This window comes from Trichomycterus rosablanca, chromosome 4 (genome assembly GCF_030014385.1).
Source record: "Trichomycterus rosablanca isolate fTriRos1 chromosome 4, fTriRos1.hap1, whole genome shotgun sequence".
Lineage (NCBI taxonomy): Eukaryota > Metazoa > Chordata > Actinopteri > Siluriformes > Trichomycteridae > Trichomycterus > Trichomycterus rosablanca.
Window position 1 is genome coordinate 9,760,856 of NC_085991.1, and position 72,089 is coordinate 9,832,944.

Below are 72,089 nucleotides of genomic sequence, written 5' to 3' on the forward strand. Positions count from 1 at the left end.
TTCTGTTTTTAGTCCCCCCAGACATTTCATTTTACAGATGGAGAGGGTGATGTTTTATTTCCTCTGGGGGTCCAAGTGGGAGAGATTAAGAAGAGAAGTAGTGAAGAAACGACCTGAGAATGGAGGGAAGGGGCTCCCAGACCCCCACCTGTTTTTAACTAGCAAATTCACCGCCCTGCACATGACGTACGCAACAACCCCATCCAGAGAGAACAAGACGGCAACCATGGTGAAATTCTGGATGGGGTCGTACCTGAGGACTTATTTTAACTCCTGATTTAAGAACCCCAGTTGCTTTTAACCTGTCTAAAGAATATGGTTTTATCAGAAAGTTTTTAAAGAAATATGTTTTAGAAAATGTAGATGTGACCATTTTAACTAATGCGCAGTCTATCGTCTCCTTTGTGCAGGACCGGGAAGAAGTGAGTCCCGTCCCAGGCCTTACTTTAAGTGAGGCCAAATGAGTGTGGAGGAACACGGCCCACCCCGCCCTCCCGAACAAGCACAAAGATCTGTTGTGGATGGCGGCTCATGAGATCCTCCCGGCCAGGGCCGTGATGCACTCCCGGGGAATGGCATCAAACCCCACGTGTCCACGGTTTGGGTGTGGCGAGCCAGAAACCATGTGGCATGTGCTCTGGGAGTGCAGCGTGGCGAGGGACCTGTGGACCAGAACCGGCCCACTACAATGCCCGAGCCTACCAGCAGGGGAGGTCCACCCACGAGTTTACCGGCTAGCGGTGAACGGGGTGGGTCAGAGCTTAGAAAAATTGCCAGCCGCGGAGTTCACCACGCTCTGGCTCACCCTTACCAGCGTGACAGCCGCCTTGTGGACCTCTCACGACCTGCTGGTGGGGAAGCGAGTGACGGTGCCCCTGCACGCGTTGGAGCGGCTGGCAACATCGCCGCGGCAAGAGGCGCTGCACGTCGCCAATCGGAGGAGGGGGCTGGGGCCACACGCAGGGGGGTCCAGACCACCACGGGCGATGGCTCCCGTCAATGCACCACCAACTGACCACGAGAAGGGCGGAGCATCGGGCACAGGGTGAGGATCTTTGCTGAGCTGCAGAACGTGACACCGGACTCGACGAAGGAGCGGGGTGGTGCAAGGAGGACGAGAACTCACCCCGGTCCTGCACAGAGGAGTGTGTTTTACCTGCGTTGTTTTTACCTGCGTTGTTTTACCTGGACTTTTATTGGACTTTTATCGGATCTTTTACTCTTTACTTTTAAAAACAAGATGAACTTTTAACATACTGAAAGAAGCTTTTAAATGTTCTTTTACCATGTGGACATTTTATATGAACAAAAGCTTTAAAGAAATTGAATAAAGTATGTTTAATTGTTTTTATGTGAAGATGTGTTTTAAATGTTGAATGAAAAATGTTTGAAATGTTAAAATGGTGACAATAAAAACTTTTTCAAAAAAAAAAAAAAAAAAAAAACTGTTCTTATCACTTTAATATCTGATACGTCCTCTACCCGAGGACCATATATTAAATGGATTTTTAGGCCCGGGAGTCGGAAGAGGGGCTTGCTCCGTCCACTCCACGCATCGACCAGGTATTGCATTGCCTCCTGGCACGGTGCACCCTCATAAACGGTCAAACGAATGTGAAATTGACGAATGCTGGTGACTGGCCCCTGCTGGGCACTGTTGGCATTAGGGGTACGGCGCCTTAGACCTTTGCTTAGCCTAGGCCCAGGGTTTCCTCTGCCCTTTCGCGCTAGGGAGTCCCTTTTTTTCCCGCTTTTTCATTTTCCCTCCGTTTTACTTAAAAAAAAAAAAATCGAAAAAGACTTAATTTTTCCCCACCCCCACAGCTGGCCCGGGTGGTGCGGCTTAGACACACAGTCAGGGTGGAGCTGAAACAGGATGCTGACGAGGACGTGAAGGAACGCTTCGGATGGGACTGGGTGACTCTAAGGATTCTTCGAGACCTGTGTGGAATTACTCCTTCAAAGATCTTCTGCCTGCAGGATTTTAAAACTTTCCTGGATGTGACTCTGGCAGCCTATTCGGACTGTACATCATTTTTTGACCAGTGCAGCAGACGGATGGAGGAATAAACGCTTCGGGGTCTTAGCCTGGTGCCTCTTTTCGCTATGGATGAAGTACCAGTGACTGTGCATCTTTACAACCCAATTGTTGGGGAGGACGTCATCCGGGCTTTTTTTGGACGATACTGCTCTTCCATTTCAGAAGGAGAAAAGCTGCGAGGACGCTTTGGGATATGGAACGGAAAGAGACGGTTTCTGGTACGCCTACGGGTTAACCCTACACAACCTGGAGGTCTGGTGCACCCTCCTGGCAGCTTTGCAATAGGTCCTCACCGTGGATTTCTACATTACCCAGGTCAGCCTATCTACTGCCGGAGGTGTGGAGCAGTGGGACATACAAAGGAGGCATGCAATGGACAACACTGCAGGTTCTGTGGATCAAAAGAACACAGTGCGGCAAACTGCGGAGCACCCAAGGAATGCAGCCTGTGTGGAAGTCAGGAACACCTTTTTAGAGCCTGCCCTTCCCGACAAATGACATTTGCCAGCCTGTTCCAGGAAGAGTTCGAGCATGTAGATGGAGAGGCCCAAGTATCAACAGTGTGGGCAACTACAGCTGGGACGACAGGCCCTGGGCCTGGGCGGAGTGCTCCTGGGGAGAACACTGCTGAGGCCAGGGTGGAGGCCCAGGGGCAGGGCACTGCTTCCCTCGGACTGGTGACTACCGCTGGAACTGAGGCTCCACCCAGGCTGGCTGCTGTTCCAGGTCCTGCTGCTCTACCTGGCCAAACAGATAGAGAAAAAACAGAGGCTCTACCTAAGCATGTGGCATTGACTACGCCTACGCTGCGGGAAAAATAGGCTTCTAAGGTAAACAAATCAGTTGGACTGGAGAGGCTGGAGGCTACACCGTCAACAGCTCGGGAAAAGCCCCCTGCCAGGATTATTTCAGTAGAAAGTGAGGCAGCATCGGCGATGCAGATGGTCGCCTCTCCTCAAGGGCCAGATGCCTTGACCCCGACATCCACTTGGGCGTCGATGGACTGGGCGGAGGTGTTGGAGGAACTGGACCCTGACCCGGTGGGTGAAAATTCTAATTGGCCCAACGTAGGTATCCCTGACAGCATAGAAATCATGGACAACCTGCCCAGTCAGGCGGGGGAACACACAAAGAACCGGCTAACCAGACCAGCAGAGGAAGCAGAGAAGGAGCAGGGAACCAAACGCACACGGGTCGGTGAAGTAAATGAATTCGACTTCATGACACCGGAAGAGGCGCAGGTTTTTGCGAGTCAAAAGGAGGGACAAAAACAACTGAAGAAGGAAGCGTCCCAACGCCCGAATGTGGATAGGACTCCTTTCTTGGGTGAAGAGAAGCAGGAGAGAATTGTAGAGGACAGTGGACAGGAGGGATGGTCTACGGTGGTTGGCAGGATAGCAAAAGTGGGGGTGGGAAGGAGAAAACAAAATGAAAATGAAGGGATTTGAGAGGCGAGAAGGCGGGAGGCAGCAAAGCAGAGGGGGCAGGAATTTTTGTTAATAAGATAAAATGGGGCAATTTACAGTGGCTTCACTAAATGTAAGAGGAATTAGGCAGAAAGCAAAAAGGATGGCAGTGTTTATGAATTTGCAGCAGGTCAATTTTGATGTTCTGATAGTACAGGAATGCAACATAGCGTCACAGCAAGAAACAGTTGGGTACACTAAAGAGTGGAGGCAGGGACCATCCGCTTGGGGGGTGGGAGACGGAAGGGGGGATGGAATAGGTATTTTGTTTGGAGATTTTGAGTTTGAAATTACGTCTGTTCAGTCTCTGGTGCCAGGCAGGATACTTTGTGTTGACGGGGAGTGGAGGGGGGTAGAGTTTAGAATCATTGGGGTATACGCCCCGGCAGTGGTAAGAGAGAGAAAAGGCTTTTTCCAGGTGTTGGAACCATGGATAAATACAAATAAAGAAATAATAGTAGGGGGAGATTTTAATGTAGACCTGGATAGTGGAAGAGGGGGAGAGTTGGCGAGGGTGATGGAGGCAGGGGGTCTGGTAGATGCCTTTAGAATAGTAGAATCGGAAGCTGAAGGATATACATGGAGGAATTCAAGAGGGCACACTTTTATTTATTTATTTGTTTTATTTAACCTTTAATTTAACCAGGCGAGTCATTAAGAACACATTCTTATTTACAATAACAGCCTGGCAAGTAGAAGAGTCTACTTGAGGAAAAGGGAGTACATCATCATCAACAGGGGAAAGAGAAGGAAAAAACGAGACAAAAATTATAATCATCATAGTAAAATCACATCACGACTAGACCTTATCTTTGTGGCCGAGGGGACACAGATTGAACGTTTTACTCAAAGACCTTTCTGGGCATCAGATCACTGTATGATTAGCTGTGACCTGATAGTGGAGAATGTGCAGAGGGGAAGGGGTTACAGTGCTTGTAACTTCCATTGTGTTCATTTGTATTCCTGGGTAAGGTAGGCTACTGGTTGAAGTATATTCTTTGCTGTAACTTGTTTTAGAATAACTTGTTTTAGAATCTATCTTTGCAACTTTGATTATTAACTTGCTTAACTGTGCTAGAATTTAACTATTTGTAAAAAACTAAGCTAGTCTGTGGCTGCATTAATCTGTGTTTTGCTGATTGGTTAAAGTGGTTTCAGGTGTCTTATGGTTAGAGGCCTAGGTGTGAATTGAGGGGCAGGGCTAAGCTTAGTATAAAATTAAATCTCCGCTATCACTAGGTTTTAATGTCTGTCTGGAGTGTTTAATCTATCTAACTTGTTTCTACTAAACTAAACTAACTTTGGGTAAGTACTATCAGTCTCTGACATTGTTTAATCTATCAAACTTTTCTTAGCATGTGCTACTCAATCATTCCTGTGCTTATATCTCACAGACCCCGCAGACATCAGAAGTCACATTACAGGAGCAGCAACGCCAGCAACATCATCTACCCCCAACTGTTGCAACAATCTCAAACAGTGGTGGTAGGTGGGGTCTGGAACTGTCAATCAGCCGTCCAAAAAGCTGACTTCATCTCAGCTTTTGCACTTTCTCACAGCCTTGACTTCCTGGCACTGACTGAGACATGGATCACCACCGAGAACTCAGCAACACCAGCAGCCTTATCCTCTGCCTACACCTTCTCTCATACACCGAGAGGATCTGGTAGGGGTGGTGGTACAGGTTTGCTCTTGACCAGGAAATGGCAATTCACTACTGTGAATGTTTCTCACCTTAACATTTCATCTTTTGAATTTCATGCTATTACTGTTACTTTTCCAATTACTCTTCATATCATTGTCATTTACAGACCACCTGGCTCATTGGGAGACTTCATAGAAGAGCTGGATGTTCTTCTGAGTTTCTTCCCTTCAGATGGAACTCCACTGACTCTTCTTGGTGACTTTAATCTCCCTACAGACAAACTTCAGTCCTCCTGCCTTCTTCCTCTTCTTTCATCTTTCGACTTCCTCTTTAACCACAGCCCTCCGACACACAAAGGAGGCAATCTTCTGGACCTGGTCTTCAGCCGTCCAGCTTCTGTTCTGGACCTCACTGTCACCCCACTTCACCTCTCTGACCATCACTTTGTGTCCTTCTCTCTCTGTCTCCCAACTCTTCCTACCTCCAACCACACTTTCACCCTTACAACACGCCCCAATCTTGACTCTTTATCTTCCTCCCTGCTGATCTCCACCATCCTAACTTCACTACCTAACCCTGACATGCTTGCTACCCTTCCACTCAACTCGGCAACTAATACTCTACTCTCTTCTCTTTCAACATCCCTTGATCAGCTCTGTCCTCTTACCCTCAAACGAGGAAAACCTTCTCACCCTGCTCCTTGGCTTTCAGATGCATTGCGCAGCAACAGAAGAGAATTAAGGGCAGCTGAGAGAAAGTGGAGGAAATCTAAGCTCAGTGTGGATCTCCACTCCTACCACGATCTGCTGTCCAGGTTCTCATCCGACGTGACTGCTGCAAAAACATCTTTTTACAAAGCCAAGCTTAAACAATCTGCTGCTGACCCACGTATGCTTTATGCCATCTTTTCCTCTCTTCTGAACCCTCCTCCTCCTCCCCCATCTGCCTCTCTCACTGCTACTGACTTTGCAACATTCTTTCTGGACAAGATTGACAAAATCAATCAATCCTTCTCTCAGACTGACCCACTTTCAGCTGACCCTCAACCCACCAACACACTCACCAGATTCACCCCACTCACCATGGACGAAGTTACACAGCTCCTCTCATCCAGCAATCCCACTACATGCACACTCGACCCTATACCATCCACCATCCTTAAAGACATCTCACAGGACCTAATCCCCTTCATCACACCCATCATCAACAACTCCCTGACATCAGGTGTTGTCCCTACTGCTTTTAAGAAGGTTCAGGTCATTCCCATTCTTAAGAAACCTACACTAGACACTACTGACATTAACAACTACAGACCTGTCTCACTCCTCTCTTTTCTATCCAAAATTCTTGAACGTGCTGTCTATAACCAACTATCTGCCTTTCTCACTCAGAATGACCTCCACGATCCGTACCAGTCTGGCTTCAAGGCAGCGCATTCTACGGAAACAGCACTTGTAGCTGTTACTGAGAAGCTTCATGCAGCCAAAGCAGCCAAACTGTCATCTGTCCTTATTCTTCTTGACCTCTCTGCAGCCTTCGACACTGTGAATCACAGCATTCTCTTGTCCACACTCTCAAACCTTGGTGTAACAGGTTCAGCATGGCAATGGATGGCCTCCTACCTCGAAGGGCGCTCCTACCAAGTGTCATGGAGGGGATCCATATCTCCCCCATGCACTCTCTCAACCGGTGTTCCTCAGGGCTCTGTACTTGGCCCACTTCTTTTCTCTATCTACACCCGCTCTCTGGGTAAGTTCATAGCATCCCATGGCTTGTCCTACCACTCCTATGCAGATGACACTGAGCTCGTTCTGTCATTTCCTCCTTCAGACACACAAGTCTCAGCTCGCATCTCAGCATGTCTGCGAGATATCTCACAATGGATGTCGGCTCATCATCTAAAACTTAATCCCAGCAAGACAGAGATGTTGCTTATTCCTGGAGATCAGTCTCCAACCCAGGACCTAGTCATTTCTCTGGGTGACTCCAAGATCAGGCCATCTGATAAGGTAAGAAGTCTTGGTGCTGTCCTGGATAACCAGCTGACCTTCTCTCCTTATATAGCCAACATGACAAGATCGCGCCGGTTCCTCCTGTACAACATCAGGAAGATTCGGCCATTTCTCTCCAGGGAAGCTACCCAGATTCTGGTGCAATCACTTGTAACCAGCCCCAAGCTACCTTCGTGGTCTAATCAAACCCCGCTCTGTACCACGCAACCTCCGAGCCACCAGTCTCGCTCGACTTGAGCCTCCATCCAGGACTAAAGGAAGACAAGCTTTAAGGCTCTTCTCTGTTCTAGCGCCCAAGTGGTGGAATGAACTTCCTCTGTCTGTCTGAACATCTGAGTCTCTTGCTGTCTTTAAAAAACGATTAAAAACCCACCTTTTTACTAAGCACTTAAGCTGAATTGTACTTATTTACTAACATCTTGTTCCATCCTTTCCCATTTCCAAAAAAAAAAAAAAAAAAAAAAAAAAAAGAACAATTAAAAACACTTTGGTTCTAACAGGTTTTAGCAGATTTGTGTTCTTCGACTGTTGTTTACCTAAACTTGAGAAATGAAATGTTCACTTTGGAAGCACTTCTGTAAGTCGCTCTGGATAAGAGGGTCTGCTAAATGCTGAAAATAAAAATGAAATGAAGGGGTTCCTGGAGGCTAAATAGAGCTTGCGTCCAAGACAGTTCATACCGTGAGGTGTTTAGCCTAATGTTCGCCAGCTGGAGAAAGTTAAAAACACTGTACACCACCCAGGCAGGGTGGTGGGAAGATCTCAAGGTGAGGGTTGCCACCTTAAGCCACTGGTGGGGACAGGAGCAGGTGAAAAAGCAGAAAGACGAGGTCAGGTGGTTGACACAGGGTCTATATGTGGCCTGGCGCCAGCGTGACCAGGAGCAAATAGAAATAACCAGTGAGGCCTTGAGGAGGCACTGTGAAGCAAAAGCTCGTAGTTTCTGTATACAGGAACATAAACAGAGGCTCCAACTGGATGAGCGTCCCACGCGCTTCTTTTACAGAAGCATAAAGCAAAGGCAAAAGAGAGACCACATTAGGGGCCTAAAACGTGGACAGCAAGTTGGACGCAGCTGCCCTTTACTATAGAGAACTTTTCCAGGCAGGGGTACCTTTGGGACAGGAAGCTTTTGACTTCCAAGAGGGAGTGGGAGGACTGTTGGAGGAGAGTGAGAAGGTAGTGTTGGAGAGCGACATAACCCTGGCAGAAGTGGAGAGTGCAATGCTGTCAGTCAAGCGTGGTGTAGCCCCCGGAGGAGATGGCCTCCCAGTAGAGTTTTATGGAGCTTTCTGGCCTCTGTTAGGCCCTGAACTCTTAGAAGTATACCTGGAGGCCAGAGAGATAGGGTTTCTACCACCATCCGCAAGGATGCCATAGCCTGGACGGAACAGCGGCGGGTACCCCTGGCAGTGCTGAGCCTAGATCAAGAGAAAGCTTTCGATCGGGTTAACCAGGCTTTTCTGTTTGCAGTGTTGAGGAGAATGGGACTGGGCCCAGCCTTCTTAGCCTCAGTGAAATTAATGTATACAGGGGCAGTGAGTAGAGTAAAGATCAACGGGTACCTGTCAACCCCGGTCGGCAAGGGTGTCCCCTGTCTCCCCTCCTATATGTGATGTATCTGGAACCACTGTTGGAACAACTGAGAAGGGAGTCGGCATTTAGAGGGATGCACATCCCAGGAGGAGGGGGGGTGAGTGCCAAAGTGGCAGCATACGCAGATGATGCGACTCTATTTCTCGGCACTGAGGAGGACTTTCGAGCAGCGGGGCGAGTACTAGAGACCTTTTCAGAGATCACAGGAGCACGAATAAACAGAGCCAAGTCAGCTGTACTCTATATAGGGGCATGGGCAGGAAGGACGGAAGTCCCAGGGGGGTTTGCATTCTGCCAAGAAGGTCTTAAGATCCTAGGAGTCAAGTTTTGGAGGGAAGGAAGCGCCCAGAGAAACTGGGAAGCAACGTTGGCAAAACTGCAAGCCAAGGCTGCCCTCTGGAGCGCCAGGGACCTCTCACTGTCAGGACGGGTACTTGCGGCAAATACAGAGCTGATGGCGAGCCTGAATCATCTAGCCTATGTATATCCAGTCCCGTTCGTCACAGGGAGACGGCTGGAACGCACTATTTTTAATTTTGTGTGGGGCGGAAGAAGAGAGAAGGTCTCCCATGCAAGAATGTACCTACGGAAGGAGGATGGAGGTAGAGGGGTTCATTGTGTACCACTTAAAACTATGGCCCTCTTTGTCACCTTTTTGGCAAAACAGGTGCAGGGAGATGCTAAGCACACCGCCAGCCTGTTTGCAAGGTTCTGGTTTGCATTCCCAATTAGAAAGACCATCCCATGGAAGGGTACGGCACCGTTGTCTACTGACCGGCCATGGCACTATACCAAGGCAGTTGAGTTTGTTAGAGACCACGCTTGGAGTCTGGAAGAGGGAAGAATCCTAGAACAGCGAAAGCTTTATAGATGTTGGGTTGAGGTACAAACAGCAGAGATGCAGTACAGCCACCCCCGAATCCGCAACATAAACTGGACAAGGCTCCAACCAAAGTGGTTGGACGGAGCCAGCAAGGACCTCCATTGGCTAGCCGCATTAGACCGTTTACCAGTGCGGGAGCGCCTTTATAGGCACGGGGAGTCACGCACCTCTTTATGCCCATTAAACTGTGGGGAAGAAGAAACTGTATATCACGCCCTATGGTCTTGTACCATTGCGGTCGCACTTTGGAGACTGGTGGAAGAGTGGTGGCGATACACAGCAGGTGGAATAGTACCAAGTGCAGACCTGATCTTGTATGGCATGGGACTACAGAACATGCCTCAAGAAAGAGCCAGAACAATATGGACGGTTGTGTCGATAGTAAAATGTGTCCTGTGGGGCACAAGATGTGAGTGCCTGAGAACCCAAAACCTAAGAGTGGACGTGCAGCGCTTATTCCGGATGTGTAAGGGTAGAGTGAAAAATATGACAAAGGAAGGGAGGGAGGGAGGAGAAGGTATTATACGGGTGGGAGTAGGAGGAATGGGGGAAGGGGCAGGATTTTCAGGAATGACTGGAGTAGAGAGACCTTGGTGGCCAAATAGTTAAATAAGAGAAAGGAGAAAGAACCCGATTATTAGGATGTATATTTTTTTTCTGTTATTGCATTTCGAAGGACAGGATATAATTATGAGTAATGTTTTGTTTGAAAAAGATGGCTAAGTGTTTATATATGTAAGGAATATGTATATGTATATGTGGATGTAAATGCAATGTAAATAAAGCAATGGCTATGAAAAAGAAAAAAAATCTGTTTTTATCAGTTTAATATCTGATACGTCCTCTACCCGAGGACCATATATTAAATGTATTTTTAGGCCCGGGAGTCGGAAGAGGGGCTTGCTCCGTCCACTCCACGCATCGACCAGGTATTGCATTGCCTCCTGGCACGGTGCACCCTCATAAACGGTCAAACGAAAGAGAAATTGACGAATGCTGGTGACTGGCCCCTGCTGGGCACTGTTGGCATTAGGGGTATGGTGCCTTAGACCTTTGCTTAGCCTAGGCCCGGGGTTCCCTCGGCCCTTTTGCGCTAGGGAGTCCCCTTTTTGCCGCTTTTTCATTTCCCCTCCGTTTTACTTAAAAAAAATAAAAAAATAGAAAAAGACTTAATTTTTCCCCACCCTGTGTTTCTCCAGGCAAAGGCTGTGCTGCCTCGTCACTCACCCGACGACCCAAGGGCTTTCCTGCTGCAGGTTTTCGTCGCTCTACCTGGAGCCCTCTTCCTTGAGCGGCCGGTGGCCTACGGAGGCCCGGGCGACCGGTGAGCAGGGCTGGAGTTTCTCTTTATTCACGTACAAATCTTTCGCCTTTTACTAAAGATTTCCGTGGAGAGGAACGTTGACGAGTTCAACTTATTTTTTGATCGCTTCTCTGCCTTTTGGCTAAGATCAAGTGGGCGGGACAGCGATCGACTCCTGAGAGTTGCACGACTTTTACCATCGTGGTACTAGTCTCAAGCACTTCAGGAGAATATTGCACTGTTCTACTGTTGGGGAAGAGTCTTGTGTGGTAGGCTTCATTTCCTGCTTTTACGGGACTCCAGTGTTTTTCTCATTTAGGTGTTGCATTCCATCCAGCCCTACAAAGGGAAAAACAACCAAACAGGTAAGTGCAATTTTTTTTTTTTTTCTTTTAGAATTTTAGTGTTGATTTTATAATTTATTGTTTTAGTTTTTTAGTTGCTTGGTAGGCTGTTGGTGCCTCCAAGCATGTCGGCTCCTCGTGCCGGCATGCGGAGGCACCACAGCGTGCGTTTTCTTTTCAAATGGGTAGATGGCAAGCTCTTGAGCATGTCCAGATTGGACTTCTCAAGGAAGCTAATCCAACAAACCCTAAAATTTAAACCGGAAGAATTAAACTGTCTGCTGACTCTGCTTGGGAACAAGGGATTCGATGTTAGCTTCCGCTCTGCTTCCTTGCTAAGAGATTTCTGGCTGAGATTTGAGAATGAAAAAGACCAGTTCTCCATGTTCAGTGTCGAGAAACTCTCTGATAATTCACACAAAGTTGTGTTTGTCAGGATGTTTAACGAGACAGTGACTGGAGAAGACATTAGTACATGGCTGGGTAGATTTTGCACGGTGAAAAGCCCACCGGTCAAGGTGGTTGATGAGGATGGCATTTGGAACTGCTCGTCGAGAGTTCCCATTAAACAATGGGAAGACCCGAGCAGTTACCTAGGCCTCCGGCAACTGCCATCAATGATTGTGTTGGGAGAAAACCGAGGCTAAATTTTTTATCAAGGTATGCCCAAGCTTTGCCGCAAATGCGGCAAGTTTGGACACCTTGCAGAAGCGTGTCAGGAAATCGTGTGTGGGAAGTGTAGAGAGATTGGGCACACTTATGAAGAGTGTCCCAATGGCAGGAGGTGTAATCTTTGTGGAGACTGTGACCATCTTTACAGAGATTGCCCTAAATCGTTTGCCAACAAGCTAAAAGACCCTGAAGACAAAGGGGAGGAGGCGGGCCAGGAGGTTTTGGCGGGAAATTTAAATCCTCAGCCAGGCTCAGGAGTGGGCCACGTTTTGGAGGGCAGAGCTAATATTCAAGCAGAGTTGGAGCAGGTATCAGAGGACTCTCCTTCTGAGCAACAGAGAGAGGAAGATGATGAGGAAAATGTTGAAGAAGAGGAAGACTCAACCCCTTCCTCTATGGAGACGGTGCCGGAGGTGAATGTGATTGCTAGTGGAGTGGGGGAGCTGACTCTCTCGCTCCCTAGTGCTCAGGTGCCGAAAAGACCTGCGGGATCTCCTCTGCCGGACCTGGCGGAGAAGAAACAGCGGGCCACAGAGCGGTCAGGTAGCTCCTCGTCGGAGGACCTTAACCGGCTGTGGTCCACTGGATCCCCTAATGAGGTATCCTTTCTGCGCCTCCAGCTGAAATCATCCACGCCGAAAAGCATGCTAGAGCAGTGCTCAGCATGCCGGGATGCGCAGGACACCTGCGACCCCTCACACTTCAAATTAATGAAGATCAAGGAGGAGCAGGTGTCACAAGAAATAGGGTGATTTTAACCGGCTTTTAACCGTACATCTGTGGTTTTAATGTCCTGTCTCTTACAATCTCCACCATCAATGTGAGAAGCGTGAGAGCAGCTTTGAGAGCACAGAGTGTTCTGTCCCTTTTAAATGACTTAAAGTCAGATGTGTTTTTACTGCAAGAGTGTGCTTTGCCGTTCTTGAAATCATACAGAGATTGGGAGCAGCGTTGGGCTGCGGGTCCCTCTCTCTGGAGTGGCTCGCACTACAGCCGGGCCGATGGTGTTGCCATTTTAATAAAAAATCCTCAGATCTTGGTGAAGGGCACACAGCAAAATCCAGAGTGTTAAAATATTGGTGTTGGAGTTAAATCACTAGTGTTGGTGTTGTTTTAACTCTGTACAAGCACATTGTCCGTCGTTAGTTTGATTCAGAGTTGGTGAAAGATTCAGGTGTAATGACTAATTAGCTATCTACAGTGTAGAATGGAGCCACGCCCCCCAAGCCTAATTTTTCGTTTTCTTTAAACTCTACCGGCGCCATTTTCTTCAAGGTTGTGAGGAGGAAAAGTTACTATCTACAGCCAAGGTAAGAGAAATATAAACACAGTTTTTGTAGTATATATAGTTAGTGTTTCAGAGAGGGAATATTCTGCAGTATTTGAGGTGGAAAGGTGCAATAGTTACGCTTTTTTGTTACGTGTGTGAATAGTTAATGCGTGCCACCTCAAAACTAACTTTCCCGCCTGTTGTGTGATTAGGACGTGTTTAAAATTTCAGCTGGAACCACACACTCGAGCTAAAATACATTTTACAAAGCTATACAAGTGTTTTGTAAACTATTTTGACTCCTAAACTAAAGAAACATTTTTATTTAACATCCACTCCACCTAAATTGTAGTTTTGCTTTTGGTTAAATCTCAAATGCCACCCTGTTCCCTTCGTAGTGTACTATGTTGTGTAGATCTTGTACTGAGGGTTTCTGACCAAATACTTAACTGTACGTATTTTATGTGAAGTATTTTATAATCGTGTTGAAGTACAGAACTACCGGTTTTACATTAAGTCACTGTTTTGTTGTGAAAGAAATCTTTTCATAAGTGTAGTGCCCTATGTAGTGCCCTATGTGGACGATCCAACCCATCCATCACATGGACTTTTTACTCTGCTCCCGTCTGGGAGACGATACCGCAGCATCCGGACTAACACAACCAGACTGTGTAACAGTTTTATCCCTCAAGCAATCAGACTTCTAAACTCAGGACTGTAACAATTTCCTCCGGAAATTTTCTGCTGCCACACACTGATCTGTATTGACTGTTACTTATATTTTTGACTATGTTACTTGCATTTTTGACTGTTACTTGCATTTTTGCACACCTCCTGGAAATGCACAATAATTTCTGCACCTTACTTGTATTTTGCACCATATTTACTTTTTAGGCACCTTATCTGCATTGCCAATTTTACGCTGCTAATGTACAACATGTCACTACCTCATGAACCATTGTACCATCTATTCACCATCATGTACTAACACTTGTCTTTAGTCCTGTCTTCTAATTACTTGTTTAGATTAGGGATAATTAGGAATATCTTTTGTAGTTATTTATTATAGGATTTTTTTTATTATTGTTGTATTTGCACTGTTTTGTCTTGCACTTTTTGTACCGTGTTACACCGTGATCCTAGAGGAACGCTGTTTCGTTTCAATATGTACTTGTATGTAGCTGAAATGACAAAACCTCTCTGACTCTGACTCTGACTATGTATGGAAGAGGGATCCATTTGAGATTGAGCCATTCTGGTGCCAAATGGAGCTACTGCATTTTGTGTCGTTCGCATTAATTATTTAATTACAATTGTGTAGTCCACAGACAAACTATTTTATTAATAACTATGTAGTCTGTGTGTACTTGAACTATTTTGTGGTCATTTTATACAATACATTCCATATAAATAGGAGCCTTATTCTACTACCCTGGCTATAACGGAGAGTTGAACCGCGCTGTACAGACACTACGCAAAGAGCTTGACCTCTGGCAGGTTAGGTAGGTTTATATTATGTACTTGTTTGCGTGTGGATGGGTAACACATTTTTTTTGTAAACGCAGACATCAGTGTATGTTAATTTGGTCATGCCTGTTGCCATTTTCATGGATTGAGCATGCATGTTTGTAATACGGCTTACACCTTGGTTGTTGTTTTTTTTTTATTTGGGGTTTAGAGTCGATAAAATGTTTGAAATTTTTCTCCCCATCGATCTTTTGTACAGCACTTCTTTAGACTCCTATTATTAAAATACTTCAGTGACTGTTATGATTTGATGATTATTTAAAAGAAAGAAAGAAGATGTCTACGATTACTCAGAGTTCATTAAAGAAAGTCAGTGAGAAGACAGCGTTTTCTAGTTAATAATACCCATATTTTCCTATTTACATAGTTTTAATTTAGTTTTTTAATACAAGTCTAAATTTGTACATTTATAACTTTTACTTTTGTATTTAGCAGTTTTAACCAAGTTCAGGCTACCAGAGAAAACCCATGTGGATTTGAAGGACTCTTCTGGTGTTGATGTTGATTCAGACATCTTTGATGAGCTTTTGAACTCATCTCAAGTGTCTTTTGTGGTCTCCACTGAAGAGAGCTCTGGTAAAAACTGGAAGAAACACTTCACTGCAAAGTCACTACATTAGCTTAAATAAAACATTGGGGCGAGTGTTTTAAATAGTATAAATACATGGTGGATCAAGTATCAGTATAGTTTAGTATGTACTGAGACCTGTCACACAATTACTATACTGATGAACATCCTGTAGACTGGGATTGTTGCCACTGCTGGTAGGCCCGTATTACTACGCTTTGATACACCTGGAAATTCAGCTGCTTCCTTCACACTATGGTCTTTGGCACAGCCAAATACAATCACTCCTTTTTTATCAATCATTAACATCAGCTCTGCAACACATTTTCAACACATTGAACGAGACTTTCACTGCACTGTACCACCTTTTCTCAACCTCTGAATCCATTCGCATCTGAATGTGCAAAGATCTCACTTAAAATTAATTTTAAATTAAAAAATTTATGAAAAATGAATGTTTTATTCCTGGAAGCTTTCCTCTATTTATTTCAATAGTTTTGTGCAACTCTTCAGATGAGAGAGAATCCTCTTCTGAAACCTCGTTCTGCTCTGAGGACTCAGCTTCATCAAGCTCAACTGTAATTCTGGAATCTACGAAGGCACGGCGAAGGCAGCTGATTGATGGACCAGTTGACCCCAATACAGCAAGAGATGTGAGTTTGAAGTTTACCATATTGTGGTATTCAGTAGGGGTGGGTTTAATTTTTTTTAAAATCAATTTTCATATATCCAAAATTGATTCATGTAAACATGAAATCAATCTTAGATTAGAAGGGCTGGGCCAAGTTTTGGAGGATTTGGCTATTTGTTGGGTAGGTATTCAGTTCTTATTTTTGGATTCAGATTTTTGTTTATCTGTGGTAAATGTCCACTTTCAGTAAAGGCAACAGCAGAATAGACTTTTTTCAGTTTGCTCCCTGCAACCTACAGTCTTAAAACTGTGGCTTTAACATCCAGATAGCGTTATCTCCTTAAATAGTGCATCACCCAGACTATAGCTAAACATATGTGCATCCTTTTAGACCAAACGTCAGTATGCAAAAAAAAAAAAAGACTTTTTTTAAATGGATACGTGCATCAAAAGTATACAAAATGGCAAACTTTCAAAAGTGCTGTAAATTGTAGTGGGTTTTGCAAAAAATATTCCTATTTATCTGTGGCTGTTTTTTTGTGGGGACATGTCCTTTGTGAACAATGTGAATGACAGTTTAAAAGCATATGTATCTGTTGGTGTTTCAGATGGTCAAAGTAGCACTTCACTCAAAGCCAGGTGGTGACCAGATATTCCAGGAGTACCACACAACGAGTGGCCTTTCTGATGGCACTAGAAGAAAGATGGTAAACACACTTGTAGCAGATATGGTGGAAGGCCATGGGTGAGCAAACAGCAAATAATACATTTTAACTGCATTATTTTATATTTGTCAACATTTTATAGCGGCCACTTTTCTTAATATTACTTGTCTGGTTTTAATGAAGGAGGATCCCACCTGTGAATGTCCGCATTGCATATGCCCTTGGAATAGTAACACTTTTCCCTCACTTGAAGGATTCAGATTCAGTAAATGGTTACGTAAGTATTAGTGAACAAATACACATGTGTAGCTAGTACTCGTGTTTTAATTCTTTCCAGCTTAAAAAAAAGAACCTTTGCTTGACAGGAGCACTACTATGATCCTCGAAGTGGGTCAGGGTACCTGGCCTGGAGATTAAAAACAGTTCAGCGCAACTCAGCAAGTGAGGTGAAGAGCGGAAGTACATCCAATTACAATGGTGGCCCAAAGACCCATCGTGAGATACCTGTTTGTGGAGAGCAGTTATCTGGTGATGAATGCAAAGAGGCAATGTCCCTGATGAACCACTCAGCTGACAAAACGCTGGTTAAGGGCAAAATGAAAGCAACATTTAAGCACAGGCAGAAACTTATTCATGATCCAGAGAAGTCTTCTGTCATCCTAGACCTCTTCCCTCGATTTCTTGATACGACGGGCTTGGTAAGATTTTGTAAATTTTTAAATTCCATCACATTAAAGTCATAGACATAATAATGGTCTTAAAACCATGTTGATTTCAGGTTGACCAGGATTTCACGCTGCTGTTTGGAGAGGAAGTATCAGGCAGATTCCTTGCTAAGTGGCCAACAATATTCAAGCCTAAGATAATTGCAGACTGCAAAACCCTACCCTCTAATTCACATATGGATTATCTTCTTGCATTAGCACTCCAAGAATCTGATTATGGTAATATTATCATTCATAAGTTTTGTAATTGTGTGTAAATGTGTGCTGAAATGAAATTGTTTGCTGTTATTTTTAACGTACTAGGATGGAACAGTGACCTGACATCTATTCTGTTGCTTCTTCATCTCTTACCTCCAACATCAAAGGGCAAAAAAGTAGGAAAGATCAGTGCATCTGAAGCTGAGGACCGCCTGGTGAAGTTCATGAGAGTAAGTTTTTTGATATTGTTTGCATTTGTGTTGCCCAGAATATTGAAAGCTTCTTTTCAATACTACAAGGTTATCAGCAATTCAGTTAATGTTTCTTTTGACAATTCTTTGAATGAGGCCATGTTTAGGAATGTATTAATACTTAAAGAAGTGTGTAGAGAGACTGCATTTGAAAATTTAATGTTAACAATTCTTTTGTGTTCAATAAAAGTAGGGCCCCCAAGTCACTCCGTAGGCTAAGACCCTGATCATATGATTTAGATGACAAAGCAGCATGACTTGAACTGCTGAGCCCTAAACAGCCAGAGCCTGAGACAAGCACAATAGGCGAGTAGTTGTCGCTCTCTCCACACATCACAACTAGTGTGTTGCTTGTTAGCACAGGAGTCTGTTAGCTGATGTATCAGAGCTGAGCATGTGCTCGTCTTCATCATTCTAGTGTCGAGAGGATGTGTGGGGGAGTCCCTAATGAGTGGATTGTGTAATTGGCATGACTAAATTGGAGGGAAAATTGGGAATAAAGTCTCGTTTTTCTGTCTGTCTTTAATTTTCTTTTAGGTAGGAATGAGCATGGTGACATTTCTTGAGAAAAGTGGATCAGCACAGCCCTATCTTCTTTGTGTTGGGGGAAAAGAAGAACAGCGTCCACAACTACTACATCATCCTTGACCAGAAAGCAATTCCTTGTGAGGCCAAGACAGCTGTTGCAGCCTTTGACGAACTCTTCAAGGCACACTTTGTGTTTGCTGTGTCCTATGATGAAGCCTTGTACAACTTCTTCACATTCATCCAAACCACAGTGTATGCCGTTGATGTGGGTAAGGCTAAGGAGAGTCCAAGGGTCAAAGAAATTAGTGAGGCTTCTTCGCCGTGACCTTTGAAAGCATTTTGTGTGCTGAACAATGTGGACCTGTTCTGTCTGCAGAGTACATCACAAAAACTGTTCATTGTTACTTCGCCATTTGAAGTTTGAGCATGGTTTGTATCCTGGACGTTCATTACGTTTAAAATGTGGAGAGCCTGGGTGCTCATCTGTTTTTTGAGCTTGTTTCTGATACAGTTGACCATTTAGAGGTTCATGATACAGATGGCAATGTTGTAGCTTGTGGTTCACAGTCAGTAAATGTGGTGCATCCTGTCACAATCCAGCCCGCTGTTGAAAAGAAGCACTTGTTGGATATGTGCAGCTCGGTTGTTGCTCAGGTGCAAGCATCTGGGGTTCCAGAAAGCACTGTACAATGTTTGGTTGGTTCAATGGATGAGCTTGTAAATGACATCCATGCACAGGCAAAGGAAGCTGTGATGAAATGTCTTTCTGTTGATTTACCTACACAAGCCCTGGATAAAGTTGAGGATTGTTTTGATCAGCTTGAAAAATCCATTTTCATTCATGAACACAGAAACTAAGAGATGGAGGTACTTTGAGCGAAAGTGGAATATAGTGGAATCTGTAGAGCATATTCTTGGTGTACGTTTTGATATACGTGAAGACAAGACAACAGGTTCTTACAGCCAAGTTCCAGTCAATGATACATTCACATACGTACCCATATTAGGAACTCTTAAGTCAATGTTTGGTAATAAGGAGCTGTGCAAAAGTTTTCAGCAAGTAAAATGTCAAGAAGAGGGTATCTATAAAGACATCAATGATGGGTCATACTTTAAAAAACATTGTTTATTTTCACAGCAAGAACATGCTCTTCAGATCCAGCTTTATTACGATGACTTTGAAACGGCTAATCCATTAGGCTCAAAGAAGGGAATACACAAACTTGGTTGCATTTATTTCATTTTAAGAAATTTGCCACCCAAGCTCAATTCTGTGCTGATGAATATTCATCTTGTTACCCTCTTTCACTCAGAAGACTTGAAGAAATATGGCTTTGATCCAATTCTAAAGCCACTTGTTGATGATTTGAGAATTTTGGAGACTGAAGGAGTCCTGGTGCCGTTTTCAACTGCACCATTGAAAGGTTCTGTTATTCAGGTTACTGGTGATAATTTGGCATTACATGGCATATTTGGTTTTGTAGAGTCTTTCAGTGCAGCTTATTCCTGCCGGTTTTGTTTAACTGATAAGACAGAATTGCAGTCAGTCTTCAGCGAAGACCATACGGGTTTGGTTTTTCGTACAAAAGAACTTTATTCAGAACATTGTAATACCCTTCTACAAAATCCATCTGTAGCATCAACATTTGGTGTCAAAAGGACATGTTTGCTCAATTCATTGCAGTTTTTTCATGTGTCTGATAATTACGCTGTAGATATAATGTATGATTTACTAGAAGGAGTTGCACAGTATGAGTTGAAGCGTCTATTTCAGTACTTGGTAAATAATTTCATAACTCTGAACAATTTATCTGAAAGGATTCAGAGTTTCAATTATGGATACTTGGAGAGAAAAAATAGACCAAGCGTGTTGAAAATGGATGATGGTCGCAAATATCTTGGACTCCATGCTATTCAAACATGGTGCCTTTTGCGTAACACTCCCTTAATATTTGGAGATTTAATTAACAGAAATGATTGCTATTGGAACTTGCTTCTCTATTTGATTCAGATTGTAAATATTGTATTTTCACCAATCATAACCAGTGGTATGACGTGTTACTTAAAGCATTTAATTTATATCTGACCATCATAAATTGTTTAAGTCTTTGTATCCAGAACAAAACCTTATTCCAAAGCATCATTTAATGATTCACTATCCAAGATGTATTAGGAGAATTGGACCACTCATACAAATGTGGTGCATGAGATTTGAAGGGAAGCACAACTTTTTTTAAAAATCTGTTAAGAACTTCAAAAACATCACAAAATCACTTGCTAAGAAACATCAGTCAGCTGGCTTTTCACTGGGAAAATTTTGGTTTTAAAAGATTTCAGTTCGGTCCAATTAAGTGTATTGTTTGACTATTTACAGGGTAGCAAAATTTTAAGTGATGTATTAAATGTGTCTAGTTACGTCTCCACTACTTGCTGGGTGAAAAATTATGGAACAGAGTATCAGATTGGAATGTTTGTTTGCAGTGATGTCAAAAATGAAATGCCTGTTTTTAATAGGATTGTCAATATAATTGTGAAAAATGAGCAAGCTTTCATTCTATCAACAAATGTCACTACAGTGTGTTTTGATGACCACATGAATGCCTTCTGTATTGCAGAGACAACAGATATATTTACAGTGATTTGTATTGATGATTTGAAGTACTACAGACCTTATGATGGCCAATTTTCTTACAACATGGATGACCGTATGTATATTGTACCTTACTGCAGCTTTGTCATGTGAGTTCAGCACAACAGTGCAGTTCATAAGTGATTTGTTATTGTGATGTACTAAGTGTTAACATTTTAATTAAAATGTTGTAAATGTACTTAGTTTTTGAGTTTGTTTTTTGTGTAAAATCCAGAAATTGATAAAATACTAGAATGAAATAATAGTTTAAATTCTACTCGTGTAGTTTTTTTCTGTTTACTCTTGAAAGTGTTGAAATTGGAGTTAAAATTTTACTCCAGGGGAGTTATTTTTGCATTTACTCTCAAATGTGTTAAAATAGTAGAGTTAAAATTTTACACTAGCAGAGCTATTTTTTAACACCAACACCAGTGTAGAGTAAATTCAACTACAGACAGAGTAGAGTAGTGTTGATTTTTGACTATATAAAGAGTTAAATTTACTCAGATTTAGTGTTAAAATGGTAACACTAGTGTAAATGTTATTTTAACACTGGTGAGTGTGGACACATATACACACTTTTCCCGTGTTAAATTTAACACTGTCAGTGTTAATTTAACACTTGCGATTTTGCTGTGCAGCACAGTGGTGAGAGACGGACGCTTTTAGCAAATCTGACGTTTTTAGGAAGGGATTTTAACATTCTTAATGTGTATGGTTTTAATGATAAAAATGACAGGCATGATCTTTTAGGGGACCTGCAGCCCCACATGCTGGGGAGGGATCCTTTAGTGGTGGGAGGGGATTTTAATTGTGTGTTAACTAAGAAAGATAGAAGGAGAGTAGGGGAAGATTTTAAACTAGACAAGACATCGGTTTTATTGCAGGCTTTAGTTAGAGATTTTAACTTAGTGTTTTAAGAAAGTGCATCCAAGGGAGGAGGGCTTCACCTGGTTCAGTGGTGATGGCACCAGAGCCTCCCGAATCGACTGTTTTTACAAGAGACTGCCCGCCAACTGATGCTACATTAACCCCCCTTTTCTTCTCAGATCACGTTATGCTTTCCTGCACTCTTTCTTTCCCAACCCAGGTGACCGTAGGGGGAGGGCTGTGGAAGCTGAACTGCTCCCTGTTGCAGGATGAGGAGGTAGTCAGGTGCTACAGGGAGCAGTACAGCTCCTGGCAGACCCTCCAAGACTTCTATGACTCGCGAGCACAGTGGTGGGAGATGGTGAAAGACAGGACAAAGACGTTTTTTAAAAAGGTAGGGAAAACCAAAAAAGATAAAGAAAAAAGGTGCATGATGGGGCTGCAGAAAAGACTACAGAGGTATTTTAATCTTTTAAATAAAGGTTTTGATTTTAGCGAAGAAATTAAGGAAGTAAAAAGGGAAATGTCTGTTTTAACTGAAATCAAGAGTAAAGGAACTATCTTAAGAAGTGAAGAAAGAGAAATAGAAGAAGGAGAGAGATGTACATGTTACTTTTTGAAGAAAATAGTATCAAAAGGGGGAGGAATAACAAAATTAATTGAAGGAGGAAGGGAGGTCAACACGATGGAGGGGATTTTAAAAACTGTGGAGAGTTTTTATGAAAATCTGTATGATGTAAAAAGCGTACACAAAGAGACAATGGAGGAGGTTTTAAGTTCTTTAGACAGATTTTTAAACAGTAAGAGAGTTTTAACAGAAGATTTTACGATTTTAGAAATGAAAAAATGTCTTAAAGGTTTTAAAAATGGAAAATCTCCGGGAGAGGATGGACTAACCGTGGAATTTTATGCAACATTTTGGGACATTTTAGCTACGGACCTCTTAACTGTTTTTAAAGAATTTGAAAGACTGGACCGACTTCCAGACAGTTTTAGGGTAGGGATAGTTTCTTTATTGCACAAAAAAGGTGACAAGACAGACTTAAGAAACTGGAGACCTATTACGCTTTTAAATTTTGACTAAGCTTTTTAGCAAACTTTTATCACGACGAATGTCGACGGTTTTAGAGGATGTGATCCACCCGGATCAAGTCTGCGCCGTCCCAGGAAGCCTAGTTCTGATCCGAGACCTCATCTGTTTTGCGAGAGACAGAAACATTCGATTATTAGTCCTAAATTTAGATTTTGAGAAAGCTTTTGATCGGGTCTCGCACCAGTACCTGTTCCAGGTACTGCAAAAGATGGGTTTCCCAGGGAGGGTTCTAGAGTGGGTGGGATTGCTGTATAAAGACATCAACAGCAAAATTCTTGTTAATGGGCACCGATCAAAGCGATCAATATTCGCTCTGGCGTTCGTCAGGGGTGTCCGTTATCCCCACTCCTGTTCGCGGCTTGTATTGAGCTGCTGGCGCAGATCTTGAGAAGGGACAATTGGATCAGAGGACTGGACCAGCCAGGCGGACTGACGGCGACCTGTGCTTTATACATCAATGACGTTACGCTTTTATGTTCGGACTTTTTATCGGCCCAGAGAGTATTGGACTTGACTGACTGGTACCGGTGTGCCTCGGGCGCTAAGCTCAATCGAAGCAAGTCCGAGGCCCAGCTCTTTGGGCCGTGGGGAGACATACGAACCGACCTGGACGTGGATTTTAAAGAAACTGATATTAAAATTTTAGGCATCAAATTTGACAGAGAGGGAGGTGGATGGGGTAACTGGACTGACGTGTTAGGGAAAGTCAGGCAACGACTGGGGTTTTGGGGACTGAGACGAATGACAATCGAAGACAAAGTTTTAATATTTAAATCTGTGATTTTACCTTTGCTTTTATTGTTGTGCTCTGTTTTTAGTCCCCCAGACCTTTTATTTTACAGATGGAGAGAGTGGCTTTTTATTTCCTATGGGGGTCCAAGTGGGAGCGACTTAGAAGAGAGGTGGTGAAGAAAAGACCAGAAAATGGAGGGAAGGGGCTCCCAGACCCCCACCTGTTTTTAACAAGCAAATTCACCGCACTACACATTACCTACGCGACGACCCCATCCAGAGATAACAAGACGGCCAGCATGGTGAAATTCTGGATGGGGTCATACCTGAGAAGCTTGCACATTTTAAAAACCTGATCTTAGAACTCCAGTTGCTTTAAATTTGTCAAAAGAATATGATTTTATTAGAAAGTTTTTAAAGAAGTTTGGAAAAGTGATTTGGAAAAGGAGGATGTCACCATTTTCACAAACGCTAAATCTATTCTCTCTGTTGTGCAGGACTGGGAAGAAGTGAGTCCCGTCTCTGAGTGAGGCCAGAAGAATGTGGAGGAACACGGCCCACCCCGCCCTCCCAAACAAACTAAAAGATCTGACGTGGATGGCGGCTCATGAGATCCTCCCGGCCAGGGCCGTGATGCACTCCCGGGGGATGGCAACGAATCCCACGTGCCCACGGTTTGGGTGTGGCAAGCCAGAAACCGTGCGGCATGTGCTCTGGGAGTGCAGCATGGCGAGGGACCTGTGGGCCAGAACCGGCCCGCTACAATGCCCGAGCCTACCAGCAGGGGAGGTCCTCGCGCGAGTTTACCGGCTAGCGGTGAACGGGGTGGGTCAGGGCTTAGAAAAATTGCCAGCCGCGGAGTTCACTACGCTCTGGCTCACCCTTAACAGCGTAACAGCCGCCTTGTGGACCTCCCACGACCTGCTGGTGGGGAAGCGAGTGACGGTGCCCCTGCACGTGTTGGAGCGGCTGGCAACATCGTCGCGGCAGGAGGCACTGCGCTTCCTGGAGGAGCGGGCTGGGGTCACACGCAGGGGGGTCCAGACCACCACGAGCGATGGCTCCCGTCAATGCACCACCAACTGATCACGAGAAGGACGGAGCATCGGGCAGAGGATCTCCGCTGAGCTGCAGAACGTGACACCGGACTCGACGGAGGAGCGGGGTGGTGCAAGGAGGACGAGGACTCACCCCGGTCCTGCACAGAAGAGCGTGTTTTAACTGCGTTGTTTTTACCTGCGTTGTTTTACCTGGACTTTTATCGGAGCTTTTGCTCTTCACTTTTAAAAACAAGATAAACTTTTAACATACTGAAAGAAGCTTTTAAATGTTCTTTTACCATGTGGACATTTTATGTGAACAAAAGCTTTTAAGAAATTGTAAAAAGTATGTTTTATTGTTTTTATGTGAAGATGTGTTTTAAATGTTGAATGAAAAAATGTTTTAAATGTAAAAATGGTGACAATAAAAACTTTTTTGAAAGAAAAAATCTGTTCTCATCAGTGTAATATCCGATACGTCCTCTACCCGAGGACCATATATTAAATAGATTTTTAGGCCCGGGAGTCGGAAGAGGGGCTTGCTCCGTCCACTCCACGCATCGACCAGGTATTGCATTGCCTCCTGGCATGGTGCACCCTCATAAACGGTCAAACGAAAGAGAAATTGACGAATGCTGGTGACTGGGCACTGTTGGAACGCTGTTGGGATTAGGGGTATGGCGCCTTAGACCTTTGCTTAGCCCAGGCCCAGGGTTTCCTCGGTCCTTTTGCTCTAGGGAGTCCCCTTTTTCCCACTTTTTAAGAGAAAGACTTAATTTTTCCCCACTCTGTGTTTCTCCAGGCAAAGGCTGCGCTGCCTCTTCTGCTGCCTCATCACCCACCCGATGACCCAAGTGCCCTCCTGCTGCAGGTTTTCGTCGCTCTACCTCGAGCCCTCTTCCTTGAGCGGCCGGTGGCCTACGGAAGCCCGGGCGACCGGTGAGCAGGGCTGGAGTTTCTCTTCATTCACGTACAAATCTTTCGCCTTTTACTAAAGATTTCCGTGGAGAGGAACATTGACAAGTTCAATTTATTTTTTGAAGGCTTTGTCTTTGCGAAGCTGCTCTTTTGCTGGTGGAATGACAGAAGGTGTGTGGGTGTGAAGGCGGCCGGTCAGCGCCGTTTGCTAGTCCGGGCCCTCAAAAGGCAGGGCTCTGGGCCCGGCGCCTATTTTAGGTTATCACTTCTCGGCCTTTTGGCTAAGATCAAGTGTAGTATCTGTTCTTAACAGAAACAAAAAAAGAAATCTGTTCTTATCAGTTTAATGGCGGGAAACGATGCCAGAGTGCCGGTCCGAGTGATGCGGCTGAAAAATTCAGTGAGAGTTGAAGTGACAAGTGATGCTCATAGAACGAAGTTCACGGTGGAACATCTGATCCAGAGGGTGCTGAGAGAGCTGTTTAAGCTGCAGGCAACGTAAATGCCTACAGGATTTTTCCAACGTGGGATTTATGAACATAACATTTAAAGATATGCCAGCGTGCCAAGAGTTCCTAGCAGCGTGGGAAAGGCAGAAGGAGCACAGAGATCTAGAGGGACTGATGGTGAGAGCTCTCCTAATCTGGGAGGAGGTGAGCCTAACAGTTCACATGTACAACCCGTTCGTGGAGGAGGAGGAGGACATCAGACAATACCTGCAAAGGTATTGTCTAAAAGTGGAAGGCAGGGAGAAGTTGACAAACAGGTATGGGATATGGAATGGGAGACGGAGATACAGAGTGAAGTTCAGACCAGATCCAGGAGCACCGGGAGGAGTGGCACAGCCTCCGGGCTCGTTTGCAATAGGACCACATAGAGGGTTTCTATTTTATCAGGGGCAGCCCTTGACCTGCCGAAAATGTGGAGGAGCTGGACACATAAGGGCAACATGTAAAAAGCAGAGGTGCAGGAACTGCGGGTCGGAGGAGCATACAGCAGTAGAATGCAATGTACCAAAAAGATGCAGCCAATGCGACAAAGAAGACCACCTATACAGGAACTGCCCGGTGAAAAGGCGAACTTTTGCAGATCTATTCTCTCCTGAGTACTTAGAGGAGACACAGATGGAAGCCACAAGCTCAGGAGAGAAAGGGAAGGAGAAAGGAACAACACAAGAGGGAGAGCTAGAAGGGGATAAAGAGAAACCGGAGGAAGGAACACAAACAATAGAGAAAAGAGCGGGAACAAAGACAAAGAAAACCAAAGAGCTGAACGAAGGAAAGGAAAAGAAGAGGTAAAGGAAAGACAGGAGGAAGGCAGAACCCCCGGTGGTGAGGTGGAGCAAACAGCGGGTGCCAAACGTCCATTTCCTGAAGATGAGCTGGGGGGCAGCCCAGTCCGGAGAACACGCCCAGAAGGGATAAGCTGGAGCCAAGTGGTAGAAGAAGAGGAAGGAGGGGAGGAGCAAATATATGACGAACTGCTAAAAAGGTTAAATGAGGAAATGCAGACAATGCACACAACAGGCTCAGGAGAGGAGGGGGTGAGTATGGACTTTTCAACAGGGTCAGGAGACCAAAGCAGGACTCAAGGGGGCGATAAAGGGACTAGTGGGATGGAAAAGAAATAAAGGAAAACTAAATGGAAAGGACACTAAAAATAGGGACATTCAATGCCAGAGGACTGAGAAACACGAAGAAAAGAAGTTTGGTTTTTAGTTTTATAGAAGATTTAAGTTTGGACATTTATTTTATTCAGGAAGCGCACCTAAAAGACTTGAAGGACATTGGAAGATTCCAAAAGGATTGAGGGAGGGGGAAATCAGTTTGGTCCATAGGGGGTGTACACTCCAGTGGAGTTGGAATTTTGTTTAAGGGATGGGGTATAAACTTAAAACAAGTAGGTGGTGAAGTGGGGAGGATGGTTGGAGTAGATTTAAGTTGGGGGGGAGTAAAGATGAGGGTGTTAAACATATACGGACCACAACATTTAAAAGACAAAAGGGTTTTTTATGAGGATGTTAAGTTGTTAGGTGCAACAAATAATTTTTTGGTTATTGGGGGGATTTTAATATTAATCTGCCGGGAGGAGTAGATGAAGCAGCAGGAATAGTAGCGGAAATAATTAAAACACATAAGTTAGTGGACATAGGAAAGGAGGTAGGAAGGGGAATGGAAGGACCAACATGGAGGAATACAAGGGGGGATGAAAGTAGGCTGGATGGGATTTTCGTGAGCAGAAGTATGGAAGTGGTGGCAGGGGAAACAAGAAGGGTGAGTTTCTCAGACCATGATCTGGTGATGGCTGAGGTGAAAGTGGGGGGAAGAAAATACGGGACAGGGTACTGGAAATTCAATGTAAAAATATTAGAGAAAAGGGGGATAGAAGAGGAATTTAGAGTGTTTTGGGAAGGGGTTAGGGGCTTAAAAGGACTATGTGAGGGAATTATAGAGTGGTGGGAGATAGCAAAGGAAAGAATTAAGCAATGGGGGTTGTGGAAGAGTAGGGAGAGGATAAAGGAGGAGAAGGGGGATTTAAGGAGAATGTGGGGGGAACTAACAAAAGAAAAAGAGAAAGAAAAAGAAGGGAAGGAGGTAGACAAAGATAGAGTAGAAATAGTACAGGGACAGATAAGGAAGATATATGAAGGAAGAGCAGAGAAGTACATGATTATGGCAGGATAGGAGTTTAGGGAAAGAGGAGAAAGAGTAGACACATATTGGATAGGGAAAGCTAGAGAAAGAAGAGAAGAGAGGGATAGAGGGAATAAGGGATGAACAGGGACAGCTAAAAGTACAAAATGAGGAGATGTTGCAGGTAGGGACAGATTATTATAGGAAATATTTTAGGGAGAGGGAAGTGGAGGTAGAAGTAGGAGAGGAATTTATGAATGAATTTGAAAAGGAGGTGCCTAGGGACATACAAAAATAAATAAATAAAAGCATAAGGGAGGAGGAGGTGAAAGAGGCAATAAAAAGCCTGAAAAAGGGTAAGGTACCAGGGATAGATGGGATATCGGGGGAGTTTTATAAAAAGTTCAGCGAACTGGTAAGCAGGGACCTAACAGAGGTGTTTAACAAAATATTGGAGGAAGGGTAAATGAAAGGAACAATGGCGACAGGTGTAGTGATGCCAATTTATAAAAAGGGGGAAAAGGAAAACCTAGACAACTATAGACCATTATCAATGCTGGGAGTAGATAGTAAAATAATGACAAAAATTATGGCAAAAAGGTTAAGGAAGGCACTGCCACATGTCATCCATGTGGATCAGACATGCGGCATAGAAGGAAGGAGCACGAGGTGGAATTTACAGCTCATCAGAGACGTGGTGGCGTGGTCAGGAGACCGAAAGCTGCCATTGATGATGGCAATCCTCGGCGGCGCTGGTGACGGCAGCAGCTGGGCTACCTCTCCTGCTAACGTGTAGCATTATTGTGTATCTAGTGTTTTTTAATATATATATACTTCTTTTTTTTTTGTCCACGATGTGCAAGACAAGCATTGTCTACGACCGACAAACCTTATTAGACATCGGAGAACTCTGTAAGGACTTAACACTCAGCATGCAGTTTCCCGAACTCGCGCTGCCCATTGTTCGCTCCAGAGGCCTCGAGCCATCCGCGGTCTCGATTCGTACCGGAAGACGCCGACGACGGGCATGCGAACGTAAACAAAAGCGGGGTAAGCGAGCGGGTGTCCGGGCTAGGCTAACGAAGCTAACTAGGATACCGCTGCCTAGTTTACTTGTAGCGAACGTCCGTTCTCTTGAAAACAAACTGGATGAACTGAAACTCAGGCTCATAACAGATCGCCAAACCAGGAACTGTTGTGTCTTTATTTTTACGGAAACCTGGCTTCACAGCAGACTATCAGACTCGGCTATCATGCTACAGGGACTAACAGCACATCGCGCGGACCGTACGGCTGCATCGCTAAAAACAAAGGGCGGAGGATTATGTGTGTTCGTAAACGACCGATGGTGTAACAACTCAGCTGTTGTGGATCACCACTGTTCTCCTGACCTGGAGTTTATGGTGGTAAGATGCAGACCCTATTACCTCCCCCGGGAATTTACTGTACTCATCGTGGTGGCTGTTTACATACCCCCACAAAGCGACGCTAAGCTAGCGCTAGCTACGTTAGCTAATGCTATCAACAAGCATCAATTTCGCCACCCGGAGGCTGCACTCATCATCGCAGGGGACTTCAATCAGACTGATCTCAGAACAGTGCTTTCAAAGTTCCATCAGCACGTCCTCTGTCCGACACGAGGGAAAAACACGCTGGATCATGTCTACACGAATGTGAAGGATGCCTACAGCTCCATCCCGCTACCTCCATTCGGAAAGAGTGATCACATCTCGCTACTGATGAAGCCCACATACCAACAGCTACTGAAACGTGTTAAAACTACAGTGAGAACTGTGCGTGTGTGGCCTGAAGGGGCAGAATCAGTATTGCAGGACTGTTTTGAGTGCACGGACTGGGATATGTTTAAAACTGCAGCCACCAGTGACTGTCTGACTGATGTGAATGAATATGCATCATCTGTCACTGGCTTCATCCAGAAATGTGTAGATGATGTGACTCAAACAAAGCAAATCCGCACATTTCCAAACCAAAAACCATGGATGAACAGCGAAGTCCGCAGTCTACTGAAAGAACGGGATGCAGCTTTTAAATCTGGCAACCCCGAAGAACTCAAGACTGCTAGACGTAACCTGAGGGTCGGCATCAAGGCTGCTAAACACAAGTACAGCACACAAATTGCAGCCCACTTTAACAACAATTCAGACCCCCGACGCATGTGGCAAGGGATACAAGTAATCACCGACTACAAGAGCAAAGTCAGTAACTTGGAGACTACAGACGCCTCACTCCCTGCCGAACTGAACACCTTCTATGCCCGCTTCGAGACCACTGCTCAGGCTCAACCATCCACGTCTGCCGTGCCGCTTTCCACAGAAGAGCCAGCACTCATCCTAGCTACAGACGAGGTGAGAAGAGCTCTTTCGAGGGTGCCAACCCGGAAAGCAACAGGTCCAGATGGCATTCCAGGACGGGTCCTGAAGGCATGTGCCAACCAGCTGGCTGCCACCTTCACAGACATCTTTAACCTTTCCCTGGCACAGTCTACTGTTCCTGCCTGTTTCAAGGCCACCACCATCATACCAGTCCCAAAGAAGTCCAGCATCACATGTTTGAATGACTACCGCCCCATCGCTCTCACACCCATAGTGATGAAGTGCTTCGAGAGACTGATCTTGGCTCATATTAAGAGTAGTCTTCCTATCACCCTGGACACTCATCAGTTTGCCTACCGTGCCAACAGATCTACTGATGACGCAGTTTCTCTGGCAATGCACACCGCACTCAGTCACCTGGATGGAGTTAACACATATGTCAGGATGTTGTTTATTGACTTCAGTTCTGCCTTTAACACCATCATCCCATCCAGACTGATCTCCAAACTGAGCACACTTGGGATTAGTCACACAATATGCAGTTGGATTATGGACTTTCTTAGCTCCAGACCACAATCTGTTAGGATGGGTGACCACACCTCCCCCGTCCTCACACTCAGCACAGGATGCCCACAAGGTTGCGTCCTCTCACCTATGCTGTACACACTGTACACATACGACTGCATCTCAAAACACAGCTCCAACACCATCATAAAGTTTGCCGACGACATCACAATAATCGGCAGAATCACCAACGATGATGAGAGGCTGTACAGGGAGGAAGTGAGGATGCTCACAGAGTGGAGCACTGCTAACAACCTCTCCCTCAATGTTAGCAAAACCAAGGAGATGGTCATCGACTTCAGACGGGGGAGTAGAGTGCACACACCACTGAGCATCGAGGGGACAACGGTGGAAAGAGTGAGCAGCTTCAAGTTCCTTGGCGTCCACCTAGCTGAGGATCTCACCTGGTCACTCAACACATCACACGTCATCAAAAAGGCACAACAACGTCTCCACTTCCTTCGAAGACTGAGGAGAGTCAACCTGCCACAGCAGCTTCTCTGTAACTTCTATAGATCCACTGTGGAGAGTATCATGACAAGCTGCATCACGGTCTGGTACGGCAGTGCCACAGCTGCTGAACACAAGGCTCTTCAAAGGGTGGTGAAAACTGCCCAGCACATCACTGCAACCGCACTCCCACCCATACTGGACATCTACAATAAAAGATGTCTGAGGAAAGCCAGGAACATTTCCTCTGACCCCACACACCCCAGCCACTTCCTGTTCCAGCCACTGCCATCTGGGAAGAGGTACCGGACCATTCGAGCCAGAACCACCAGACTCAAGAACAGTTTCTACCCACGAGCAGTTAAACTAGTCATTCCTACTATAACTACCAGGACATAACCACCTCTACGACTGTTGCACTCGCACTTTTACTGGACTCTTGCTGCTAATCCACTACCTCGAATTTGTATACCTAAACCTAGCTGCTAAATCCAAATCCACTACCTCAATCTGTCTATGCACCTTGCTTTTGTTCTTGCACCTTGTTTTGTTCTTGCACCTTATATTGTTTTTGCACCTTATATTGTCTTGTCATTGCACCTTGTCTATGCACCTTATGTATGGTTTTCTTTTGGTAACTTCCCCCATCCCCTCCCCCATTGTTTTTGCACTATTGTCTTTCATTGTCTGCACTGGAGATGTAGCCTGACAGTGTTTCGTTATACTGTACAACCCTGTATTGTATAATGACAATAAAGTTGAATTGAATTGAATTGAAGCTTGTACCAATCTAAGGTGTTCGACAGGGTGGATAGGGAATTTTTATATAGAGTAATGGAAAAGATGGGGATGGGAGTAAAACTGATTGGATGGGTCAAAACAATGTACAGGAAGACGTACAGCAGTAAGTTTAAACGGGTATCTAGGGAGGAGGTTTGAGACAGCAGGGGGTATATTACAGGGGTGTTCATTATCGCCACTCCTATTTATAATGTATATGGAGCCGCTGGCAGAAAAGATTAGAAAGGACAGGGAGATATTAGGGGTTTTGGTGCCAGGAGCAGGTGGGTATAGGGTGAATGTAACGCAATACGCAGACGATATGACAATTTTGGGTAGAACGGATAGTGACATAGAGAAAACATTAGATATAGTGGAAAGATTTGGGGTGGGGTCTGGGGCGAAATTGAATATGGAAAAATCTAAGTTAAAGTTTTTCAGGACAGTGAAGGATAGGAAAGATTCGGTGGGAGGATTGGAGGTAAGTGAAGGGCCAATAAAGATTTTAGGGGTAAAATTTGAAAATCAGGGGGCAGCAGGATTGAACTGGGGAGAGAGGTTAATTAAGATGAAACAAAAGCCAGGACTATGGGCTGGGAGGAAATTGACATATATAGGGAAGAGTCTGATAATCAGAGCAGAAGTACTTCCCTTTCTGATGTACCTGGCCTACATCTACCCACTACCAGTGAGTGGAAGGAGGTGGGTACAAAGGGAATTATTTCGGTTTATGTGAGGAGGAAAGTATGAGTATGTAGCAAGGGAGATAATGTACAGAAAAATAGAGGAAGGGGGGAGAGGGGTATTAGACATAGTATTAAAGTTGAACTGCATTTATGTGGCAAGCAAGTTATAAAAGGAGGGACAACACCCAGGGTGGTATTTTTTAAAAACATACTTTGCATACCAGGCACAGGGTGTCATGGAGTGGGATAATAGGGGTCCCAGGGCAGAGCAGCTGCATTATGGGCAGGCTGTCAAGTGGCTAAAGGTAAATAAAGAGGGGAAAGACAAAAACATATGCACGAACCACAAAAGACTATATGAGGAGGTCAGGAATAGGAGGGTAAGGGAAAGTAAAAGAAGAATAGAAGTAGGGACAGTGTGGACCAGAATACAACCATTGGGGCTGGAAAACAGGTTGAAAGACATGAACTGGCAAATAATGCACAGGAAACTACCAGTGAAAGAAATCATGTACAGACATTGAATCAGTAAGGTGTCCGAGAGAAGGGTGTGGAAGGGAGGAATCAATAATACACGTATTTTGGGAATGTAAGGTAGCTAGGGAAGTCTGGAAGAAGGTAGGAACATGGTTGGAAAATATATGTAACATGGGAGGTGGTAGACAAAGGGTTAGGAGGAATGGGGAAGGGGAGAAGCAGCTTCATGCTATGGCTTACAATAAGCCTGGTCAAAAGAGGAATATGGGAGGATAGGCAGGAGGAGGTGAGGGGAGGGAAGGGAAAGGGAGTGATGGGAATAGTGAAGAAAGTCAAATGGGAAATAAAGACAAGAATGAAAGAATATGAAATGGACTTGGGATGGGAGAAGGGGAAGGAAAATTGGGGAAGATTATGGGACATGAGTATGAAAAAGACATGATGATTAAAATAAATGTAATAGTGGTGGTGGGAAAGAAATGAAACAATGTTCTGTAAATAGTTTGTATTGTGTGAAAATGTGTGGAAATAAACTTTTGTTAAAAAAAAAAAATCTGTTCTTATCAGTCTAATATCTGATACGTCCTCTACCCGAGGACCATATATTAAATAGATTTTTAGGCCCGGGAGTTGGAAGAGGGGCTTGCTCCGTCCACTCCACGCATCGACCAGGTATTGCATTGCCTCCTGGCACGGTGCACCCTCATAAACGGTCAAACGAAAGAGAAATTGACGAATGCTGGTGACTTGCCCCTGCTGGACACTGTTGGCATTAGAGATACGGCGCCTTAGACCTTTGCTTAGCCTAGGCCCGGGGTTTCCTCGGTCCTTTTGCGCTAGGGAGTCCCCTTTTTCCCGCTTTTCATTTTCCCTCCGTTTTACTTAAAAAAAAGAGAGAAAGACTTAATTTTTCTCCACTCTGTGTTTCTCCAGGCAAAGGCTGTGCTGCCTCCTCTCCTGCCTCGTCCCTAGGCGCCCGTCCGCTAGTCCTGGCCCGGAAAAGGTAGGGCCCGGCGCCTATTTCAGGTTATCGCTTCTCGGCCTTTTGGCTAAGATCAAGTGTAGTATCTGTTCTTATCAGACTACAAAGATGTTTGAAGGCGAATACATGCCGGCCAGAGTGGTGCGGCTTCGACACACTGTGAGGATGGAGCTGATGGAGGACGCTGGACGAGAAGTCAAGGAACGGTTCGGATGGGACTGGCTGGTACTGCAGGTTCTGAGGGACTTCTGTGGAGTGACACCAGGAAGGATTCTCTGCCTACAGGATTTTGCAGCGTCAGGATTAATGGACGTGACATGCTGCGTTCTCGGACTGCACAGCTTGCTTTGACAAGTGCACACACTTCAAGGACCAAGACCTGCTGAGGGGAATCCGATTCACTCCACTCTTCGCCATGGATGTGGTTCCGGTGACTGTACACCTCTACAACCCGTTCGTGGAGGAAGAAGTCATCCGGGCGTTTCTTGGACGTTACTGTGACTCAGTAGGAGCAGGGGAGAAGATCCAAGCAGCACAGGTCCAGCATGCTACCCAAGTGGAGGTTCTGGAGCCTCAAAAAGCCGACAGCAACCCCCAAAGGCGACAGGAAGGAACGCATGCGGAAAAAATCAATGAAGTTGGTACACCCTCCAGGCAGTTTTGCTATTGGACCACACCGGGGTTTCCTACACTACCCAGGGCAGCCTGTGTACTGCAGGAGATGTGGTGGCCTAGGCCACACAAAGGCAAACTGTACTGGACAGCGATGCCGCTTATGCGGGGCCCAGGACCACGTGGCAGCCAACTGTGGGGTGCTCAAAGAATGTAGTTTGTGTGGAAGTAGAGAGCACCTCTACAGGGAATGCCCTATGCGGAGCAGGTCCTTCTCCAGTCTCTTTGAGGATGAACCAAAGGTGACTCGAAAGACAGGATAAAAAGCCGGGCAAGGCACCAGCAGGGAGGAAGTGGGGGCAAAGAACAGTGCAGCAGCTACGGTCAGGCATCAACAACAGCAGCACAGGTCCAGCATGCTACCCAAGTGGAGGTTCTGGAGCCTCAAAAAGCCGACAGCAACCCCCAAAGGCGACAGGAAGGAACGCATGCGGAAAAAATCAATGATACAGGACTAGATAGCGAAACACCCGGACAGGACACAGAACAAACACAGAAGACGGAGGACCCACCGACGGAACCAAGGATGGAATCCTGGTCACCTATTAGCTGGGCGGACGAACTCGAGGAAATGGACCTGGCCTCTGCACAGAGCTCGACGGAGTGGGCAGAAAATAGCATCCAGGACAGCCTGGAGGGACTGGTAATGGAAGAGGACCCAGAACCGGGCCCCTCCAAGGTCCAAACCACGAGGGAAACAGAAGACGGGGAGGAAGACCGGGAGCCTAAAAGAGTTTGGGTGAAGGAGCGAAGGGATTTAGATCAACTCTCAACGAGAGAGATCGGAAGCCCAGCACTACAGACTGGCAAGGAAGGAGAACAACCGGTCATAGGGCAGCCGACCCCGTATGTGAGTGGGGAAGCCGAGAGGAGTTCAGAAAAGGAAGGGAGGGAAAATATTTGGACAGAAGTGTTGGCAAGGAGGGTGGGGAGGGGGACGGCAAGAAGGAAAGAAGAAGGAAATGAGGTGGGATATAGGGAACCCTCTTTCTAGGAAGTGCAGAGCGGAAATGCTGAGAAATGGAAAAGAAAAAAAAAAACAAAGAAAATCAAATGGGAAGGATGTTAAAAATAGGGACATTTAATGTTAGAGGGTTGAAAAATGTAAATAAAAGAACAATGGTGTTTAGATTATTAGAAGATTTAAGTTTGGACATTTGTTTCATACAAGAGGCGCACCTTAAGGACTTAGAGGATGCGAAAAGGTACCAAAGGGAATGGGGAGGGGGGAGATCAATATGGTGTATGGGGGGGGGGCATTCAAGCGGGGTGGGGATATTGTTTAAGGGATGGGGAATGAGTTTAAGAGAAGTGTTAGAAGTAGAAGCAGGGAGGCTGGTGGCGGTTGATTTAAGTTGGGGGGGATAAAAATGAGAATAATAAATATATTTTAAAAGACTGTACTTTGCATATCAGGCAAGAGGGATAATGAAATGGGACAACAGTGGGACACAATCAGAACAGATGCCCTGGCATTACATTATGCACAGGCAGTTAAATGGATCAAAAAGAACCCAGAAGGCAAGGAAAGGGAAATATGTACAAACCATAAAAGGTTGTACGAGAAGGTAAGAGAAAGAAGGGTAAGAGAGAGTGGGGTCAGAGTCCAAACAGGGGTAAGTTGGACAAGGATACAGCCACTAGGGTTAGAAAATAAGTTAAAGGATTTAAACTGGTTCATGGCACACAGAAGGATGTCGGTAAGAGAAACAATGTATAGACATGGGATAAGCAAAGAAAAATCATGTCCAAGGGAGGGATGTATAGAAGAAGAAACCATTCATCATGCATTTTGGGAGTGTGGGGTAGCAAAAAAGGTATGGGAGAAAACAGAGGAATGGTTAAAGAAGATAAGGAAAGGATTTAGGGTAACATGGGACATAGTAGACAAGGGACTGGGAGGAATGGGGACAGGAAGAAGTAGATTACTGGTGTGGTTAACAATCAGTCTGGTTAAAAGTGGGATCTGGGAGGACAGGCTAGAGGAGGTAAAAGGAAGGAAGGGAGGAGGAGTGATAGGGATAATCAAAAGAGTGGAAGGAGAGATCAAAATAAGAATGAAGGAGGATGAAACAGTGTTGGGAAAACAACAAGGGAAGGAGAAGTGGGGAGAACTATGGAACTGGTGGATGGTGAATGAAAGAACAACTTAAGAATAAATGAGGTGATGGTGGTGGGTAGTGTAAAATGTCAAAAGAATGTAGAATGTGAAAAAAATGTAAAGATGCTTGTTTGAATGAATGGAAATAAACTTTTGTAAAAAAAAAAAAAAAATCTGTTCTTATCAGTTTAATATCTGATACGTCCTCTACCCGAGGACCATATATTAAATGGATTTTTCCGTCCACTCCACGCATCGACCAGGTATGGCATTTCCTCCTGGCACGGTGCACCCTCATAAACAGTCAAACAAAAGAGAAATTGACGAATGCTGGTGACTGGCCCCTGCTGGGCACTGTTGGCATTAGGGGTACGGTGCCTTAGACCTTTGCTTAGCCTAGGCCCGGGGTTTCCTCGGTCCTTTTGCGCTAGGGAGTCCCCTTTTTCCCGCTTTTTCATTTTCACTATTGCAATAATTTGCAATAATTTCCAAGTGAAGTATTTATTATGGTAAGCAATAAGCCAGAAAACACTCATAAAAGTGCACTGAAAGACACGTCAAAATTTGCACACAAGCATTTAGAAGTAAAGAAGTCTGCCATATAATAACAACAGCACTGTACCTACTGTAAAATATGTACAATCTTGGCAAATAGTACTTTGCAATACATTCTATTAAAGAAAACATGTATTAAGCTGTGTGCTGGAACATATTAGCATCTGTAAAAACAACCCATGGTGGCACAGTGAGCACTGCAGCCTCACAGCACGAAGGTCCTGGGTTTGATTCCCAAGTGATGCAGTTCAGGTCCGTTCTGTGTGGAATTTACATGATCCCCTGTGTTTTACTCTGAAGGCTCTGGTTTTCAGTCAGGTTAACTGAAGCTACAAAAATTGCTCTAGGTTTGTGTGTGTGTTTGCACTGTAATGAACTGGCAACCAGCCCAGGGTGTTTCCTACCTTTTGCCTTGTGAATTGTACAAACAGACAATGAATGAAAGAATGAATTAATGAATGAATGAAAAATAACCTAAATCTGGACATTCTGACAAGACAACAATCCTAAACAAAATGCCAAATAACTGAAAAAAGAAAGTGAAGGTGCTTGCATGGCCTGACTTGCATCCTAATGATAAAGGATATTGATATAGCTCGTCCTTTAGAGGCATTCTTATAATTCCCAGTTGTCAAAGACAGCTTATCAAGATTAATGAGCCAACACTAAACCATAATGCTGCAATACTGTATACATCCTTAATCTGTAATGTTGTGAGGAATTCGGCATACAGGAGTCAGGAGACCGAGTCTTCATCCAAACAGTCTTTATTAACACATACAGATGTATGGGCGCAGCTTGGAAGACCAACAGAATCTAAGTAAACATATTTTGGGATGACTTTATATACACAAGAAATGAGGGGAGGAATTACAAGGATCAAAGGGAAAATGAAATGGGAATAAATGAAGGATGGTACTAGAATGGTGTTGGTTTTATAGTGGGTAATACAGGAGAAAGAATGGGGAAGGGTGATCAAAAGGGTTTTGGCTTTATAAAGTCGTGTTTTTATGGAGCTGACTTACTCATTTCATTGAGTTAATAAAAAAAGTCCAACATTTGCCTGCAGAACGTTACCGACTTAGATGGTTTGTTGCTACAACCCCAAATCAGAAAAAGTTGGGACAGTATGGAAAATGCAAATAAAATAAAAATGTAATGTTTCTTACATTTACTTTGACTTTTATTTGATTGCAGGCAGTTTGAACCCAAGATATTTCATGTTTTATCTGCTCAACTTCATTTCATTTGTTAATAAACATCCATTCCTGCATTTCAGGCCTGCAGCACATTCCAAAGAAAGTTGGAACAGGGGCAATTTAGGGCTACTAATAAGGTGAAATGGACCATCACACAGTGGAAATGTGTATTGTGGTCAGATGAATCAGCATTCCAGGTTTTTTGGAAAAAATGGATGCTGTGTGCTACAGACCAAAGACATCTGTCATGGTATGTGGTCATATCAGTGCCCTTGGCAAAGGTCATTTACACTTCTGTAATGGCAGCATTAATGCAGAAAAGTACATTAAGATCTTAGAGCAACATATGCTGCCTTCAATATCATCTTTTCCAGGGATGTCCATGCATTTTTCAACAAGACAACGCAAAACCACATGCTGCACACATTACAAAGGCATGGTTGTGGAAGAAGAGGGTACGGGTACTGGACTGGCCTGTCTGCAGTCCTGACCTTTTCCCAATAGAAAATGTGTGGATAATTTTGAAAGGAAAAATGCTATAACAACAACCCTGTACTGTTGCACATCTTAAGACGTGTTTGAAACACTAAATCACTTGGTATCCTCGGTGCCAAAACGTATTTTAAGTAGGGTGAAAAGGAATAGCAACATTACAAGTGGTAAATGCTTTACTGTCCCAACTTTTTTTGGAATGTGTTGAAGACCTGAAATGCAGGAATGGATGTTTATTAATAAATACAATGAAGCTGACCAGACAATGCAATGAAATAAAAGTCAAAGTTTTTTTATTATTTGCATTTTTCATGCTGTCCCAACTTTTTCTGATTTGGGGTTGTAGATGCTTGTCAGCCTTAATAATATTTATCTGATGAGTAATCTGATTAAGATACCTGGATTTCTGGCCAGTAACCTGATTATTCAAATCATGTATTTGGGTATTTGACTTGCTATGGGATTTATATGTTTGTGCATGTGCAGCTGCACTGTAAAAAATTTTATCAGCTTTAACTCAAAAACTTAAGTTAAAAAGCTGCCTTAAAGTTTCAAGTAGAATCAAATTATAATTACTATTTACTTCAACTCATTACTTTAAGTCTAGTTTTGCTTTGGATTCCGGTCTTCAGGTTGATATGACTATGTAATGCTTGTTGTTTCAACTTAGAAATGAAAGTTTAAAATACAGATGACAAAACATTATGAGTTTTGTTCACTTGTCCTAATCATTGGCTTCAACCTACATATTTAAGTTAAAATCAGTCTTGACATTAGTTTTTAAGTTAAGATAATGTAAAATTATTTAGAGTTTTAAATTGTGAATTATAGTTATAACAACAAACACAATTTCTGAGGTAACAACTCACTTTTATTTTTTTTGGATGAACAGTTGAATTCAACACCACATTTCAGTGTAATTAGATGTTAACAAAGAAAGTACAAAAATAAATTATTAAAAGTGACATGTTAAAACAAACCAAAACATTAGGAAATTTAATTAAATATGATAAATTTAATAAAATATGAAACACATTTCAGCAAGAGCAACTCACTACATAATAATGCATGCATACACCGATCAGCCATAACATTAAAACCACCTCCTTGTTTCTACACTCACTGTCCATGTTATCAGCTCCACTTACCATATAGAAGCATGTTGTAGTTCTACAATTACTGACTGTAGTCTGTTTCTCTGCATGCTTTGTTAGCCCCCTTTCACCCTGTTCTTCAATGGTCAGGACCCCCACAGAGCAGGTATTAATTATTTAGGTGGTGGATCATTCTCAGCACTGCAGTGACACTGACATGGTGGTGGTGTGTTAGTGTGTGTTGTGCTGGTATGAGTGGATCAGACCCAGCAGCGCTGCTGGAGTTTTTAAATACCGTGTCCACTCACTGTCCACTCTATTAGACACTCCTACCTAGTTGGTCCACCTTGTAGATGTAAAGTCAGAGACGATCGCTCATCTATTGCTGCTGTTTGAGTCGGTCATCTTCTAGACCCTCATCAGTGGTCACAGGACGCTGCACACGGGGCGCTGTTGGCTGGATATTTTTGGTTGGTGGACTATTCTCAGTCCAGCAGTGACAGTGAGGTGTTTAAAAACTCCAGCAGCACTGCTGTGTCAGATCCTCTCATAAATAACCTAAATAATACCTGCTCTGTGGGGGTCCTGATCATTGAATAACAGCATGAAAGGGGGGGTAACAAAGTATGCAGAGAGACAAATGCACTACAGTCAGTAATTGTAGAACTACAAAGTGCTTCTATATGGTAAGTGGAGCTGATAAAATAGTGAGTGTAAAAACAAGGAGGTAGTTTTAATGTTATGGCTGATCGGTGTATGTGTATGAGAGAAAGTTTGAGTGCAGAAGGTTTACTTAAATGCAACAAAATATTGAACACAATTTAATCCACATGAGAATCTAAAGGGTGAAACATTAGATTTAAAAGAGCACTCCACAAAGGGGTATCACATATTGTTTGATGTTGCTTGGAGTAGAAAAAGTACAAAGCTCACAGCGAAGTTTAGCTACTAGATTGGTTCCTTTTCTGTGTTTCTTCACATGTTGTGCAAATTCCACATGGGACTGGAGAACTGTTAGAAACTTCAATTAATTCAAACAAAACCTGTAAAACAGAAAATTCATAATCAGAACACATATAGGATACCGTGATTAAGTCATATGAACTACAAACATAATGAAATAAGTAAACTGCACACATCAAACCATTATAGGAATAGTTCAGCGAGTTCACCCAGATCAGTCAAGACATGTTTGGAGTCCAAATTGTTTTTCTTTAGTTAAAACTGGAGCTGCTAGGCTAAGATTGTTAAACAATAGGAATCAATTGTCACCCACACTTTTAAAAAGATGGTTCTTTACAGGTTCTTTAGTAAAGACATTAGTTGTATATAGAACCATGAACACTCAAAGAACCATGTGCATGCCTAAATGGCTCTTTGTATGATGAAAAGGTTCTTCAGACTGATGCAGAATGTGTTGTGTATGGTTAGCACCAAAAAGTGTTCTGCTATTGTTGCGATCTCAAGCTTATAACAATAGAAGAACCCTTTTGGTGCTATATAGAACCATACACAACACATTCTCATCAATCTGAAGCACAATTTGAGCATGCAAAAAACTATTTAATCATGCAAATGGTTGTTTGAGTTTTCATGGCTGTATATAGAATCAATGTATTTACTAAAGAACCCATAAAGAAATCTTTTTAAGAGTATTATCTCTGTAAAAATAAACAGAACATGTCCAGGTCTTAATTTATATCCTCAAACTACTCAATAAACTTTACAGTTAAACTGAAAACTGCAGCCTGCCATTTTAAACAGCAGGTGTAAGGGAAAGTTTATTCATTTTTATAATTCAGATAAACTGATACTGTGTAATAAACCATGTTGACCATATATTAAGACCTGGATGTAGAATTTAAACTCCAAACAAGTCATAAATGATCGATTACATCTGTAGTGTGTGACATATTTGGATTTTGAGTTATTATTATTTGCTTTAAACTCACATTGGTATATATGTGTGCATTTGGGCAACTGGCTTGAATAAAAAGGGCGGGAAGGCAGCTAGAGTTTAGTGTAAGCTAACGGTTTGGTTTAACTAGCTGTCTCGGTTTGCCAACTTATTTCCAAGCTAGCTAACATCTTCTACGAAAACTACGCAAAACTGATAGAAGCGGCATCCTGTAAAGAATATACTAACATGAGAGCAATTTATGGCATGTATTTTTTACAAGACACCTGATGAACCAAACACATAAGATTTTAAAATCGATGATTAATGCACCCACTCACCTCACTAAGACTGTCCGTAACGGTCGTTTTTCCTCCGCCTGGTTGTAGCTAGTAACGTTCAACATTCCGCCCTCAAAATGTATCCCTCCGCCTCCTGGTGTAGTTCCTGTTATTAGCTGGTGTCTGCAGATGCCCGTTAGGTGTTTCGTTTAGAATTCTCTAGTTTAAATTATTACTACGTCTGGAATATCTGTAATATTAGTATATTACCGAAAAAGACCATAATATTGCTAAATTAATTGATCAAAACAAAGGGCTCCTCCTATGACACATTAATACGGTTACACACTGTTAGAGAGCAAAACTCACAAAGTTAAGTTCATTTGACTCCTTCAGATTTTCATTTCATTGAACTAATTAAAAAACTTAAGTTGAAACACTGAAAACTCGTAAAATCTAGTTGAAATTACAAAAATGATTTTCATAAGTTAAAGTAAATGAAAGAAAGAAGTTATCTTGACTTATTGCTCAGATAATTTTTTACAGTGTGGTTTGCTCGCTCAACTTATTACTTGGGTGAAATTATAGACCAATCAGTGAAAGGCGGCATTTAACATTTATGCCATTTATAAGGTGCTTTTATCTGAAGTGACGTACACTTGTTACTGAATCTTGCATCAGCTAAGAACGTTACAGCTGCCCCAGGAGCTATAATAATATAATAATAATAAAATACACTGCCATCACAGAGTCAATGTCATCCCCATGTCCATTACAGTGTGGTGCAGCTCAGCCACCAAGCGCGACACTCACAGACTGCAGCACATTATCAGGGTCTGCAGAGAAGAACATTAGTGTTAAGCTGCCCACACAGCAGGAGTAAATCATTACTGACCCATCACACCCTGTCCAGCGCTTTAGCCAAATGGGGAACAAGATGACCAGAAGCTTCCACATGCCATGACACTTATGAAAAGCTGAACATCACAATACCCAGAATATTCCATCCTCTAAACTTTCTCACACTTTCTTACACTGCAAGCAATAGAGGGTTAAGAGCCTTGCTCCTGGGTACAACAGTGGCACCTTGGTTGTAGAGACTGAGCCAGCAACCTTCTAATTACTAGTCCAGTGCCTTAACTCATGAGTTTCCACTGCCATAAAACACAACCGTAAAAATTCCAGAATAAACAACTCAGAAGTAACACAATGTTTACACTTTAATCTTGATAATACACTAATCGGGTATGACCACCGTCCTAATATTGTGTTGGTTCACTATATAAACACACTCAAATCCTTACGCTTGTCCATTTTTCCTGCTTCTACCACATCAACTTTGAGGATAAAATGTTCTCTTGCTGCCTAATATATCCCACCCACTAACAGGTGCTGTGATGAAGAGATAATCAGTGTTATTCACTTCACCTGTCAGAGTTTATACCTAAACACCCTCTATGTGTGTGTGTGTGTGTGTGTGTGGTTAACCGATAAGGTGTGAAAATAACTTTGATCTTCTAACTTCATATAAGTGTGTTTTTGTACAGCATCTCAATAGCTTTGTATCACTGAGCTTCTGTAAGAGCACAGTGATAGAGAGCAGAATCTGTCAGCTTTAGATTGCTGATAGTAAATTCAGTAGAACCTGATGATAAATATTGTGGTGCACTGTTGGGACTTTGTACCAGTTAAACACAGAGTTGCTACTGCTTGACTCATATGAACATTGTAGAGTAACAGTCTCTGTTTCTTTAGCAACAATGTCAGAATTTATTGGCCAAATTCTACCTGCAAAACCACCTGTTAAAAAAAAAGAAAAATAATACTAAAAATTTTAAAGAAATTAAACATGTTTTAAAAATGTGTGTTGATTAAGATGTTAACGAATTACCTGATGCTATAGTAAGAATCAGTGCTGTGTATCTCCCAATGTGCAGTAAGTTACATAGTGGAGCCATTTCTGATCACAGCTTTGTGAGGACTCTGTATAATAGTGCTGATCTCATCACATGAGGAAACAAGTCTCTAGGAAGCCACACACAGGAAGTGCAGGTGCTGCAGCAACACTGTACACACACCATCATAACATATTATCTATGCTTTACCAAAATACTGCTGGAGAATTTTAGTGTTTCTGAGCTTTGGTGTGAGACAATATTGAAATATTTGTATCTTCTAAAATACGTTCTTCATGTTTGGGGTTCAATAATGACACTGCAGGTAATAATTTAATTAATACCACCTTTATTTGTATTTCCAAAAGGCATTAAACAATAGAGAGTGTTGCACAACAGCTTTACAGAGATGTGTGTCAAGATCCTAAGTAAGCAAACATCTCCCACATACAGAAGAAATCTTAAAAAGAATCAAGAGGAACTCTGTTTACCACTGTTTCTATCTATCCCAATGCACCTGTCATTAACATACACTGATCTGTTATAATGCTCCACTGTAAAAGGCTGCTCCTGTCCATTTTTGGGTAATCTGTGTATATTGCAGTGTGTGCATAATATAAAGTTCTAATATATACTTATATTTTATAACTAACATATTTTATTTATTTATTCATTCATCCAGATTTATTTTTGTAACTTATTTGTTGGATTACCATACACAACACTCTGCCCTTAATATGTATTATTGTTTCAGGTCTTGTCCAGCACTATTTTTGTGGGGGATGTTTGATTGTATTCTTGTAAACTAACCAAGCATGTCACTGACACTTCCTGTCTTGTTGAATGTTGTACATTGTACTTACTTGTGCAGAAAAACGATGAGTGCTAATGAGCCTAAATAATAATAATCATGTAGATGATGGTATCATCCACCCCAATGTGTGGTGTTTAGGAAACTGCAGTGGGTCCAGGAAATCTGTCAGCTGAGACTGTAGGTGCCGTAGAACTTGCAAAAGTCTTTATGACGTGTGATGTCAACTGTATATCTGTTTATATTTGCCATGCAGTCTTCAATTTCTCAAAGTTCAGAATATAATTTTTGGCTTTAAACTTTTGGATTTTTCATTTGGCATGTAAGGCCCCATTAACATTTGTAGAGAATGATTTAAATGCTTGTGTTACAATTTAACATCACATCTTTTTGCCCTTTTTTTATCAGACGAGTCTTAAATAAATTGAGTAAAAACAGAGGTTATTTTTATGCAGTTCGTTGCTTGTTGATTACTCTTCACTGTAAACAGTAAACATTTTTTTGTGTAAAAATACAAAGTATTTTTTGTTTAGTTGTATAATAGTAATGAACTTTATATTTGTAAATGTTTTATAAACTATTGTTTTGGATTAATTAAAAACTTACTTATTAATTAAATGATCTTGACTAAATTATTTATTGAATAAATTTGCATAAATTGAAAGCTACAAACCATTATTAAAAAAGGCAAATAGCTCAATACAAGGTTACAAAGGTACTTTATGAAAACAGCACAAAGCTTTCAAATGCTTCCTAGTCCTGACAGTGTAATTAAAAGAAGTTTTTACTATTTGGAGCCTTTAAATATTTTTCATGTTTTAACTCTTTAAAAAGAGGTTATAACCAGTCTATGTACTGATACTGGAGGTTTTGATAGTTTTGTAATGCAAGCACCGACCACTCTTACCAGCTCAACCAGACAACATAGTTTTGAAGGTCAGTCACGTAGATCAAAGTAACACAAAGACTCTTGTTCCCACTGGCTCGTTGGTCTAGGGGTGTGATTCTCGCTTTGGGTGCGAGAGGTCCCGGGTGCAAATCCCGGACGAAGTAGCGAGAAGAGGCGCTCAGAGGGAGTAGAAGTAGCAGGAATACACAAGAATCATTTGGCCAATGATGCAAGAGTTGGATACTTTGCCTGATTCAACTTCCACCAAGACACGGGATTTTCTGTCTTTGAGATGGGCTGCTCTCCAAAGTACGCTAGCACCTGCCATAAGACAACATATGAAAATTTACCTGGTGGCTAAATCTGGCATGTTACATGTGATTTTAAATGTTTATTAATAAGATTCAAGATTCAAGAGTTTTATTGTCATGTGCACAGAAAAAACAGCAGTTACACTGTACAATGAAATTCTTACTTTGTACGTCCTCCAAACGTCAATAAGTATTATACATAAAACAAAATTAAACTAACACAATAAGAACTTAGTATAAAAAACTTTTTAAATATAAACTTAAACTATAAAAACTTTTATGTACAATGAGTAAAATAGAAATAAAAGTAAACAGGTAGTAAAAAAAAGGCACATAGTAGCAGTTGTTTAAGGTGCAGAAAAATTGTGCAGTTTAAGAATATAGCAGCATTAAGTTATTTTAAGTTATTTTTAATTTGTTTACGTTGTATTAAGGTGCAAATATGCATAGCAGCAGTCATTGCATATACAGTTCCATTTTAATGTTCATGAGGTAGGTTGTGTGTGTGATAGTCCGTGTTTGTTCACAAGTCTGACTACCTGTGGGTAGAAACTGTTGGTCAGTCTTGTTGTTCTGGCCTTAATGCTTCTAAAGCATTTGCCTGATGGCAGAAGAGTGAAGAGGTGGTTTTGGGGGTGTGTGCTGTCCTTGATTATGTGATGGGCTCTTCTGACCACCCTGGTTTGATAAATGTCCTGTAGTGCAGGGAAGGATGTTCCAGAAATGTTCACATATTAAGTCTCTACTGGTGTATGATCGCCAATCTCTCCTGGATCTTAGACATAATGTCAGCTATCTAAATGCGTTTAATTATGATAGACAGAACACTCTGCCCCCGCTCTTATCGGATATTCCGACTCACCTGTACCGGGCCTCGGCTCTAATCCCCCGGCGGAGGCACCGTCGCCGCCACGGTAAACGTGCCGGTCGGTTAGTGAAGCTGAAAGTCTATCTGGCAAATTCTCCGTCCATTTCCCGGACAGGACATGGATTACCCTCTCCATTTAGTGTGTCCCGGCGCTTTCTGGAGCCCATCGACGTCTCCCTGGTACCTGTCACCGGCTTGGATGAAGGTTTCGGGCCCCAGCGCCCCTGCTCTCCTCGGCTCCGCCAGCGTGGGGTGAATTCAGGTAATTTGAGGACGTTGCTCTGGGCTTCCAGATTCGCTAAACCACAGGCCCCAGTTCCCGCCAGGATCGGTTTGGTGAATGCCAGATCACTGGCAAATAAAACTTTTATCCTAAAGGATTTCTTCTGTTTCCGAAGCCTGGATTTTCTCTGTGTGACTGAGACTTAGATTGGTGCCGGTGAGTACAGTGCTCTTGTTGAACTTTTGCCGGCTGGCTGTAATTTTTTTAATTCACCGCGGACGTCAGGCCGGGGAGGAGGAACGGCGGTTGTGTTTAAAAATGACTTTAAATGTAAACAGCACGCTGTATCATCTTCATTCTCCAGTTTTAAAGTCACCTTATTTGAGGTGGGTCGCGCTGACCCGGTGCTGTGCGCTGTCATCTACCGACCCCCTAAATACAATAAGGACTTTGTGAATGACTTTTCTGATTTCCTGGCTGGACTTATGCCAAATTATGATCGCATCCTTATTGTTGGGGATTTTAACATTCATGTGTGTTGTGATAAACCGCTGGTGAGGGAATTTTTTTTAAACATCATTGACTCTTTTAATTTAGTGCAGTATGTGTCCGGTCCCACACATGAACATGGTCATACCTTAGACCTTGTTCTTTCTCATGGTTTGTCTGTGTCAAATTTAGAGATCTGTGACAGTGGGTTTTCTGATCACATGCCTGTTTTATTCAATGTTGTTTTATCCTGTACTGCAGTTAACTCTTGCCTTCCTGCTCGGCTTTGTCGGAGTGTTAACCCCCTCACTGCTGGTCAATTCTCTGCTGCTTTCGATCAGCTTTGTCCCCCTCCTGACTCAGCCTCTGTTGATACGGGGGAGCTCAGCTCCTGGTTTGATGTCTCTTGCCGAACCATACTGGACTCAGTGGCTCCATTAAGAACCATACAGCTGAAAGTTAAACCCGAGCCCTGGCTTAATGACAGAACTCGTGCAGCAAAGCGGGAGTGTCGCGAAGCTGAGCGCAAATGGAAGAAGGACAAGCTGCAGGTTTCATTTCAAATCTTCAAAGATTGCTGGTGTTCTTACCAGAACACTATCAAAGAAGCCAAAAGAAAATATTTGTCAAATATTATCATGGCAAATTGTCATAATCCACTGGTGTTATTTAAAACCATTGACTCTGTTCTTAAGGCCCCTCAGCCCGTCTGTTCAGAAGCATCCCCTGAAATGTGTGATAACTTTCTGCACTTTTTATTGACAAGTTTGTCGCAGCAAGAGCTCCTACCACAGCTCCTGCCTTTGACCCCTCTGACTCTGTCCTTTGCCTGACTGTGTTTGATAGTTTTGAGCCGGTGACTCTGTCGCACTTGGAGGATGTGGTAGGCCATTTAAAGCCTTCTGGTTCTCCCTGTGACGATATGCCTCCTCACTTTTTTAAAGAGGTTTTTCATAGTATAGGGCAACAGGTTCTGGCCATTATTAACAGCAGTCTATCCTCTGGTGTTCCTGTGAGTTTTAAACATGCTGTAGTGCAACCCCTGCTTAAGAAACCTGGCCTTGACCACACGGTATTGGCTAATTATAGGCCTATTTCCAAGCTGCCCTTTATTTCAAAAATCTTGGAGAAAGTTGTTTATGCTCAGCTGAAAGTTTTTCTGGATAAGCGTAATATCCTGGAGGTCTTTCAGTCTGGTTTTAAAACCCTGCATAGCACAGAGTCAGCATTGCTTAGGGTTTTCAACTACATCCTCCTGGCAAATGATTCTGGTGACCATGTGATCCTTGTCCTGTTGGCTCTAACCGCGGCTTTTGACACAGTGGATCATAACATTTTAGTTTCCCGGTTGCAGCACCTAGTGGGCATCTGTGGTAGTGCTTTAGAATGGTTTAGGTCCTATCTGACGGACAGAACTTTGTGTGTGAGTTTTGCTGGTTCAGACTCCTCCTCAGCTCCCCTGCTGTAGGGGGTTCCACAGGGCTCAATTTTAGTACCCCTCCTCTTCTCACTTTATCTGCTTCCACTGGGCTCCATTTTGAGAAAACATGGCATCTCATTTCATTGCTACGCTGATGACAGTCAGATATATGTCCCGCTGAAGAAGAAAGATGCTTTCTCTATTAAGCCACTTCTGTTATGTCTTAATGACATTAAAGCCTGGATGGCCTTAAATTTTCTGAATTTCAATGAAAAAAAAAAAACAGAAGTGATGGTGTTTGGTCCCAGTGGTTCCTGTGAAGCCCCTCCTGTTGATTTGGGCCCTTTGACACAGTATGTGAAGCATACAATCTCTAACTTGGGTTTTAAGATGGACAGTCAAATTGGACCATCAAATTGGTGCAGTAGTCAAATCCAGCTTTTTCCACTTTCTAACAGCTAGCAAAGGTGAAGTCAATCCTTTCACATGGGCACTTTCAAACAGTGATCCATGCCTTCATCACATCTCGGCTGGACTACTGTAATGCACTTTATTTTGGAGTTAGCCAGTCCTCCCTCAAACGTCTCCAGTTAGTGCAAAATGCTGCGGCCCAACTTTTAATGGGATCACGTAAGAGAGAGTAAATAACCCCCATTCTGGCCTCCCTCCATTGGCTGCCCATGCATTTCAGAGTACATTTTAAGATTCTGTTGTTTGTTTTAAAATCTTTAAATGGACTTGCCCCGCCTTACCTCGCTGAGCTGCTCCATCCACACACTTCTGCTCGGTGCCTCAGGTCAGCTGATCAGCTGCTCCTGGAGGTGCCAAGGTCAAAGCGTAAGCGCAGAGGGGATAGAGCTTTTTCAATTGCTGCCCCTAAATTATGGAACAACCTACCACTCCATATTAGACAGGCCTCTTCACTGGCTATTTTTAAAACTAGTCTTAAAACCCATTTTTATTCCTTGGCTTTCAATCCAGCATGAGACGTTGCCCTTGTTTTATTTGCCTATTAGTTTTTAGCGTTTTATTTGTTTCATCTATTTCTTTTATTGTTTTTATCTTCTCATTGTTTCTAGTGTTTGTTTTATGTTTTATAAGTATCTATGTACAGCACTTTGTCACAGCTGTTGTTGTTTTTAAAGTGCTCTATAAATAAAGTTGAGTTAAGTTGAGAAATTCTTTGTGCAGTTTTTATTACACGCTGGAGTGCCTTCCTGTCCTCTGCAGTGCAGTTTCCGTACCAGACTGTGATGGAGCTGGTAAGGACACTTTCGACTGTGCATCTGTAAAAGTTGCTGAGAATTTTGGTTGACATGCCAAATTTCCTTAATCTTCTTAGGAAGTACAGTCTCTGTTGTGACTTCTTGATAATATGGCGTACACGCAGGACCAGGTGAGATCCTCACTGATGTGCACAACCAGGAATTTGAAGGTTTTCATCTTCTCCACCACTGTTCCACCTATATACAGTGGTGGATGCTGTTCTCCTCTCCTTCTGGGGTCCACAATCAGTTCCTTTGTCTTGTTTATGTTTAATAAAAGGTTGTTTTCCTGACACCAGTCCACAAGATCTGCTACCTCCCTCCTGTACATCGTCTCATCCCCCCAGTGATAAGGCCAATGACGGTGGTGTCATCAGCAAACTTAATAATACTGGTGGTGTTACAGGAGGCCACACAGTCATATGTGAAGAGTGAGTACAGAAGAGGGCTCAGCACGCAGCCTTGAGGTGTCCCAATGTTAATGGTCTTTGTGCTGGATGTTCGAGTGTCAATCCTGACTGACTGAGATCGGTCAGATAGAAAATCTAGTATCCAGTTACAGAGGGTCAGTGTCAGTCCAAGGGTGTGGAGCTTCTCGGTGAGCCTGTGTGGGATGACTGTGATGAACGCCGAGCTGTAGTCGATAAACAGCATTCTTACATATGTGTCCTTGCCTTCCAGATGTGAAAGGGCTTTGTGCATGGCTGTGCAGATTGCATCATCAGTGGATCTGTTTTGACGATAAGCAAACTGTAGGGGGTCCAATGTATCCGGAATAGCTTTTTGGATACGAGTCATGACTATCCTTTCAAAGCACTTCATTACGATAGGTGTGAGCGCAATGGGATGATAGTCATTCAAGCAGGTTATTGTGTTTGTCTTTGGGAGTGGAACAATGGTGGTGGTCTTAAAGCAGGAAGGAACAGAGGCTTGCATAAGAGACAGGTTGAATATGTCTGCAAACACATCCGCCAACTCTGATGAACAAACCTGTAGTGCACGTCCGGGAATGCTGTCTGGACCAGTTGCCTTCCTTGGGTTTATTCTCAGAAGCGCCTTGCGCACCTCCATCACAGACACAATGAGTGATGCGTCCCTGTGTGCTCTCTGTGGCTGGAACCTCTTCCAGTGGTTCGATGGTGAGGGCCTCAAAGCGCACTTAGAACTCATTCAGCTCTTCTGTTAGTGATGGATTGCTGGTTGTAATGTCTATGTTCCTCTGCTGGTAGTCTGTGATGTGTTGCAAACCTTGCCACATGCGCCGGGAGTCCGTATTGATGTAGTATCCCTCCAGCTTCAGTGTGTACTGTCTCTTGGCCCCTTTGATGGCTCTACGCAGGTCATATCTGGCCCTTTTGTAGTCCTCTGTGTTGCCTGAGACAAATGCAGCTGAGCGAGCACGTAGCATGGAACGAACTTCACAGTTTATCCAGGGTTTTTGGTTGGGGTAGTTCCTGCAGTGTTCAGTGGGAACAATAGCCTCAGTGCAGTAGCTAATGTAGCCAGTTACTCCAGAAGCATACTCCTCCAAGTTAACAGTACAGTCCTCTCTCAGAGTAGCAGTTCTAAACACGTCCCAGTCTGTGCTGTTAAAACAGTCCTGAAGTTCCAAATCAGTTTCTTCATTCCACACTTTAACAGTTTTACTCACTGGTGGTGCTCGTTTGAGGAGTTGTCTGTATGCAGGGTAGAGGAACACGGAAATGTGGTCAGACTGTCCCAAGTGTGGTCGTGGTACTGCCCTGTAAGCTCCCTTTACGTTGCTGTAGACTTGGTCAAGCACGTTCCTCTCCCTCGTCGGAAAGCTTACATGTTGGTGGTATTTGGGCAAAACAGTTTTGAGGTTGCAATGGTTAAAATCGCCGGCTGTGATGAACACGGCGTCCGGGTGTGCAGTCTCTTATTTACTGATTGTATCGTGCAGTAGTCCCAGTGCTGTAGCGGCGTTAGCTCGTGGTGGAATGTAAACAGCGAGTATATACACTGCGTTAAACTCCCTCGGCAGATAAAAAGGTCTACACTTCAGCATTAGCAGTTCTAAATCAGCTGAACAGTGTTTTTCCACAATCTGTACATCCGAGCACCAACTGTTGTTCACGTACACACACACACCGCCGCCTTTGTTCTTACCCGACGCGGAGTTGCGGTCCCAGCGGTAAACAGAGTGCATCTGCAGATGAATAGCCGAGTCCGGTGTTTTATTCGAAAGCCAGGTTTCTGTCAGAATAACAGCACAGCAGTCTCTGATCTCACATTGTGTTGTTATCCTGGTTCTCAGCTCATCCAGCTTGTTTTCGAGGGAGCGAACGTTAGCCAGCAACAGGCTAGGTAGCGGTGGTCGCGTAGCCCTAGCCTTTAGTCTAGCATGAAGCCCACCTCTCTTGCCACGCTTCCATTTTGGCCGCTCTGTTCGCCGCCTACGTCGCTCGTCCAACGCCGGTGCTGCTGGGCCATGCTGCTCGAATTCCGCGGAGTGTGGATGTAGAAGAAAGTCGAAGTCCGAAATGCTTAATGAAAGTTAATGATTAACTTTACCGATATCCAGTAGTGCTTCTCTGCTATACCTAATTTGTGCGTGACTAAACTTTGTGTTTAATACAAACAAAAGAGCTCAAATAAACAAAAAATAGCGTTTGAGTAGGGAGGACGGTACAAAGACGTCTGCCACGGTGGGCGCCATCTTATCACTAATAAGCACTGTTCCTATTTAAATAAATAAAACTTACTTCATTAGTTATCAGTTGGTTTCGCGCATCCTGCTCATTTTGCTCTGTTTCACGGTCGCTGTCTCTTGAGTCACATCCTAGCAGTGACTCGAGAGCTGAAACAGACCTACTTGGAGCTCTCTCAGCGGAGGCTGCAGCATGCCTGTCTGGTGGTGCTTTGGCTTTTTCCTTCCCATTGGTGATCAGGTTATTTACAGTACTACTTCCATCCATGCACTGTAAGGCCAGAGTTTGAACTTGATTTTGAAAATTAAACCTCTCCTCTGGTGCCAGGAATTTCATTTTTCGAAAACGTGGATCTAACGCAGCTGCTATGATCAGTTTACTTGGGTTATCATCTGTGATAGTGACCAATTTTGACCAACGTGCACTGATCTCATCTGAAGCAGCTGTCTGGAAGGCCCGCACTAGAGCTGTATCATAGGCAGTGTGCGTGGACTTCAAAAGGCCTCTGACCAAAGGAGGCAGGGAAGAGACTGTCACATAGTTTTCACCACTCAGGTAGACAGTGGGACATTCAAAGGCCTGAAGAGCTTTTACCAGTTCTTCTATCAGTGTCCACCTGGTAGAAATGTCCTGGACAAGTTTGTCATCTGTTTTTGTTTGGTTTTCAGCTTGCTTGAAGCCGGTTCACTTTGTTTGAAGTGCTCCACGAGACACCTTGCTGCTCCCAGTGCTTTACTGATCTGAGGTTGTTTCAGTGCATTATTGACCACCAACTGTAAAGTGTGGCCTGCACAGCGGACAGACATCCACCCATGTTTTTCCTGCAAGATGTTTGGTGCCAGCACAATATTGGAGCCATTGTCATGGACAACGGCCATAATCTTGTTTGGATGAATCTCAAACAGTTCCACAGTCTGCTCAATCCATGCAGCAATGTTGGGTCCAGTGTGTCGTTCTTCTAGTGGCAATGTTGTGAGGCAGAAGCTAGTGAGCTCCCACTCATCACTTATAAAGTGACAAGTGATGCCGAGATATGCCTCTGTGGCAACACTGGTCCAGGCATCAGCTGTCAGGGAAATCTTGTTCTTGGTTGACTTAAGAAATTCTTTAACCTTACCCACAGTATATTCATATTTTGCCTCCATGAGCTTGGTAAAATGAGTTCTGGAAGGTAAGGTGTAACCTGGGTGGAATGTGTTTATCATCTTCTTAAAGCCTTCATCTCCAACTATGAATATTGGTCTCATGTCATTGATAAACATGTTGAGGATGCTGTCTGTCAAGATCTCAGCCATTTGAGGGGTGCATGAGCCTCTTTTCTGGACAAAGTCATCCACACGCCTTTGCTTAGTGCTATTAATAGAAAGAGAAAACAAAAAGCTATATAAATTATCACAAACTGAAGGTTATGTATCATAGTTTATTACAAATAATGTACTGGCTATGTCAACTAAACCATAACAGGATTAATACAGAGTGAATTAATGCCAGCTAACTAGCTACCATTAAGTGGAGAATGCTTATTATTTAGAATGAATGCTCTCATCAACGTGAGCAAAAAATATATAAGACGAGACAGGGTAACGTTAGGCTATAACGTTATAAAAACGTATATAAAGTTTTATAACGTTACTCCTATAAATCACTGATTAACTATTGCACTTAATGCGTTAGTTAGCTAACAAACCTGAAAAATAGCGAACTCTTAGCTTTACTCTAAGAGCTTTACTCTAAGTTTTACGATAGGTAAACTAGCTAGCTAACAAACATTAACCACGTTGGCTAAAGCATGAAGCGGTGTAAAAACGTACCTGTCCGGAGTAGCGCTGGCAATCACGGCTGCAGGGTGCTTGCGTATGAGGTGCTCGTGCATCACTGTAGTGCTGCCGTGGAATGACAATTCTGTTTTGCAGTGTCTGCATTCAGCTCGTTTCTTCGGCTTATTTAGGCTGAAATGCTCCCATACCTTAGAATGTCTCGCTCTCGCTGTATTTGCTTCTCCATCTTCACAAACTCCAGGCTGCGCCATCATTAATGCTGTTCTTGTTTGTTTGCACCGACTTCACTCACGGCAGGCAATGGAAGCGATACTGCGCCCCCTGCAGTTCCTTTAGTGCTTTGCAATAATAACGAAGCATCGACAATGAAATTCCACGTCGACAAATTTTTATAGTCGACGTTGTCGATTATGTTGACTGATCGTTGCAGCCCTAACAGCAACACTATTCAGGTATAACAGAGCACACTGATTTTAGGTGTTTAGTTTTTGTACAGTATAGAATGATTTCCTGTCACTGTGGGCTGCAGAGCACAGTAGTAGAGAGCAGAATCTGATACTGCAGCAGAGGAGATGTTCAGATCCACTCGATTTTTATCTTCATTTATCTTTACAGAAAATTTAGAACCTAGAGCTTCTTTTTCAAGCTCACTAACCAGCACAATGAACTCTGGTCTGAATGTGGAGAACTGACGATACCACTGCAGGTTATTATTTTGACTGTATCCTCCACTGTAACTGCAGGATAAAATAACAAAATGTCCCTCCAATTCATTCTTAATGGTAGAAACAGATTTAATTTCCTGTGCTGAGTTATAATCTGTTGGAAAAAAAGAAAAGTAAATTTAAATTATTTAAACAGTTGTTAAGTAGCGTTCTGGGTATCCACCATCAAATCATACTTTAACGTACATTTTAACTATAGATTAAATAAACTGATAATAAATCTGTACTCTGCTAATAGGCAATAAAACATTAAAGGTCTTTAAAACAATATCTGAAATTTGATTTCTTACCTAAAAGAAGGGAAAGGATGCAAAAGTAATGAAGCACTGGCATGACTGAACTGCAGAATCATGTAGTTCAAAGTCTGTTATAATTTCTTATGTATGTCTGAACCATTTCCTCTCTTCAACTTTCCTTTCCTTCAGTACAGCTCTGTCTAGAATAATGTAGATACTTTCTGCCATCATGTGTCGACTTTTCCTCACTACAACAATCAAACTTCACAGTCAACAAACCCAGAGCCAGTCCAAGTATTTGATGTGTTTTATCTCAATAAAACACCTGATGCAGCTAAGCCCTTGATAAGTTGCATCAGGTGTTCTTGAGACAACATCTGATTTGCTCTTATGAGGGATTGTATTCAGGGGGTTGAATAATTCAGACTGCAGTAGTCATTAAAAGTGGCATTTTATGTTGATGTTAATGCTATGTTGAGCTATTTAAAGTGTTCTAGCTTGATTGGTTTATTGTAGACAGCTAAAAGTTTAGAAATGATGCTAATAAATCTAATTTGCATTGGAGGTTTGAACAGTTTTGATTCTTAAAGTAGCCCATTCAACACCAACAATCATGCCAGAGACAAAGTCATTAACTGTAGCTATTATTAATGTCTATACAATGTATACAGCTGCAACATGATTGACTAGCTGGAGAATTCTAATAATAACCTTGTACAGATTTCTTTCCCCTGATAGTTTTGCTGATTTGTCCATGTCACAGCTGGGCAAACCAGACTGGACATAGGGACACCCCTTCCTCCTGCCCCACCTCCAGAAAAAATATTTTTTTTAAAACACGCCAAGAAACAACAGTTAATTACAAGCCTGAATTCTTTATATTTGTTAAGTAATTAGCTTTGGGGGTAAGTTAAAGCCCCAGAAAAATAACAAACAAAATATTTCTAACTGGTGTAAGAAACTAACAAAATACAATGTTTTCCCTGCCTCTCTCTCTACTGTAACCAGGAGAAAACATAACAAAACAGGGCCTTACCCCCCACTTTGCTTTTAGGCTTGATAACATATAAATATAAAAAATTACATAAATAATTTAACTTTCAATTACAAAAGAAAATACAGTGCCTTGCAAAAGTATTCAGCCCCCTTGAACTTTTCAACCTTTTGCCACATTTCAGGCTTCAAACATAACGATATGAAATTGTAATTTTTTGTGAAGAATCAACAGCAAGTGGGACACAATCGTGAAGTAGAACGAAATTTATTGGATATTTTAAACTTTTTTTAGAAATAAAAAACTAAAAAGTGGGGCGTGCAATATTATTCAGCCCCTTTACTTTCAGTGCAGCAAACTCACTCCAGAAGTTCAGTGAGGATCTCTGAATGATCCAATGTTGACCTAAATGACTGATGGTGATAAATAGAATCCACCTGTGTGTAATCAAGTCTCCGTATAAATGCACCTGCTCTGTGATAGTCTCAGAGTTCTGTTTAAAGCGCAGAGAGCATCATGAAGACCAAGGAACACACCAGGCAGGTCCGAGATACTGTTGTGGAGAAGTTTAAAGCCGGATTTGGATACAAAAAGATTTCCCAAGCTTTAAACATCTCAAGGAGCACTGTGCAAGCGATCATATTGAAATGAAGGGAGTATCAGACCACTGCAAATCTACCAAGACCCGGCCGTCCCTCTAAACTTTCAGCTCAAACAAGGAGAAGACTGATCAGAGATGCAGCCAAGAGGCCCATGATCACTCTGAATGAACTGCAGAGATCTACAGCTGAGGTGGGAGACTCTGTCCATAGGACACAATCAGTCGTACACTGCACAAATCTGGCCTTTATGGAAGAGTGGCAAGAAGAAAGCCATTTCTCAAAGATATCTATAAAAAGTCACCTGGGAGACACACCAAACATGTGGAAGAAGGTGCTCTGGTCAGATGAAACCAAAATCGAACTTTTTGGCCACAATGCAAAACGTTATGTTTGGCGTAAAAGCAACACAGCTCATCACCCTGAACACACCATCCCCACTGTCAAACATGGTGGTGGCAGCATCATGGTTTGGGCCTGCTTTTCTTCAGCAGGGACAGGGAAGATGGTTAAAATTGATGGGAAGATGGATGGAGCCAAATACAGGACCATTCTGGAAGAAAACCTGTTGCAGTCTGCAAAAGACCTGAGACTGGAACGGAGATTTATCTTCCAACAAGACAATGATCCAAAACATAAAGCAAAATCTACAATGGAATGGTTCACAAATAAACGTATCCAGGTGTTAGAATGGCCAAGTCAAAGTCCAGACCTGAATCCCATCGAGAATCTGTGGAAAGAGCTGAAAACTGCTGTTCACAAACGCTCTCCATCCAACCTCACTGAGCTCGAGCTGTTTTGCAAGGAAGAATGGGCAAAAATTTCTGTCTCTCGATGTGCAAAACTGATAGAGACATACCCCAAGCGACTTGCAGCTGTAATCGCAGCAAAAGGTGGCGCTACAAAGTATTAACGCAAGGGGGCTGAATAATATTGCACGCCCCACTTTTCAGTTTTTTATTTCTAAAAAAAGTTTAAAATATCCAATAAATTTCGTTCCACTTCACGATTGTGTCCCACTTGTTGTTGATTCTTCACAAAAAATTACAATTTCATATCGTTATGTTTGAAGCCTGAAATGTGGCAAAAGGTTGAAAAGTTCAAGGGGGCTGAATACTTTTGCAAGGCACTGTACACAACACAACAATAACTTTGGTGTTTGTCTGGCTGACGGCGCAGGATGGAATAAGATGACTCCCGTTCAGCCGAAAAAAAGTAGTATAGTGGCTCCACCAATCACCAGGAGCCACGTCACAGACTAAGGTGGATCCTCTTAACTCCATTGACCTGTCATTTAAACAGACGGAGACAACACAGAAGGCGGGGGGGGGGGGGGGGGGGGGGGAGAAAAAAAACACGTACACAATACATTCCCTACAACCCTACCTCTGTCAGTAACACCCCCACCACCAAGAGAAAACTCAGTTTAAAACTTAATTTTGTGATATCACTTCACTCACAAGGAGCACGAGACAGGGCGTCGGCTAACACATTTTCAGAACCCTTTTTATGATGAATTTCAAGGTTGAAACCTTGGGCTAAAAGTGACCAGCGCATCAACCACTGATTTGAATTACACATTCGGTTCAGAAATACCAAGGGGTTATGGTCGGTATAGGAGTCATTCTATAATTTGGGGTACATTCCATGTCCAATGATAATAATTATATTTATTCTAACTATTTTCGTTAAAAATGTCATATTTTACCTATTAATGGAAAACGTTGTAATATCACAAAAACATTATGTGCATCCTATGCTTCATTTAGCTTGAAATTTGTCATGATGTTCCTAAATGAACAGTTTTTGCTGTGTCCGTTTTTTAAGTTGAGGGTGCCTTGGTTTCAAAATAATGAATAAAATTATTAAGGGTAACAACATCTATTTTTTTTATTTATTTCAATAGTTTAAATACTAAAGAAAAATAAAAAAATTTAAATTGAGTTTCTCTTTTAAATAATTTAAATATATTTATTTATTATTGTCCGCAAAAGTTCTGTCAACTATGTTACTAACAGAACTCCACTCAGCAACTCAAAAATGGTTTGTTCTAAAACTATGTGACCAGCATTACATGATATAATTTTTCTCTGTAGATGGCATATTGAACAAACTGTGGTGAATGTTCTCTTATTTTTAAAAATATTGTATCTATAATAGAACATTGTCAATGAGTATATTCATTGACCGTCAACTATGTTACATACATTGTTATGGTTACAATTTTTTTTATAATTTTAATTCAAATGTATGTTCAAATTAGACATTACTCTGTTCAAGAAATAACATGTGGTCAGCCAGGCAAGGTCTACCACTGAAGTTATGGGTCAAAATAGGGAAATTGTCAACTATGTTACCTGTCAACTAAGTTACCTAGTAGTCTACATCTACTTGCCCTTTTAAATAAAATAAAAAAATAATTATGTTTAAGCTTTGCAGCTAGTGGATATGTTACACTAAAGGAATATAATAACTTGAACCACTGATTGTTCTGTTGAGAGAGAACATTGTTTTTGTACTTTTTGGTGATTTGAAATGTACCCCAAATTATAGAATGACCCATAGACAAGGACAGGTAGATGGCTAGATCCCACATATACGTACCTCGAAATATTGTAAGGCTAAAAGTAAAGCCAAGGCTTCTTTTTCGATGGTGCTATACATAACTTGATGCTTGTTAAACTTTTTAGAGTAAAAACAAACTGGATGGTCCACCCCATCTTCATGTTCTTGCAACAGCACGGCACCAGCTCCCACAGCACTCACATCCACCTCCAATTTAAATGGACGACTAAAGTCGGAGGCAGCCAGCACAGGTACACAGCAATGCCTTAACTGATTCAAAAGAGTTAGTACAAAGATCAGACCTCACAAAATCTCTCTTTGTGCTTAACGAGTCAGTTAGTGGAGACAGTACATCAGCAAAATTTTTACAAAAACCCCGGTAGTAACCTACTATACCCAGAAAACGCCTCAATTCTCGTTTAGTGGTGGGTCTTGGGAACTCCATGATTCCCTTCACTTTCACATCAACTGGGCGCACTTCACTCTGCCTGACCTGCTTACCCAAATAAGTTACCGTGGCTCTACCAAACTCGCATTTGGCAAGATTTAAAGTCAGTGAGGCTTCCTGTAAACAAACCAAACACATTGTTAAGGTCACAACGATGTTCAGTCCACGAAAAAGAAAAAATAACTATGTCATCCAAATATACATTGCAGTGTTTGACACCAGTCAATACAGAGTTCATCAATCGTTGAAAAGTTGCAGGTGCATTTTTCATGCCAAAGAGAAGAACTGTGTATTTAAGAAAGTTATCTGGTGTCACGAATGCTGAAATTTCGGATGCCCAATCTGTCAAAGGGACTTGCCAGTATTCCTTTAAAAGATCAAGTTTCGTTACGAACTGTGCATTTCCTATCCGATCGATACAATCATCCATCCTCAGTAGGGGATAGGAATCAGCTTTTGTTACAGAGTTCACTCTCCTGTAATCAGTGCAAAAACGGAACGTGCCATCAGGCTTTGGCTCCAATATACAGGGGGAACTCCAAGGGCCAGTACAAGGCATGACAAAACCACGTTTAATTAAATATTCTACTTCTTGTTGCATAAGCATTTGCTTATGTGGATTGCATCGATAAGCATCACAATGCATTCCCTACAACCCTACCTCTGTCTGTAACAATAAAGCAGAAAGTGTTTTTCATGTATTTAGGGTAGTCCAGGTGCAGGGCATAGATCAGGCCAAAAATAAGACAGAAGGCCTGGGGTAGATTAGCCAGGTCATCCATCACCACACTGCCTTCCAAGATAATCCCTACTTTGGATGGGTTTAGCTGAGGTTGTTCCTGATCAACACAGAAGAGTCCCACTGAAATATAACTGTATAAGTCCTTGTCAGTCACATCCTAACACAGAAAGAATGAAAGTGACAAAGAGAAAACAATTTGTGTTGTCCACTAAAAACAGGTTTTAACAAATCTCAAAAGCTTGTTTTTTATTACCAACTGCATTCAAACTGATAAAACTACTGAAACTCAAAGTTAAAACTACACAATGTCCATTACCCACACGATACTTTCTATAACTTTGTTCATTTGATATCGGAAATCTGGGTAGTTGTCATAATTTATTGGTAACTCCAAGAAGCCGCCACATGTGTGAGCAACTGGTCATCTCTGGAAGTCTTGCATTTGTTTAAAACTGACATGAATGCTTTTGCCAAGAAACAAATCAGATCCAGTGAAAAACCTTAGGAAAAGGGACAAGTGTTGGGTGTCGCATTCTCTGAGGTAAGTGCTTAAGTACTTGCCAACATGTTTCTGCTGGTCATTCATAATAGCTGGGTAAGTATCTGATCTGATGACCTTTCTTGATGTTGGCTGTAGATTTTCATACACAGCGGTTATACCTTCCAATTCTAAAGTCATGGGTTCAAGCACATAACTCCACTGCTCAATCACAAAGGCCGGTTCCTGGATCAGTTTTTGGTGATCAAACTCCGCTAAGAGCTGTTCAATATTATCAGCTGTTGGCACTTTTCGACAGCTATGAACATCCATGACTTCCAGCAATTCTTCTAAGTACACACTTTTGAAATCTGAAGAACAGGACTCAAAGATTATTCGTTCTGACTCTGGAACATACTTGAGGAAGCTGGCAACGAGACAACTCTTGGCGCATCCCAGGGAAGCTTGTTCCAATATTACAGGTGCAAGTTTTACAGGCAGATACTTCTCTTTCTGCCAGTCAAATGCAATGATTCGGCCAACACTTTTCCATTGCTGTTGACCAAAATCGTGGCGAAGATAAGGCACCTTGTAATTATTTCTCAAAGTGCATTGCTCATAAAGTCCTTAAAAATTCTGAGAGTATGTCCCTCAAAACCCCACCTTCATCAATAGCCTTTTCCAATCTTCCATCAGGAAGCAGCTCAGTGGAAGCACTCCGTCCCTAACGCTGTTCTGAAGAACCTCCATCACATCCTGACAAAAACCCCTTATAGAACTCAACAGGGAGGCCGTCAATACCTGGCGCCCGACCATTTTCCATACCCTGGAGAGCCTCATAGAGCTCCTCCAGAGACAGCTCCGAATCAAGGAGTTCAGCAGACTCCTGTGTGAGCTGGCTGTGGTCATAAAAGAACCTTTCTTTCTCCTGTACGTACAGCTTAAAAAAAATAACTATACCATCTGCCTGCGAATTTCAGTGGGATCTGATGAGAGATGAGCGCAGAGGCGAAAGAAAGGTTCTTTTATGACCACAGCCAGCTCACACAGGAGTCTGCTGAACTCCTTGATTCGGAGCTGTCTCTGGAGGTACAGCTTAAAAAAAACTGTACCATCTGCCTGCGAATTTCAGTGGGATCTGATGAGAGATGATTATTTTTTTTACACTGGGTTATGAGGGGCAAGACAGGCACGAGTCTATCATTAATCATGATTCTGTCCCGAACAAGCTCACTTGCCTTCTCTACAAAGGACAAGAACATCACCACTGCACTGTTCATTCGCGAAGCAGACAACACATTATTGTAACTGACTGTGACCCCCGCCGCCGAACAGCACTCCTCTGTGCTCACCCGGTACTCTACCTTAACACTGTGCTGGCATGTCATGCTCTCAAAACACCTGGTGTTTGGGGACGGCATGCTTCCAGCAAAATGCCGGTAGCAGACTCCCCGCGCATCTCGCACACACACACAGAAACGCTCACATGCACTTTCACTTAAACACTCACACGCAAACTTCGAAATCAGTCTGAACAACACACAAACTGGAAAAAAGTTGTGGCAAAAATTTCACTCATGCTCACCACGCTCCGCTCTCCACCACTCTCAATCGCACATGCGCACTCACACAGAGAGAATGATAAAGAAACTGCATGTGTATTAGGTGTATGTTTGTGTGTGGTTGTGGTTAACTGATAAGGTGTAAAAAAAAGAAAGAAAGAAACTTTAATCTTCTGCGCTTTGAGGAACTTGACATGTGAGTTTTTGTACAGCATCTCAATAGCTTTGTATCATTGGGCGTCTCTAAGAGCACAGTGATAGAGAGCAGAATCTGTCAGCTTTAGATTGCTGATGGTAAGTTCAGTAGATGTACTGGTTGTTTCAGACGTGAATCGAGGATCATCAGGAGTGCTCTGAGCTGTACTGCCTTTTGCACCTTTGTACAGTAAAAACTGTGGTGCGCTATAAGGATTTTGTTTGTACCAGTAAAGCCAAATGTAGCTGCTTCTTGACTGATATGAACATTTTAGAGTAACAGTTTTTGTTTCTTTCCTGATAATGTTGGTATCTCTTGGCCCAATTTCAGCTCCAAAACCTGTTGTGAAGAAAAAAAAATGTAAAGAAAAAACACTGTAAGGAAACTAAACGAAGAATTGGATTTTTAATAAGAAACATGAGCGTTAATTAGAATGGTAATAAATTACCAGATGCTACAGTGAGAATCAGTGCTGTGTATCTTCCAATGTGCAGTATATTACATAGTGAAGCCATTTCTGTACACAGTTTTGTGAGGAGCTGTGTAATGATGCTGTATGTGTTGATTTCATCACATGAAGAATCAAGTTTCTAAGAAGCCACACACAGGAAGTGCAGGTGTTGCTGCAGCTTCATAACTTTAATCATTTTAATATTTAATGTTATTCTTATTGTCTACTTTCTTTATCTCTCTTGAAATCCCATTCCGTTCACCTTTGAACAACTTTATTATTATTTTTTTTTTTTTACCAACATGCCCTCCAGTCCTCTCCCACCACCAGTCTGTCTTCTTTGGGCACTCTCTCTATCTAACTCACAACCCACATGCAGTAATGACATTCATCAGCACTCAGCAATTTCCAGCTTTACACTAAACACTCTCTTTACCTCCACTTTTGATGTGTTCTTCTTTTAGGATTACCCCCTACCCAATTTCTCCTCCTAAATCTCTCCATTGTAAAACAGTTTGAAACCGCCAGTGCTCATATCCTTACTCCTCTTCTGTCTGTATTCTTCTCCTCTACCTCATATCAGCTAAATGTCTCCCGTTACCAAAGTTGATTGCTTAAATGTCTCTTGATCCTTATCATTAGTGAACAATGCATACTCACTTCTATACGATTTTGTTTTGTTTTTTGTGAGAGAAAAATGTTAATTTTCACTAGAAGTATTAATATAGGGCAAGCAGTAGCCTAGCGGTTAAGGTACTGGAATAGTAACCAAAAGGTCACTGGTTCAAGCCCCACCACTGCCAGGTTGCTGCTGTTGGGCCCTTGAGCAAGGCCCTTAACCCTCAATTGCTCAGACTGTATACTGTAACTGTAATGTAAGTCGCTTTGGATAAAGGCGTCTACTAAATGCCAAAAATGTAAATGTAAATATATGCTTAGGGCATGATTGCCAGTAGTCATATTCCAATATTCCAAGAATACTGGTACAGTAGAATGTTACTAGATGTGTATGATAAAAAGTGTGTCAGTTGCATTGTATGATGTCCAAACCCAGTTCTAGCTGATTTAGACCAGTTCCAGCTAAGAAATCTCCGTTAGCGGTGAAATCTTCCACTGTCCTACAAGGACACTGAAGAGAGTATACAAGGGTGTTTATTATTTTCTGTCTATTCGCATTCACATGCAAAACATTCACTTCAACCTTCTGCATATTTCTACAAGGTGGATAACATGCAAAACTGCTCACAGAGAGTGACCACAGGTGAGGATTGAACATCATTTTACCAGCTGCAGGACCTGATTGTCATTATCTTTATTAATGTTGTTGTTATTATTATTATTATTTATAATAAAGAGATGCTTACAATGAACATGGTCTAACAAGGTTAAGAACATAGAACATCATTAATAAAAAAAAAAAAGTTATTTTCCAACATTATGGAAGACACAATATAAACACTACATTAGCTAACAAGAGAAAATGTGATAAGAAAAAGATTCAAATTGACAAGAATTTACTAATTAGGCCTCAGTACAAAGCGCATCAGAAAAATTGTCTCTATTAATTTTAAACTTAAATGAATAAAACAGATAAAACTTGTTTTATTTTGTGAACTTTTCCAGTAAAAGATTATCTGTTAAAAGCAAACAGCTCCACCTAGTGAGAACAAAACACTTATCACATGAAGGACTTTTTGTGCAGCATCACTGGAGTTGCTGTTACTGTGAGCTGCAGGGCGCAGTAACACAGTGCAGAATCTGTTACAGCAGCAGAGGAAATCTTCAGCTCCACTTTCATATCTTCTGTATTAAGATTTATAGACAGACGTGGATCAGCTGGTTCAGCAAAAGTGACATCTTTTGTGGATTGCATAATCAGCCCCAGAAACTCTGGTTTTGATCCAGGTTTTTGATGATACCAGTGGAGATTATATGGTGATCCTGTATATGTACAGGACAGTGTGATGTTGCTTCCTTCTGTTGAAGATGAACTGGGTTGGTCTGGTTCAATGCTGTCAGCAGCTTCTGCTATAAAAACATAATTTACACAAACCAATATCAAATGTATTGTTGTAAGTGTATTAAAATAAATAGATAAATAATAATGATAATAACAACAATACAAATACTACTACTAATAATAGTAATACTAAATGTAATCAACAAAGAATAAATAATATATATTTACCAGTGTGAGCAACAACAATAAATGCTAAAATAAGAAGTAACATGGTTGTACTGAGTGTCAGGTCAAATAACCAGCTTTAAAGAAAATGCACGTTTTTACACTTTGTTCTCACATCTAGCTCCCCCCACAGTCATAGTGAATCATGAGGAGGGTCTAAATCTAGAAGCAGCTTCCTTAATGCTTTTCTGCCTATGCTGACTTATAATTCAGTGTATTAGTATACAGTGCTAGGCTACCTAGACTATGTTTAATTCACCTGTTTTTACTTTTCACAGAAGATGGTATGAAACAAAATTTTTTCCAGAAGACAGAAGTCGTCCACAAGTCATGCAATTTGATTGCATTTTTTATAATTACAATTTTATACATTACAAAACATAACTGAGTACACTTGGTAGTATTAAGATCATTTATTATTGTGCCAGATTGCCAGTACAAAACCAATACAGATTAATTTTTAGTTTGTCACTGTACGCCCACAACAAACATAAAAAAAAATAGACTGCAGATAATTTAAGTTACTTATAATAATAATAATAATTTTAAAGAGAAACAAAGAAATATATGAAAGAGTCAAATAAAAAATTATACAATTATACAATTACACATTTTACTATTTGTATTGGGGACATGGAGTTTGACTTTATTTATTTATTTATTTACTGAATTTATTCGGTCTCCAACAGTAGAGGCCTTGAGTAAATGCAGGAAGGCAGAATTGTTGGAGGTAGCTGGGTTTTATGATGTAGCCATACCACGTGCTGCGCGTAAAGCTGAAATAAGGGAGTTTGTGCTTGCTAAACTGCATGATGACCAAAATTTGCCAGTGTCTCCGGATTCGGGGAGTGTTGTCAGAACTCAGCCTGCTATGTTACCTAGGGTGGAGGGTGCTAGTGTTACCTTGGGGGAACCTGGTATTTTTCCAGTGGCGGAGGCCGCTGGGAGATTACCAACAACACCTCCTGGTATGAAGCTAGACACTTCTCCATCTGGGGCAACTCCTCTAAGTAACTTAGAGTTGAACATGGCTATAAAGCTGAAAGAGCTGGATCTAGCAATAAGACAACAGGAGAGCGAAACCCAAAGACTGTGGGTTCGTGCTTTGGAGTTGGAGGCAACGAGGCCTTCATCTCGGGGACAACCAGAGAGTATATAGAGTGGAAAGGCTCAGGAAGTGTGTTCATCACTGAGTGTGGAGCAGAGTCTTGATTATGAGATCATTAAGGCCGCTGTCCTGAGAGCCTATGAGTTAGTCCCAGAGGCCTACCGGCAAAGATTTAGTTCTCATTCAAAGTCTGGGGACCAGACATTTGTGGAGTTTGCTCGTGAGAAGGCAAACTTATTTGAGAAGCGGTGTTCAGCGTCTAAAGTGACCAACTTAAGTCAATTGAAGGAGCTAATTTTATTAGAAGAGTTCAAAAACTCTGTCCCTGAAGCTGTGGTGGTTCATCTGAATGAACAAAAAGTTTTAACCCTGTCTGAAGCTGCTGTCTTAACTGATGAGTATGTGTTACCTCATAAGACAGTGTTCCCATCCAACAAGGCGATGTTGGCACCCGGAGTTAGTACCAGGAACAGGAGGGACAAAATAGGGTTAGAGAATTGGTCTCATGTGTCACAAACTTTTGAGAGGTCATTTAGAAGTGACAAAACCCCTCCCAAACTGATTGGTGAGTCATCTGCACCTACTGCTGGGAATCGTACCTGTTTTTATTGTAGACGCCCAGGTCATTTGATTGCGGAGTGCGAGGCATGGAATAACAAGAGAGACAAACCCAAGAGTGTAGCTTGTGTTTCGGCTTAGGCTGTTCATGTTTCTGAGTGTGAACTTCCACAAGGTAAATGTGACGTTACCTTTAATCCTTTTATCCTGGATGGTTATGTTTCACTAAATGAAAAGCCTGAGTGTCGTGTGCCGGTGAAGATCCTTCGCGATACAGGAGCAGCACAATCATTTATTACTGATAAAGTGCTTTCTATTGGTGAGAATACATTTTGTGGATCATTTGTAGTTGTGCTTGGAATAGATTTGACACCAGTTAGTGTACCCCTACATGTGTATTTACAGTCAAAACTAATCAGTGGGATCATACGATTGGCTGTACTTTCTGAGTTGCCAGTTGATGGAATATATGTCATCCTGGGAAATGACCTAGCTGGGGGAAAAGTGTTTCCCATTCCTGAAGTAGTTTTTGAACCTGTAGCTGGAATGGATAACTTACAACAGGAATTTCCTGCTGTGTTTCCCATGTGTGTAACTACTCGATCACTACTACTCGATTCTTCAGGTGTTAAAGAAAAGATGAGCTTGACTAATCTTTTTGAGGACTCTTCGTGTCAGAACAAAGACGTATCTGTTCTCAATCCCACTGTCAGTCCAATGAGTCGAGATTCTGTTACTTGTCTTACCCTTACTCTGCCTGTGGATCGAGCTGAGTTAGTGTCTGCTCAAGAAGCTGATCCTTCCCTGTCTAAATATTGGTCATCTGTGGTAGACCAACGACAAATTCATGGGTCTTGTGTGGCATATTATAAACAGGAGGTTATTCTAATGAGAAAGTGGGCACCTTCTCTACCATCAAATGAGTGGAGCTGCATTTTTCAAATAGTTGTGCCAGAACCGTATAGGCTGTATGTGCTAAATCTTGCGCATGATCATGTGATGGCAGGACATCTAGGGGTAAATAAAACTTATAAGCGTATTTTGCAACACTTCTTTTGGCCTGGTTTGAAAGCTGATGTAGTGAAATACTGCCAATCATGCCTTGCATGTCAGGTGGCAGGAAAGCCAAATCAGCATATACCACCAGCACCTTTATGTCCAATACCAGCTGTCTGTGAACTCTTTGAGAATTTGTTGTTAGATTGTGTAGGTCCGCTCCTAAAGACAAAAAGCGGAAACCAGTTCCTATTAACTATAATGTGCCTCTCCACTCATTTCCCGGATGTGTTTCCACTGCGTAACATCACAGCGAAGTCAGTATCAAAAGCCCTGGTACGCTTTTGTTCTGTGTTTGGGCTGCCGAAGACTACAAACTGATCAGGGAACAAATTTCACAGCAAAACTGTTTTCTCAGGTCCTTCAACAACTGGGTATCCAACACCAAGTTTCCTCAGCATTTCATCCTGAGAGTCAAGGAGCTTTGGAGAGGTTCCATCAAACATTAAAGGCAAGATTAAGAACGTTTTGTCTTGAAACGGAAAAGTAGTGGGATGAAGGGATTCCTCTCTTGATGTTTGCCATCAGAGAAGTGGTACAGGAATCCACTGGGTTTAGTCCCGCACAATTGGTGTTTGCACACACAGTGTGTGGCCTGTTGAAACTCCTAAAAGATCAACTGTTGACTGAGCAGAGTGGTAAACACCAGAACTTGTTAGAGTATGTAAGTAGATTTAGAGACAGGCTCCATCGAGCCTGTGAAATGGCAAAAAAATCTCTTTCATCTGCTCAGTCCTCTATGAAAATGTATTTTGATAGAAAAGCAGTACCCCGAGAATTTAACCCTGGAGCCCAAGTTTTAGTTCTGTTGCCAGTGCCTGGGTCAGCCCTGCGTCCCTATAAAGTTTACAAGAAACTAAATGATGTAAACTATGTGGTCTCTACTCCAGATCGAAGGCGAAAGCACAGAGTGTGTCACGTCAATATGTTAAAAAGGTATATTAGTCGTGAGAGTGAAATGTGCACAAAGCCAGTAGATGTGTCTACTCTGGCAAGTAAACCTATCTTGGTGACGGTGGTGTCAGAGACAGATAATGTGTGTGATGATGGACTAATGCCTGTTGCAATGTCTGTGTTATCTGCTAGTCTGCAGAACTCTGAAGTGCTGGCTAACCTGGATTCCTTTTTGCAACATCTTTCTAATGATTCGTGTGTGGAACTGAAGACCTTGTTGGGTAAATATGCTAACCTGTTTACAGATGTCCCACGACAAACACATGTTCTCCAACATGACATTGATGTGGGTACCAATGCTCCAGTCCGGCAAAATTATTATCGGGTATATCCTGTCATGCGGGCTACTATGAAGTCAGAGGTTGATTACCTGGTAAGGCATGGTTTGGCTATTCCTAGCTCCAGTCCATGGAGTTCTCCATGTGTAATGGTGCCTAAATCGGATGGCAGTTACCGGTTCTGTACAGATTACCGAAAAGTGAATGCTATCACTGTCCCTGATTCCTTTCCATTGTCTCGAATAGAGGACTGTATTGATAGAGTGGGTACTGCCAAATACGTTACCAAGTTGGATCTCTTAAAAGGGTACTGGCAGGCTCCGTTTACTGACCGTGCATCTGAAATTTCTGCTTTTGTGACCCCGTATGCGTTCTTGCAATATACTGTCATGCCATTTGGGCTGCGTAATGCCCCTGCCACTTTTCAGCGTTTGATGAATTGTATTCTTCAGTCTGTGCCTAATTGTGCTGCGTATTTAGATGATGTGGTGGTGTATACACTCACTTGGGAAGAACATTTAAGCACACTGAAAAGAGTCTTTGATTGTTTAGATCAAGCGTCATTGACATTAAATCTTGCCAAATGTGAGTTTGGAAAGGCTACCATACGTTATCTTGGAAGGGAGATAGGTCAAGGTAGAGTCCGGACCCCTACCGATAAAATAACAGCTGTTCTGGCATACCCTGTGCCACGTACTAAACGTGGATTACGCAGATTCTTGCGTATGGCTGGATATTATCGAGTTTTTTGTAAAAATTTCTCAATAGTGGTGTTCCCATTGACAAATCAAAAACAATGTGGAGTATGTTTGGTCAAAAGAGTGTCAGGAAGCTTTTGAAAGTGCAAAAAGTTTGTTGTGTAGTGCTCCAGTGTTGGCAGCACCAGACTTCACCTGGCCATTTAAGTTAGAAGTAGATGCCTGTGATATGGGAGCTGGTGCTGTCCTAATTCAAGAAGACAGTCAGGGAGTTGATCACCCTGTATGTTTTTATTCTAAGAAGTTCAATAGTTACCAACTTCGTTACAGCACTATTGAAAAAGAGACATTGGCATTGCTCTTGGCCTTACAGCAGTTTGAAATTTACTTAAATTCACATCCATCACCTACAATTGTGTACACCGACCATAATCCTTTGGTTTTCCTATCAAGGATGAGCAACAAAAATCAATGTTTAATGAGATGGGCTCTACTGGTACAACCATTTAACATCACAATTGAGCATAAAAGGGGATCAGAAAATATTGTGGCGGATGCCTTGTCATGTTCAGTGGTCCCCTGAGTAATCCGTTTGGGGGGGTGGTGTTACAGCTGCTGTGTAGTGTCTGTGTGTGTGTTCTTCCTTTTTCCTCCCTGTCCCTAGGTGGAGCCAAGAGAATTCCTAACTACCTGTGCTGGTGAGGTTATAAAAGGAGAAGAAATGAAGACCACACAGAGAGAAAGACAAAGACTGAGAGAATTGGTAGTTAGTGTATTGTGTTGTGTAGTTGGCTGTTTTCCTTAGTGAATTAGTAAGGTGCTGAGTATTGTA

At 42.6% G+C, this 72,089-nt stretch overlaps 3 non-coding genes and 6 pseudogenes across 3 annotated transcripts; all 9 read left to right on the forward strand.

Moving 5' to 3' along the window:
- The first annotated feature begins 1,412 nt into the window (after positions 1–1,412).
- LOC134312631 (U2 spliceosomal RNA) lies at positions 1,413–1,597 on the forward strand. Its single transcript, XR_010011603.1, has one exon. It is a non-coding gene; the product is annotated as a U2 spliceosomal RNA (small nuclear RNA).
- Positions 1,598–10,430: 8,833 nt separating this feature from the next.
- On the forward strand, positions 10,431–10,606 carry LOC134312627 (U2 spliceosomal RNA; annotated as a pseudogene).
- A 369-nt stretch (positions 10,607–10,975) lies between these two features.
- LOC134312994 (U5 spliceosomal RNA) lies at positions 10,976–11,094 on the forward strand. Its single transcript, XR_010011902.1, has one exon. It is a non-coding gene; the product is annotated as a U5 spliceosomal RNA (small nuclear RNA).
- Positions 11,095–25,116: 14,022 nt separating this feature from the next.
- LOC134312636 (U2 spliceosomal RNA) lies at positions 25,117–25,291 on the forward strand (annotated as a pseudogene).
- A 345-nt stretch (positions 25,292–25,636) lies between these two features.
- LOC134312704 (U5 spliceosomal RNA) lies at positions 25,637–25,751 on the forward strand. The gene has a single exon (XR_010011622.1). It is a non-coding gene; the product is annotated as a U5 spliceosomal RNA (small nuclear RNA).
- Positions 25,752–25,868: 117 nt separating this feature from the next.
- Positions 25,869–25,968, forward strand: LOC134312658 (U2 spliceosomal RNA; annotated as a pseudogene).
- Positions 25,969–34,058: 8,090 nt separating this feature from the next.
- On the forward strand, positions 34,059–34,236 carry LOC134312582 (U2 spliceosomal RNA; annotated as a pseudogene).
- Positions 34,237–34,559: 323 nt separating this feature from the next.
- On the forward strand, positions 34,560–34,640 carry LOC134312657 (U2 spliceosomal RNA; annotated as a pseudogene).
- A 2,790-nt stretch (positions 34,641–37,430) lies between these two features.
- Positions 37,431–37,582, forward strand: LOC134312645 (U2 spliceosomal RNA; annotated as a pseudogene).
- The last annotated feature ends 34,507 nt before the right edge of the window (positions 37,583–72,089 follow it).